The sequence below is a fragment of the Heloderma suspectum genome, chromosome 10 (assembly GCF_057233095.1).
Source record: "Heloderma suspectum isolate Gila_16-S chromosome 10, 16-S_ref, whole genome shotgun sequence".
NCBI classification, from domain to species: Eukaryota; Metazoa; Chordata; class Lepidosauria; order Squamata; family Helodermatidae; genus Heloderma; species Heloderma suspectum.
Genome location: NC_139467.1, coordinates 36,445,271 through 36,517,010, shown reverse-complemented (window position 1 = coordinate 36,517,010; position 71,740 = coordinate 36,445,271). Strand labels below are relative to the sequence as shown.

The following is a 71,740-nucleotide window of genomic DNA, read 5'->3' as shown; positions in this document are numbered from 1 at the left end:
ACATATCCAAAAAAGCATTATGTTAGGAAAAGTTCTCGCAAAGTTGTCTACAAAAATACATATGTATTATCTATCTATCTATCTATCTATCTATCTATCCATCCATCCATCCATCCATCCTCCTAGATCAGGATGAACAGAATTTAAGATTGGAAATTCTCAAAGTTTGGGATGAACCAAACTTCAGATTTGAAAAGTGAGAAACTGAGGGCATCCCTACACCAGCCTAAAATCCTGCATTTAAAATGGGGCTTTCTGCTTCTGTTTTAAATGCAGGATCACCACGACTCCCTTTTTCACCCACTTCCTTTTGCCCCTCCCTTTTCCCCCTCCTTCTCCCGTAACGGACTCTTAAATTATCTTTCATTGATCTCGCTCCTCTTCTTGCCGCTTTCCCTCTTTTCATGGAGGAAACTGAAGCGGAACACAACAGGGTAATTTGATTGCTCATTATCTGCAATCTATTTAAAAATGGAACAAAGGGCATTTAGTGCAGGAGATGCCTTGGATGATCATGGCATCATGTAAAGAGCCCACAAACTTCTGTGAAGGAGCAATCTCAATCGCAGGATAAAAGCTCGTGTGAACAAAGCCTGAGAGAAACAGGGAGAACTCAAAATAGATTCATTCATCCCTGCCTTGAAGTAAAAGAGATGTGAATGAAGTGACAACTGTGGCAACAGAATTTGTTGGCAGCCTGTTTTAAGGTGTGTGGCTGAAGTAGGGATGTACGAAAGTGACTTACCTTTCCATGGATTATGCTGATGCTGGGGGGGAGGCATTCTGTCCCTCCCCCCGGAATCCTGGCATGGGGGGGAGGCACTCTGTTCCTCCCCCCGGAATCCTGGCCGGCCGGCTCCGCTCCGCAGGGATTCTGCGGAGCCACCGGCCGGCTCCGCCAGCGGCCAGACATCCAGCCGCTGGCTAGCAGGGACAGAAATGGCGGCCGCCGTAGCGGCCGCCTTTTGCGTCCCTGCAGTCAGCCGTGATAGGCTACGTAAATGTTTATGTAGCCTATCACGGCTGATTTAAACAAACAAACAAACACGCGCACGTACGCAAATGGCGGCGCCCATGGCCGCCGCCATTTGCGTTCCTTATTTTGGCACGTCTTAGTCTACGTAAACATTTATGTAGACTAAGACGGCGAAAATAAGGGGAACGCAAATAGCGTAGTGTCTACGCTATTTGCGTTCCCCTTATTTTCGCCGTCTTAGTCTACGTAAATGTTTACATAGACTAAGACGTGCCAAAATAAGGAACGCAAATGGCGGCGGCCATGGGCGCCGCCATTTGCGTACCCGCTTTTTTTTTTTTTTAAGTCAACCGTGATAGGCTACATAAACATTTACGTAGCCTATCATGGTGTTTTTTAAAAATCTAGCCGTGATAGGCTACGTAAATCTTTACGTAGCCTATCACTTTTTTTGTTTTTTGTTTTTTTTTAACTGGAAATGGCGGCGGCAGCAGCCGGTCAGAGGACCGGCCGCCGCAGCCGCCGCCGCCGCCACACCGCCGCCAGAGCCGCCGCCGGAGCCGCCGCCGCTGCCAGGAAGATCCGCCCAAGGTAAGTCCCGTTCCGGGGGTGGGGCGGGGGGGCAGACCGTTCCGCCACCGATTTCGGGGGGCCGAATGCTCTGGCATTCGGCCTCCCCGAGATCCGTGGCGGAATTCTCTGACATCCCTAGATTGAAGAGCTGCATGCATTCTACCCCATATCCATCTTGCAAAATGGCTGTGCCTCAGGATTCTGTAGGCAGATCTCCATCCAGACAGGCACTTCTCTAGCTCCTGGCTCAGTACTGTAGCTCGAAACGAGATGTTGGGGGTAGGTTGCTTCACTTTGCATGTGCTAGTTGCTGCCAGAGCATTTTCTTAGCCAACACAAGCCCTGAACCTTGTCGGACTTGACAGTTTCCTTAAGATTTTCTAGATGAACAACCCCATCCTAGACATTCGTGCCAACTTACTAATCCTGCATTGTAATGTGTCTACAACACTTGTGAAGCATCATGGGAGCAAAAGTTATGTGCACCTAAATCACATCGAAAGCCAGGGAACGGAGCTTGGTCACAACCAGGACTGGCTCCAGGTATTTGATGGCTCTTGGGCAACATACCCCCCATGGGCCCCCTCCTTCAGTGAGCCTACCTTCTCGTGGCCATTGTCACCAGCTGCCGCCGCCACCACCACTGCTCCTCCTCAGCAAGTAGACAGTGGCATCTGCTGTTCCCTTCTTACCACCATCGTCATCTGGAACAGAGTGAGAGACAAGTGAACAGGCAGGTTGCAACAGTGAAGAGAAGGAGCAAGTCCAGGAGGCTCTTATCAGTGGGCCCCTGCTGGGGTCTGGGCCCTCAGCGGGTGTCCAACCATGCCTACCTTTGATGCCAGCCCTGGTGCGGCTATTTCCTCTTTCCCACTTTAACAGATGTTTTGTGGTAAGAAGACAGACAGAAGGAAACATGGATGGGTTACAAATGGAAGACCATGTTGCCTGGGCTGGGCGATTGCACTGGAACCAGTCGCAACCCACAATAGCCATGGATGTGGTATGGGAAGAGGTGTCATCATTACTGCTGACGACACTGTGGCAAGTGGGAAAGCTGCAGGGATGCGGATCTCCATGGTGACTGGAAAACATAGTTCATCCCCAACTCGAATCCCATTAATTTTAATGAACTTAAGACCTGTTCACACACATTCTTTGCCCCCCTCTCTCACCGGGGGGGGGGGGGACTTTACGGTAACAGAATGAGAAGCATGTTGGGGGTATTAGCCGGATTTTCATGGAATCAGCTTTGGTCCATCAGGGACACACGAAGCAAGAAAAGCCGAGTGTACCATGCCTTTAACATCTGGTTTCCAGGGGTCACAAAGTGCTTGAAAGGAACATACTTCTGGGTGGGGTGGGGGGAGTAGAACTGAATGTCATCAAACTGGCAGGGGCTGCTCAACCAATGAGAGAGGCTTGCTTCTGTCCCCCCCCCTCGTCCAGGCTCCCCCTTGCTACATTATTATGAATGGAGAGCAACTAATTTTCCCCATGTGTGCAGATTTCCCTGAAGAAGCCCAAATCCCCAGTTCTCCAGTGCAGCATCTGAAGGGTCCCCCTGAGTGCTTCCCTCCACTCCAATTTTGCCGCATTCCAGCAATGTGCCGTGGAGTTATTGCCTCCATCCCATTTTTTCCTGTGTGCGCACTTTTGCCTTGAGAAGCCAAAATCCCCGTTTCTCAAGTGCAACATCTAAAGCCCTCCCACCCCCGAGAGCAGCTCAGTTCCCCAATTTTGCCCCATTCCAGCACTCTGCCCTGGAGTTATTGCTTCCAACCCTTCCTTTCTCCTTTTCTCCTTCTCCCTGCTTGCAATGAGAAGCTCCTGTAAACCAAAAGAACCTTACCACTGTAAAGTGATAAAGCAGAGAAGAGACTTTACATAAGAATAGAGAAACGACTTTACATCAGAGAAACCACAAAACATCAAAGAAGCACAGCGAGTATGGCAAACTTAGACAGCATAGTAAGAAGCAGAGACATCACCTTGCCGACAAAGGTCCGTCTAATCAAAGCTATGGTTTTCCCAGTAGTAATGTATGGCTGTGAGAGCTGGACTATAAGGAAGGCTGAGCGGCGAAGAATTGATGCTTTCGAACTGTGGTGCTGGAGAAGACTCTTACGAGTCCCCTGGACTGCAAGGAGGTCCAATCAGTCCATCCTAAAGGAAATCAACCCTGACTGCTCATTGGAAGGACAGATAATGAAGCTGAAGCTCCAATATTTTGGCCACCTAATGCGAAGAGAAAACTCCCTGGAAAAGACCCTGATGCTGGGAAAGACTGAAGGCAAAAGGAGAAGGGGACGGCCGAGGATGAGATGGCTAGATAGCATCACGGATGCAATGAATATGAACTTGAGCACGCTCCGGGAGAGAGCGGAGGACAGGAAGGCCTGGCGTGCTATGGTCCATGGGGTCACGAAGAGTCAGACACGACTGAACAACAACAACAACTAAAGTTAGCCTTTAACCCTTTTACTGCAAGGAAGTGAGATTTATTTCTTACTTCTGAGTAAACATGCACAGAAGTGGGGATCTGTTAAAGATTAAAAGCAGGCTAGCTAAGGTGAATGAGTGTCTCCACTACTATGGTAATGTCAGGTGTCGCTGCTGTGCTCGTGGGGACTTTCTCAATGGGAAAAACTACTTCCATTGGGGAAACAAGAGGGAATGGGGCATCCCACCTCCTTGACGTCACTGCCAGGTCACAGAGGTATGCCCAGGATTTAATACGGGGGCGGGGGCATGGCACACTGCGGTAAAACCGCCAGGGAGCCTCTTTCAGTAAAGTTGTAGTCAAAGGAGTTTCAGAAAATGTGACCTTTCAAGAGGGAAGCGGCTGGTTGGCAGCAGATTGGTTATGGCGTCATCTGTCGTTAAGGACCTCAAACTACTCTAACTTCACCCTAAATTGCTCGTGAAGACAGCCCCCAGGACCTCAATATAAGTAACACGGAAACACATTTCCATTACTCTTGTTATTTTTACTTTTTATTCCCTGCAACTGCAGGGACTCTGAATTTTATCTGATAGGTGGCACAGAGAAGAGGGATGGTTGACATTTCCTTCTTGGGTCATTTTCCTGATCGAAATAATCCCTTCTCCCAAAATGCTTTTGTCCTCATATGGGAGAAGACACGATGTCTACATGTACTGCTTTGAAAAGCACTGATAACTGTTGGGGCACATTCGATTTACCACTTCTGTAGTGTTATTTCCTGCTTTTTATGCCACATTTTCCAAAATACTGCAACAAATGTCATTGTGTGCCCTTATGAGTATAAATGCGCAAGAAGGATATAGCGTTCCCATGATGGGATCGTAATCATGTGACGCAAGGTGTAGATCTAGCCCAGGTCGACTCCACATATCCTTTTCCCCATAGGGAGAAAAGCAGCTGGGGTGGTTGTGGTGCTTTTAATTTTGTATCTGGGCCAAACTAGATGTAGGATACGTTGGCCCCATGAGCGGTCTTCCACGTGGCAGTTTTTCCCTTGATGAGCATGGGAGAAAGAGGCCTACCTTTTTCTCAAAATCCTTTCTGAGCGCCCAGTCGTTCCTGACACAACCTGTACATTGCCGTCTCGATGCACGCACAGAACTGCTTTTATGAAGCAGACCGTTCAATGTAGGAGCTGTGAAGGAAATTGAATAGATTTCAGAACATGGGATCTTTCTGTCTTCAAGTTTATCCCCTTGAAATGGAGGGATGTGTCTACTTCCTGCTCTAAAGGTTTGGCAGCGCAGGGAATCTTCCTCTTTTCCATAGCAATCAGACAGTCACCAGGAAGCCGTGGAGCCATGGATCTTTCTCCTAGCTGTTTGTCTGTTGCCTAAGAGCTGCTCTGCTTTTGCAAGTGGGCAAACCATCATGTTTATGACATCTCTGAAAGCCAGACTTAATGGGCAAAAGTGGCCGCTCACAGGCAAAGGACGGCCCGACTGTCATGTTCTTACTGGATGTTGACTGGCAGGCTTCCTCACAGCTCCAGCAGCTCTGTGGTCACATTAATGTTGGTGGGGCTAAATTATAGAGAATGGAATGTATTATTGTCTTGGTTTGGAAGGCCAATGGGCTACAAGAAGAGGGGTTTCATTAAACTCAGTGGCTCTGATTCTGGTGGGGCTATTCTCAAAGTAGATTCCGCACCTTGGATATCTCCTTTAGAGTTCTGGCTGGTTCTGACTGAAACCCAGAATGGATTCATAGCCCCACCGAAATTGGAGCCAAGAGCCTAAACTGATTACACTTACACCAGGGCCCAATTCCACAACCCAGATGAATCTCCAAGGGGCTGATTCTTCCCACCCATATAAAAACGGGCAAATCAGCCCTTCATTCAGAAAATGTAGAGACCTTCCAACAAAGACATGGAACAGAAACGGATCTGGGAATCAGGCCGTAGAGTATGCATTGTGATTAGCTACAGATCACTGGTGTGTGAATGCTGTCTGTTTAAGGACGTGTGTGTCTCCTTCACAACAGGAGGAAAACCAGCATGGGGAAATCCAAGGAAACCTCCCAGAGGAGAATTTAAGAGGTCACAGGTATCCTGGGGAAGGGGTTTTGGGTGGGAGGTTTCCCCATAGAGCAGCTGCCTCAACCGGGTGGCCTCCAGATGTGTTGGGCTACAACTCTCAGCCACTGGCTGGGGGATGCTGGCAGTTGTTGTCCCACATATCTGGAGGGCACCAGGCTGCGGATGGCCATTCAGTAACCTGCACACTTGTCCTTGCCAAATTTAACACTTCACGGCAGGGAAACAGCAGAGCCCAGTTGCTCTGTGATGCTTTGAGCAGCTCTAGGAGGAGGGCCTTTTCAACAACTCTCTCATCAAAACCAATGTTTCCCACATGGCCTTTTGGGACTAACTTCTTAATCCTCCTTCCCAACTGCAACCAAATTTTACGTACAGTGTAGCTACATTTGTTCACATTTCTCCCATCCTCACCTTAATGTATGTATGTATGTATGTATGTATTTATTTATTTATGTATTTATTATATTTCTATACTGCTCAATAGCCAAAGCTCTCTGGGCAGTTCACAACAATTAAAACTACAAAATACAACATAAGATGCAATATAAGAGTTTAAAAGTTTAAAACTACAGTATAAAAGAAAAGTGAAAAACAAAATAAAACCTAGCAGCAATGCAAAGATTTAAACTACAGTACTAGATTTAAAACAGTAACTTTGTCTCTCCCTTCCCCCTCTGGTCACATTCTCCCAGTGTCTGTAACTTCCTTGGGGCAGGGACTTCTCTATTTTACCTATATAGCCCTGTAAAGCACATGTACCCTGACGGCATAGAAATAATCCATGAAATAAATAACTGTTGCTATTGTATAGCAATCATGAGTGTGACACCTGCTCCTAGGATAGCCTTCCCCAGCCTAGTGCCCTCCAGATGTTTTGGACTACAATACCCATCAGCCCCAGCATGGCCAATGGTCAGGGATGGTGGGAGTTGCAGTCCAAAACATCCGGAGGGCACCAGGTTGTGGAAGGCTGTTCCAGGGGTACTACTAGAAGCAAAAGAGCACAGATCCCATATGCTGAATCGTGCAGAAAAGGGAATTTTGGCAGCTGCAGCTTTTCTCCCCATGGCATGACAAATTGCACTGTGCTGGCTATATTAATTTGAAAGAGGAAGAAGCAAAGCACTTCCTTAAGAAATTACTAATCCATCATCCCACAGACTAAACCTTGTCCCTATTTCTGTCCTCTCTTCTATGCAGCTATTAGGGGGTTAACTACACGTGATGTTGGGTCGCTACTGAATTTGTATAAAGTGGGGGTAGACAGAGTTGCACTGGGCTGGTGGTTCCACCACCACCTAGCCTCTTTTGCCCTGTTGGGGTTCCAGGGCTAGAAATAAGCCCCACTGGGACAAAAACAGCTGGGGGAAAATAAAAGCTGCCAGGTAAAAGGTTCAGCATCCCTGCTATCCACTGTTTCTCTGCTTTAACCCCCCTCCCCCAATACATAGGATATGTATCACCAAAAAACAGGACATGCGAAACCAAAAACAAGGACAGAAGAGGACACTGGTTTGCATAAAATGTGCATATGCTAATTTATATGTATAGATGCAAATTTAGAAATAATTATAATTTTAAACTGAAATGCAACACTTCTCACCCTAGTATGGAAGACTGTGACCAGGTGAGCTGTGCGCCTGCCTGTTCCGTCTGCTGTCCAAGTGCTGTTTGTTAAGGGGCAATGGTTCTGATGGTTCTTTATCTTTAAGCTGGAATCAGACAGGGCAGCCATTCAAATAGGGGACCGTCCTCTGTAAAAGAGGATGCGTGGCCATACAACAAATGCACCATATAGAAATTCCAGATCTAACACAAGGGTCATGTGTAGTTAGCCTCTTACAGGCCCGGGAGCCTTTCCTCTTTTACTTCTGGTCACTCCCCCCCCCCCCAAAGGAACCCAAGAAGGCTCCACGTGCCAGACTGGGGTGCCTGGTGAGTCAGATTAGGTCCACGACCTGGGGGTTCTGCACCCCTGGGCTCAGGGCTGGCCTTCTCATGAGGCAGGGTGAATCCCCTGCCGCAGGCGGCAGCAGAGTGGGAGCAGCGGCAAATTGTCTACTCCCCCACCCCAGGGGGACCTGTTGCTATGTGCCACCACGCCTCCCACCCCCCTCCCTACCCTTGACGCTGCTGCTGCTACCACCACCACCGCTCACTCTGGCCCAATCTACACATAGCAATTTTATCGTTAGCATATGGCAACGGTAACTGTTGGGGCACATAACACCAGCGGGCACCAATAGTTATCACTGCAGTATGATACGGTATAACTGCTATGTGTAGATTCAGCCTCTTGTGTATCCTCTCAGAGCAGGCAATCTCCAGGGACACCCCTCCCAAAATGCCTGGCCCTAAGGAAGGACCCCTCAGAGCCAGGCATCTGGGCCTGACTGACTCTCCAAAGAGCCATGCTGCTGGTCACTTCTCTGGCTGACACAGCTCCTCGCAGGACCGCAACGGGGTGGTAGACACGGCAGGGCAAACAGGTGAGTGGAGGTGGGCTTGGCTGGGAGACAGACGTGGTGGGCAGGGAGGGAGAGAGATGCACGGATGCAGTGGTGGCGGCGGCCAGCAGGTGTGTGTGGGGGGAGGTACAGCGGTGAATATGCTGGGCAGGTGAGATGGATGCGGCCGGGGGAGGAAGATGGATGCAGCGGTGGCAGCGGACTGCGTGTGCTCTTCCGCCTCGGATGGCGGGAGAGCGTGTGCCGGCCCTGCCTGGGCTGAAGTATGCAACATATTTGGCAGGGCTGTTTCTGGAACTCAGGCCCAAGGGCGAGAGGGTCTATCCTGAGCAGTCTGTCAGTTAGTGACAGAGAGGGAGGACAACGTTCCCAGAGTGAGGGAAGTCAGCAGAAGCTCTAGGAGCTTTATATCAACCGGTGGCAACAGGCTGGCCCTCCAGTGTCACAGGACTTCCCAGGACAGGAGGGTCATGGGCTGTGGTGTGTCTGTGGGCACTCCGCCCGCAATTCCCTCCTCTGGCCTAGAGACCTCGCAGTGCAAGGAGCCAGCGTTGTCTGGTCCACAGACCCGGCGTCGCTCTGGTGGTGCCCCGTAGCCTTGATCATCTTAACTTTCCTTTTAGGCCCAAACGAAACCCCACCAATGGCCTCCTTGAGTTGCTGCAGTTGAGCCAGGGCTGAGGTTTAATGGCTGGAAATATTCCCCTCACTACTGCCCCTTTTTTGGCTCCTAGCAAATGGCTCTTCTTTACCGCTGATGAACAAGTGGCTCCCTTGATGTGCGTCAAGCTCCTGGGCTTTTGATGGTTGAGAAACGGAAAGAATGTGATTAAGGAGAGCGTAAAAGGAGAAAATGACTCAGGCTGTGCCATTTATCCTGCTGCGCAGACTTGCTGAGCCCAAAGGTTGCCAAAACCGTTTTAGGCAAAGCCATGTTCAGGCCGCCAGTGAGTCCACTGCACCCCCCACCCCCCTCATTGCACAGTGGATAGACACCCACCGCTACTCCCTGCACAGCACTGTCTCCTTCTACCCATGATCTATCAGTTCCTCATAGGGTGGCCACGTATAAATCGGCGAAAAAGAGGAAATGCATCACCCCCCCCAAAGAGGACATTTGCATAAATTTTGCATCGGCTAATTTATATGTATAGATGCACATTTAGAAACAATTACTATAATTTTTAGTAGAAATACACCATAGACTGCTTCGGCTCTTGGGCGGTATAGAAATGCAATAAATAAATAACAAGTGTAAGACTGTGACCAGGTGATCTGTGTGCTTACCTGGCCAGGTGCCAACTGTGGATGGACAACACTTCTTGTGGTTCTTGATCTTTAAGCTGGACTGGGACAGGTCAGCCCTTCAACTAGAGGATGGTTTTCTGCCAGCCCTAGAAACAGAGGACCTCTGTAACAAAGGACATGTGGTCACCCTAGTTCTTCAACACTGAAGACTGTTGGGCTAGATAGAACTTTGGTCTGATCCAGCACGGCACTTCTTATGGTCTTTTAAGAATGTAAGACGAGCCATGCTGGATCAGACAACAATGTATATCTAGACCACCATCCTTTTCCTCACAGTCACCTGCCAGTTGCCTCTGGGAAGCCCAGAAGCAGGATAAGAGGGCAATAGCCCTGCTGCACTGTCGTTCCTGGACAACTGGTCTTTTAGAGGCATGCTGCCTCTGAACCTGGAGATGACATATACCAAAGGAGGCTGGTGGCTCCAATGTCAGTGGGGTGGTGAATCCACTCCAGGGTTCAGTTGCACCTTGGGTAGCTCCTTTAGGGTTCTGACTGAAACCTGGAGTGGATTCACCACCCCGCTGACATCAAAACCACCAGCCTCCACTGGCATATATCTGTCACGGCTTGTAGCCAGGGATAGCCTTATCTTCCATGCGTTTGCCTCATCCCCATTTAGAGCAATTGAAACCAGTTTAGCTGCCCAAACTACAGTGAACACATCATGTGGTGGCAGGTTCTATATGTTAATCATGTGCTGAGTGAAGAAGGATCTCCCTACAGATGCTGTCTGTGCAGATGGATGACTTGGAGGTGACATTTTACAGCGGACATCCTCCCTGGTACACATACTTGGGGAAGGGCGATGTCCTGCTCCAGACTGAGTCCTGGCTCCTCGCAAGCAAATACAGGGAGCAGTACAATAGAACAGTCAAGCTGGCAAGCAAATGGCCAAGCACACAGGTTTCAGTTAGGCAAAGGCAGGAGAAGTCCAAATCCAGGCAGAAGTCAGAACTCAGTCAGTCAACAAGGATCAGGCAGCGGCAGGAGCAGTTAAGGTAACAAGCAAGAGGTCAAACACAGTAAATCAGTCAGGGACTTTACGCAGCCCAGAAGCAGGATCATTAAGCAGCCCAGAAGGTCAATAAACAGCAGAACAACCACAGGGCACAATTCAGCAGGCAAGGCGCACGGCAGAGGCTAAATGGACCACGTTGTTCCAACACTGGCTGGGTTTCCAGGGAAGGCGTTTGAGCCCAAAGCCAGCTGGACCCTACCCAGAACTCAGCTGCAGCCATCAGAGCTCCCTTTCCAGAGCCCTACTCCCAAGCAGGCACTTTCTCCTGAGGAGACCTTTTCTGGAGGGGAGCACTCCTTCGCACAGGAGCCCTGCTAGCCTGTCTCTTGAGGCAACGGCACTCCCGGGGATCAGGGGGTGGCTCAGCTGCTTTCTCCTGACAGGGGCGGCCCTGCAACCACCTCCCTCGAGGGCTCAGGCTCCTATGGGTGGCAGTCCCTGGTCCAGGGTGCCCTGGGCTTCTGGGGCACCCTGGGCTTTGGGGGCCTCTAGCTCCTCCTCTGAGGAGGATTCCTCCAGTTGGGGCATGACAGACCATAGCTCAGTGGTAGGACTTTTACTTTGCATTCTTCCCGGCTCTGTCCTTGGCATTGCTTGATAGAAGGATCTCAGCAGCAGGAATGGGAAAGACGCTGGAGAACTAGCATTAGTTCAAACTGGACCAATCCACCCATGTCAGATGGAACTATGGTCTCACTCACAGGCCGGCAGTTTCATGTGTTCATATTTTGCTAAGTGGCTTGAGACATTGATTACGCTGCTTATATTTAAGATGCTGACATTCTGCACCAAACTGCAGTGTTCCTCACTGGCGTATTCTTAGCTCCCCCTCAGTGTAAACTTTCTGGTTATGGGGCTGAATTTTCCTGGCATTAGTTCATCAGATAAAGCTGCCTTCCCCAACGTGATGTGTTGGGGAAGGCCATTGGCTGGGAATTCTGGGAGTTGTAGTCCAACACATCTGGAGGGCACCAGGTTAGGGAAGGCTGAGATAAAGACTCCCCCTCCACATCCGTGCTGACAATAACCAGGAGAAGGAAGCCCAAACAGGCTACAGATTGCTCAGAAAATCTCCTGGTCAGCTGCTGACATTGCTTGGCAAGGAGGAAAAGATGCTTCCAAGGAGTCTGGCAATTTTACTAAAGGCAACAGGGGCTGAGGGAAATATGTATTCAGTCATCCGCTTTTAACCTGCATAGCTGCATCAACGAGGGTCCCGGTGCCTTACATGGAAGACTAGCGGTCCTGTCGGTTATGGAGTCCCTTGAAGGTGCCTTCACGACACCCCCTGGGCCCCTCTCCACATGGGTCTCACTCAGTGGAGACTGGTGGGTCCAACCAATGTCAGTGGGGAGGTGAATTCAGTCAAAACTCTAAAGGAGCTATCCAAGGTGCTTCACATAGAGCTCACCATTATAGGGTAAATGCTTCCCACCTTGGATAGCTCCTTTAGAGTTCTGACTGGTTCTGACTGAAACCTGGAGTGGATTCAACACCCCACTGACATCAAAGACACCAGCCTCCACTGATCTCACTAAGGGGATCAGGCCCAATGGGCCAGCACGTCTGCCCCTGGCAGTGGATAGAAGAAGGAAGCGCAGGACCACGCCAATCTCTAACCAGGCCAAAGGTCTCTGAGCATGGCAAGATCTACACAGTCTGAAGAACTGGGTACTCACACTGACCATTGGGATATGATCTTATTGGGAAAGGTATGCCTGTCTCTGCGAGGGCACATTCCAATGGAAAAGGACCGTCTTTTGCCTCTGCTTGCATATTAATGTTGCAAAATGGTGGCAAAGAGTCGCACTGGCATCAGCCATTGGTTGCTTTCTTAATGTAACATGCGCATTGTAGGGGGAAGAGGGTTGGCCATCTCTTTGCCTCTGAAGGCAAAGCCCAGCTCCTCAGCATATCCTGGTCATGCACCCAAGTCCCTTTTTCCTAATAACTGCCTCTTTCCAGGAGAAAGCTGGAACAGGAACAGTTGGTGTGTCCAATATTATTACTCTAGCCATCCTGAGACATAGATAGGAAGGACAGTGTCTTCTGCAAAGACACCTCCCTGGATGGCCGCTTACAGCTATCACATTACAGAGGGAATGTGGTGGAGCCCCAGCTTTGCACACAGAAGGTCCCGGGTTCAATCCCCAACATCTCCAGGTAGGGGTAGAAAAGAATCCTGCCTTGGAGAGTTGTTGTTCAGAATAAAAAAATACTGAGCTAGATGGACGAATGCTCTGACTCGGTATAAGGCAGCTTCTTATAAAGTACAAAAAACCTTCTCAACAGTCATAGTGCGGCTTAAGCTCTTTCTCTCTAAGAGAACCTCCTCTAGTTTGGAAGGGGCCTTGGAGCACACACTTTGACTGCGGAAGGTCTCAGATTTAATCTATGACATCTCTTCGCGGGGCTGGGAAGTAGCCCTGGAAAACAGTAGCCCTGCCAGTCACCTTCCTGAGCTAGATGGACTGGTGTCTGACTCAGAATGAGGCAACCTTCCCTAACCTGGTGTCCTCCAGATGTGTTGGACTGCAACTGCCATAATTCCCATCCAGCATGGCCATAGAATATGTTTAAAATACAGTGAAATAGACAAGGGAAGCAAAGATATTTACATGCTTCTCCCCAGTCCTCAGTTGCTCTAACGGTCTTATTCTGTGTAGGGGCAACAGCTTCTCAGTGAACTGGAGGTGGTACCGTAGAGCTGACATTGCACGCCCATTCTTTTTTTCTGTCCCACCATGGTCCCTCTAGTCAAACTGGTGCCAGCACCAACAGGCCTGAGTATCACGTTTCCCTGAGTCAGAGCCTAGCAGTTGCAGGTTCAAGGATCCGAGATGGTCAGCACAAACCAGGCAAATCAGGCAAAAGGCAAGTCCAGCAACACCAGTCCAGCAACACAGTTCCAAGACAACACAGCAGACAAGGGGCAGGCAGGAGAAGGGCCAGGGCCGTCTCACACAATCACGGCATGGTTAATAAGCCACGGTGATTTGTTAACCACCCTGCATGTGCCACCGGGATTTGCATAATTACCCCTCCCTACCACAGTTTCTCGTGTCATCTGACCTGGCAAGGGTGGCTTGTTGGGGTGGGTAACAAACCACCCCACAACCCTACAACAGCCCATGGATGCGAACCAGCTCTCAGAGATCAGTCCAGGTAACAGGCAACAAGGTCCCAAGGCAACACAGGAGACAAGGAGCAGGCAGAAGGAGAGTCAGACTTCAGTCCAGAAGTACTCACTCCAGGAAGCAGTCTGGAGTCAAGGCAAGCAAAGCTGGATTCAGAAAGGTCTGTTTGACATTGTTTCCAGCAACTCTCTCGGGTTTTTGTGCAGAGGCTGTCAGAACCTTACCCAAGCTTTAGCTGTGACTGCAGTGGAAAAGCTACTCCTCGTAAGCAAGCCTTCTACATGTGAATAGACCTTTTTCTCACAAGGAGGCCTCTGGCTCAGTCTAGCACTCACGAATGCACTGCCTGCCTTTTCAGGCGGTGTCTCTCCCGAGGGCTTGGGGGTTTCTCTGCCTCCACCTCAGAGGTAGAGCCCTTGTCCTCCACAGGTGAGGTCATGGTAGTCACTCCAGAGGGCCTGTGCTCCTTTTGGTCTACTTGCAGATCCTGGGCATTACTGGTGGTGGGTGGTCTGTGATCCTCCTGCGAGGAATTTTCCAGCAGGGGCATGAAACGGAGCAGAACAGATGATATCCTCTAACCCACGGGGGGGGGGGGGGGGCTCCAGCCCACAGAACATATCTGGGCTATGATGGGTACCCAAATGGCCCACCAGGTTCTGTCCTATGCCCTGCCCCCTCTCCCAAGCCTTGCCCAATGCTCAGCACTAGAAAAAGGCAGCTTTTCTCTAGCGCTGCAAAGGGAAACTCCGCTCGTATCTCCTGACCTCTGTAAAAGCTTCCAGGTCAGGCTTTCTGGCTAGTCTTCTGAACAACTAGGAGATCTAGTCCTGTCGGTTGCAGATTACCTCGGCTGTGCTTTCCATTGGCCTTCGTAGCTAGGTGTTCATCTTCATCATGCTTCCAGTTCTACCCGGAAAAGCCAAAACCAGCCATCAGAAGCATGACTGGAACTCTGGAAATAGGCATGTGGGACTGTGTGTTTGGCCTGCCTACGATGATTAACTCTAACCCCCAGCCAGCCTGCAGCTGTTTTGGAACAAAATTATGTTTAAGTATGTAACACAATGGGTGTCCCTTTACGTCTTATCCTCATGTAGCCTCAAAGGATTTGGTGGAGGTGCAAGCAGCTCTTCAAAAAACGAACAGTAAGACAGAGACTCTATTTCAAAGATCATGAAGAATTGGATAAGTAACAAGGCAAAGTGATTCTTAGTGGGGCTGCGGGGAGCACCAGCCAGGGCAGAAGGTAGGGGTGGTACTTTTTTATTTCCTCCCCCTCCCCATTTGACTAGGGGTTTTTTAAAACAAGTTTTCCCTCCTATTGGTTGCAACAGGACGATGATGCAGGTCATGGGTCCAAACTGGCCCCCTTTCAGGTGAACTGAGCAGTTTGGGATGCAGTTGATCCAAAGGCTGCTCCAATCATCTCCTGTAATATCCCCAAGAATGCACCTTTGGGGGGCTTTCCACCTGCGACTGCTAGCAGTAGCTGTCCACCCACCTGGGTGCAGCAGTGCCCTCTGCCATGGTTGACCCCCCACAACTCTCAGAATGTCTCTCTGCAGGTGGTGATCACCAGACAGCCACCTCAGGGTTGTAGCACCTTGCAGCAAGGTTACATCCTAGCCTTGGTTACATCCTAGACTTGGTTGTAGCACCTTGCAGCAAGGTTACATCCTAGCCTTGGTTGTAGCACCTTGCAGCAAGGTTACATCCTAGCCTTGGTTACATCCTAGCCTTGGTTGTAGCACCTTGCAGCAAGGTTACATCCTAGCCTTGGTTACATCCTAGCCTTGGTTGTAGCACCTTGCAGCAAGGTTACATCCTAGCCTTGGTTACATCCTAGACTTGGTTGTAGCACCTTGCAGCAAGGTTACATCCTAGCCTTGGTTGTAGCACCTTGCAGCAAGGTTACATCCTAGCCTTGGTTACATCCTAGCCTTGGTTGTAGCACCTTGCAGCAAGGTTACATCCTAGCCTTGGTTACATCCTAGCCTTGGTTGTAGCACCTTGCAGCAAGGTTACATCCTAGCCTTGGTTACATCCTAGCCTTGGTTGTAGCACCTTGCAGCAAGGTTACATCTTAGCCTTGGTTACATCCTAGCCTTGGTTGTAGCACCTTGCAGCAAGGTTACATCCTAGCCTTGTCCAGCCAGTGTCAATGTGCATTTGTGTATGTGTGTTAGGATTGCTCTCAAGTTTAGGAAGAAGATATGGGGGGTATTATTCTGCATTCCTAAAGGATCAGAGGGGGAAAAAAAAGTTAGTTGCATTTATTACAGCCTGGATTGGATCAATATTAGGATTGTCAGATGAACTGTCCAGAGCAGAAAATGCATCTTGTCCCCTATCTTCATATGCTGGTCCTGAAAAAAGGGCTGCATGATATTCTGATGAGACTTTATGATGATGCCCTTTAAAAATTATTTCATCAGGCAGTATGAGAAAAGCTGGAACTTGTGATAAATCAGGCCCATGTTTGATGGATGTCAGACCTTTTCCCTGAGGCATTATGAAAACAGCAATTGTTCAAACACATAACTGCTATTTTAGGGCAGTAAAGTATTAACTAGTTGGGGTTTTCCCTATGCTACACACACACACACACACACACACACACACCAGACAACAGACATTGGTATGTCTGACGAATGCCAGGTGTTCGAGATTGGTTAATAATCTATCTAAAAACATCCTGAAGCCTATAGATTCTTATGCACCTTAAAAGTAATTTATTATCTTTATTCCCCGCTCTTACATGGCCTTTTCCTAGTCTCTCATCCAAAGACAGATGAGGTCCACATGTTAGCCATAGCAATATACTGCTCACCAAGCTCTCTCAGATCATTTGCTGGGCCTAGATTTTAATGCAGATTTATTATAATTCATTTGTTGCATGCTCTGCCATCATGTACGTGCTCAGATTTTTAAAAGGAGTGGGAAAAACTAATATGAAACAATTTAAAAGTCCTTGACAATGATGGAAGGGTGAAACAATGGCTGGGCTAAAAGGAGCTGAAAAACGTGTTGTCCAAATGGCTTGTTGTGAGTGCTAAGGAACATTGTGGTAAGGAAAGTACCTATTTAATAGGGTACAAGGTTTAGTGTTAAAAAACAAGATAGGAGTACACATTGTGCCATCCCATGATATTAGCTGCAAATGGCAGTAGCTATTAGCATTATATATTTGAATTCAGAACACTACATACCAGTATTCTGTTGACTTTTAATGCTCAGCTCTTTGAGCATAACATGTTGGGGTAACATGAACTCATCTGCAGGCCTGTAGCCAGAAATGTTGTGATGGCGGTAAGACAGACCTTTGGTTATTTTGCAGCATACATCAGTACAAAATAGCAAAAGCCTAAATATAGGTAAGTCTAGTAAGTTATTTAATTCATCTAAGTTTAATACAATCACAGTTTAATAATTTTTTAAAAATGTAACTGCCACCAGTTTTCTCTCTTGCCTTTGCAGTCATTGACCAAGATACTGGAAAGTGTGGGCAGCTTCACTTCTTAGTGGGCATTTGGACAGAATATTGTCTCCACTTTTCCTTAGATCCCTTGAGAGCTGGTGTAGCATGATGCCTAAGGAGACTGTAGGCACAATCCTTTGCATGTTTAGACAAAAAAAAGTCCTTCATCTCCCAGTATTCCGCAGCCAGCATGGCTGGATGGGGAATACTGGGAGTTGTAGGACTTTTTTCTGTCTAAACATGCATAGGATTGCACCCTGAGCTATAAACCTGGAAGTCTCTGGTTCCAGTCATGCTTCTGCCATGCACTTACTGTCTCTCTGAGCCGCACCACCCCCCCATCTGCAATATGGGGCATAATGACCTACCTTACAGAGTTGTTGTAAGAATTACAGCTGCATAATGCATGTGAAGTACATTATCACATGCAGATAATGCATGTGAATGGAACATGTAAAATTAACAGATCATGTAGAAGAGCTGGATAAGCGGCAGAGCATTTCCAAACTCCGTGCGAGGGGAGCACAAGCCAGGGCAAACAAGAGGTGTGGTATTTTCTCTCTCTTCCCATGCCCATTTTACTGGGTTTTAAAATGTTTTCCCTCCCATTGGTCACAACAGAAGGGAATTTTCCTTTCCTAGCTGCACGCCATTTTGGGGGCCCTTTTCTGGGAAATGGAGCATAGGGTGGCCAGGTGTCCTACTTGACAAAACACAGTCCTTTATTTGAAGGCATCCTGTAGTAGAAGGGCTGGTCAGTCCAAGTTATGTTTAAAGATAAAGAACCATGAGAAACCATGAGAAGGGAGAGCAGCAGAGGCTTTGAAGTTGCCCATCAACACTTAGTACACAAGTCACCTGGTCACAGTCTCCCCCACTCTTACCAGATGTAAGATGTAATGTATTTCTATTTAAATTATAGTAATTATTTCTAAATAAGCATGCATTTTAGCACATGCAGTTTTCTGTACAATCCTGTGTCCTCTTTTTTGCAATGTGCAACTGGTCACCCTAGTGGAGTGTTGTTACACAACGGTATCAGTATTATATTGTTGTTGTTGTTAATATTATTATTTCCACAAGTAAATAAGTTACAGCAGGGGTGGGGAACCTATCTATCTATCTATCTATCTATCTATCTATCTATCTATCTATCTCAAACATTTCTTGGCCGCCGTTCAGGGCAGAAGCCCTCCCAAAGCGGCGTACAACAATAAAATACATAAAAACAATTAAAATATTGAAAGTGATAAAAATATAAACACAATAAAAACAACAATAAAAGCCAACAATAAAACCAATGACGATGTTAACAGCAGCAACAGCAACTATTTATTTATGTATGTATGTCTTTATTTTTATACTGCCCAAAAGCCGCATTTCTCAATGGTGGTGTCCTGACTATGCCCCTGCCCATGTGCTGAATTCAGCTTCCAAAACAGATCATGCCGCAGATATGCTGCGTCCAAGTGAGAAAAGTAGGAGCCCGGCCGCGGTGGGCGAGCGTGCAGTGGAGCCCAGCTAACTCTCCCCTGCTCGCTTGCTCAGAAATAGCATCGGCTCGACTGGAGCGTGGAACCTGCCCCTCCCCCTCCCCTTTCAATTTCCTAAACAATTTCCTAATCAGACCTTTCTGTCTGGAGTTTATTAGCAATTCACAGAGCGGGAGGAAATGGTGGGTCCCCCCCGCCCCTTTCTGGACCCTGCGTTAATGGAAGGGAAGGAGCTGGCCTCAACGGCCTTCTTTTGTAGCTGAGCGTCAGATAAAACAAACCACAGAGGAAGCCTCTAAGGGACACCAGGCCTTCCTCCTGGCAGGCAAGCAGCATCTGCTGGAGTCAAGATAACTCTTGAGCTGTACTACCCCACCCCCTTTTTGTGCGTTTGGGGAGGGGCGCGGGAGAAGAGAGGGAGTCAAGAAAGCTGAGAGCAACACGAGAGAATCGTCTCCCTTGATAAGGTCACTTCTTAAAAAATGTTTGTCCTCTCCTTCCCCCCCTTGAGCGGGTCAAAGGCACTCCTGGCCACCATAACGGTGGCCAGGAGTGCCTTTGACCCGCTCAGGTGGTACGCCAACTGCGACCCCGTCTGGAGAGTTTGGACCTTGCTTCAGTTGTCCATGCTGTAGTAACATCCAGCCTGGATTAGTGCACTCCATGTGGGTCTGCCTTTAAAGCTGGTTCGGTACAAAAGGCGCCCGCTTGAGTACTGATAGGTGTGCAGTCGGATCAGGTGACACCTAAATTGTACCAGTTGCAGTGGGTGCTAGTGCGATTCCAGGCCCAACTTAAAGTGCTGGTACTGGCCTTTAAAGCCCTAAACAGCCTTTACCTGAAAGAGTGCCTTCTCCCTTATCAACCAGCCTGGTCATTGAGGTCATCGGAGGGCTTGCTCCTGGTGGTTCCACATGGACCTAGGCCCAATTGGAGTCCACCCAGAGAAGAACCTTCAGTGTGGTGGCCCCCTTTCTGTTGAACTCCCTGCCTCTGGAAGTCAGGCAGGCAGGCACCAACACGGTTTTGTTTTTGGCGCTTCTTGCAAACATCTTTATTTCAGGAAGCTTTCCTTGACTGCCCAGCTATGGGTTTTACTGGTATTCTGTTTTTATAAAATAACAGATTTTTAATATGTTTTAGTCTTTTATCTTTTAATCTTTTATTGTTCACCGCTCCGGAATCTGTTTAGATGTGGAGTGGTATATAAATGTTGTAAATAAATAAGAGAGCCAGTGTGGTGTAGTGGTGAGAGCGTTGGACTGGGAGCCGGGAGATCCGGGTTCTAGTCCCTACTCGGCCATGAAAGCTCACTGGGTGACTTTGGGCCAGTCACAGACTCTCAGCCCTACCTACCTCACAGGGTTGTTGTTGTGAGAATAAAATGGAGAGGAGGAGGATAACGTAAGCCGCCTTGGGTTCCTTGCAAGAGGAAAAAAGGCGGGATATAAATGCAATAAATAAATAAATAAATTTTTAAAAAAGAACCAGTTTGGGTACAAGTTGCTAGCTTGCCTGTACTCTGAGATCAGTGTCAGAGGCCCTACTTGTGCTCCCATCTGTAAGAGCAATTAAACTGGCAGGCTGGACGGATAGGGCTTTCTTGGTGATGGCCTCCCACTTGTGGAACTCCATCCACCAGGCCTCATCATAACAGACCTTCAAGCAGGCCCTGAAGACTCACAGTTTTACTTGGCCTATCATTGAGTTAGGATTCTACTGGAGCTGTTGTGTATACAGTGTTGTCCAGTTTTAACTGTTCATTTTGATACTGTCATTGTTTTTATTATTATTGTTATTATCATCATCATCATCATCATCATCATCACTGTTTTATTATGTTTTAATGTTTTATTAATTAATTACATTTATATCCCACCTTTCTTCCATCATGGAACTCAAGGTGGCTACATGTGGTTCCCAGGTGGTTTCCCCTCCAAGCGCTGACCAGACCCAAACTTGCTTAGCTTCAGCAAGGGGGGTGCCTCATGTGCCTTCAGACTATGCCCTGGTTTTGTTGTATGCAACCTTGGGAGGGTTTATTTTAAAAGGCACTTTTGAAACTATCAAGTAAAGTAGGCAAGCAAGCAAGCAAACAAAAACAATAGATAGATTGATCTAATGTCCGTATCAGTGTGTGTGTGTGTTGGTCAGAGTCCTGCACAGTTTCTGGCTCCTCCTACTTTATGACTGCCAAATACATTTGAGCAAAATAGGGAAAATGCAGAATAAATTATGGAAAATATGAGACATGCATATTTACTTAACTTCATAAAGCGGTACAGATCTCAGAATTTCAGCTTTTTGTTGGCACAGTCACAGACAAAATTTTGAGTATTCCTCCCCGCTGCCATGAGGGAATTTGAATACAGTGGCTGAAATCCATAAGACGAGGGGTCTACCAGACCTTTGCTGCTGATGTTCATATCGGATCTAGGGATGTCAGAGAAATCTGCAGTGGATTCAAAGGAGTTTCCTATGAATCCAACCTGTGGATTCCACAATGGACCTGCTTTTTCTAAGTCACACAGATTCTGTGGGCTTACAGAGCAGTTTTTCTCTTTGGGGGGAGATTTGCGCTCATTCGCATTAGTGTTAATGTGCATTAGCGCAAGCTCACACTTGCGCAAAAGCGTTAATCCACATTACTCAGTGCGCAAGTGCGCATTAGAGCTAATGCAAATTAGCACAAGTTGAATGAAATTCTGGTTAAAATTTTTTGACTCCATCGATGAGCAGATGGCAGAATGAAAGATGTCTGAGAATCCATGAAACAGAGGGAATGGATTTAAGAAATTCCGTACAACTTTAATTGGATCCCTTTGCTTATACTTTAACTGAGAGAAAGAGGCTGAAACAGGGATGGCATCATGTAGGGCTGACGTAAAGAGCTAGCATGGTTGAGCACCTGCTGAGGGTCCACACCCCAGCACAGGCCCACTGATGAGAGCCCCCTGGACTTGCTTCTCCTCTTCATCATTGCAACCTGCTTGTTCACCTGCCTCACGCTCTGGCCCAGACAGTGGAGAAGGTGGAGAAGCTGATGCCATGGCCTACATTCTCTCCACTTGTCAAGCAGGCAAGCAAGCAAGCGGTAGCAATGACAAGAGAGAGCATGGAGAGCAATAGCAGCTGGTGACAATGGTGGTGAAAAGGTAGACTCGCTGGGGGAGGGTGTCTTCCCAGGGGCACTCAAAAACCCAGAGCCGACGCTTCCTTAACCCCATGGCATCTTTGGGCACCTGGCATTTTGGGGCCCCAGCAGGGCCCACAGCTGACGCCTGCCCTGAGCAGATGGGTGTAGCCACTATTTAAATTTCCCTCAATGATCTTGACATGGCGTCTCCCTGAGGCGCTGTGAGAAATTAAAATGGTGGCTCGCCCAGCTGCCAGGATAGTGGCTGGATGTTCTACCAACTTTAGAAATCGTGGGAAGTTGGTTTAGCTTCATCTCTCACATATTGTTGGTGGATTTTGTTGTTGATGAAGAGCCTAAAACAATCATGCATCAAATATACCTGAGGAAAAAGCTGGCAGGTAGGGAAAGAAAGGGTGATAGGGTATTGATGGGAGCCACTCATTTTTGACTCCATTGACCCTCCCCCTGCCACCCTATGTTTACATAGCAATGGAACAGCAATTAGATTTTACATTTAATTGTAGAAAAAGGGGTGTAGCTCAGTGGCAGAGGACTGGCTTTACATGCAAAAGGTTACATGTTTAATCGCACAACTCCAGGTAAGGCTCGGAAAAACCTTGATCTTTGTCTGAAACCCTGGAGAATTACTGGGACATTTTTCTCCCTTTCATATCATACTAGAACCCAGGGTCATCCCATGAAGTTGAATGGTGGGAGATTCAGGACTAATAAAAGGAAGTACTTCTTCACACGGCGCATTGTTAAACTATGGAATTCACTTCCAGAAGAAGTAGTGAACTTGGCCACCAATTTGGATGGCTTTAAAAGGGGTTTAGACAAATTCCTGGAGGAGAAATCTATCAGTGGCTACTAGTCCTGATGGCCATATGCTACCTCCACTTTCAGAGGCGGTCTGCCTATGTACACCAGTTGCTGGGGAACATGGGCGGGAGGGTGCTTTTGCATTTGTATCATGCTTGTGGGTTCCTGATCGACAGCAGGTTGGCCACTGTGTGAAGAGAATGCTGGACTAGATGGACCCTGGGTCTGATCCAGCAGGGCTCTTCTTATGTTCTGCCAGTCAGCGCAGATAGAAGGATCAATGATGTCACTTGGTGTAAAGCAGCTTCCTCTGTTCCTTCACCTTTATTTCTGTGCGTGGGTCTCCTTCTTTGGGGGAACAGGTTTTGCTTAGTGCGGCCGTGGACTTCCCATGTATCAGGATTTCTACAGATCAGGGGAGTGAAGCCCCTGACGTTTATAGACCTTTTAGTATCTTGCCCACAAAAAACCCATGGATGACGGTGCCATGATCCATCTACAGCACAGGTGCAGAACCTCAGGCTTGGGTGGCGAATCCAGCCCTCCTGGGCTCTCAGTTTGGCCCTCCGTGATTCCTTCTTCTCCTGGCCCCACCCCATTTACCCTGAGGCTGTACATCATTTGGTAGTTTCCTGACTTTTGTGCAGGTTTTTCCCCCATTCTAAAAGGTTGAAATGATTCTCCTCAGGCTTAGTGACGGGCAGCAAATATTTTTGATGTTGATATTTTTGGCCACACCCCTTTTGACTTTGGCCCTGCCCACCGCTGGAATGTGGCCCCTGAGAGCGTCTCCAAAACAGAATTCAGCCCTTAGGCTGAAAGAGGTTCAACACCCCAATCTACAAGACCCTTGTGGAACCACCGATGGGTCTTTCTGACCCAACATTTGGGAGATATGGCTGTGACCATGCTCGGACTCAAATTGTGCCGTGTGAGCTGGGCAGGCTTTTCACTCTGAGGCAGTTGCTCCGGGTTGATTTGCTAACGGCTGTGTCCAAGATGGCCTCTGCCCCACTGCTTTCGAGAGAGCGGTAGCTGCCTCTTTGGTTGTGAGTGGCCAGCCCACTCAGCTGTGTCCCTCCCTCCCCCTTTCTCCTGTCTCCGTTCACATGGGAGATTTCCTCTGGTTCCCTGGGAGACATTCCCCTGCTGTTTTTCACCCATGCCTTGATGGACCCCTTTGGAACTACCACCAAATGTGTTTACAATTAAACAAAAACGCCCAGCCGTCTGTAACCGTAACAACAGGCCCAAGTCAGCAGCAGGGCAACGAGAGGCTGGAGGTCAAAGCATTGTTTACTTTAATTTCTATGAAAGCTTTTTGGGAGATTTCTCCAACTCCCCCTCTTGCTTTATTAAATTCAGATGAGGCATTTGGGGAGGGTTAGGGTTACAGATGGTCCAGGGAAGTTTTGAAAAGAAAACCGAAGCTTTAACCCATTGCTGAGGAGGATGAGCCTCTTTATTTGGGTGTTTCTACCCTGCAGTTCTAAACCGGTTTCTCAAATCACTTGTAACAGTCATCCTGCCATGGCCCAGCTTCCGAAGTCCACCCGTGGTGACTATGAGCAGCAGAGGCCCACCACGTGCCACTAAACTCTTCTGAGAGGGACTCTGAGGGAGAACTCTCTGAAAAAAATGTCTGAGGAGAAGAAAGAGGGATTATTCTCCTCAACCTGTGTCATGGAGATGTGTTGTGGAGCAGTTTGCTCAAGTCAGAGTCTGAAACCATTGCTCTGTTAGCCCACCAGACACCCAGTGGAGGCTCGTGGCTCTGATGTCAGTGCGCTGGTGAATCCGCTCTGGCTGTGCACCTTGGATTTATTTATTTATTTTTATTTCAAACATTTCTTGGCCGCCTTACAGGGCAGAAGCCTTCCCAAGGCGGCTTACAGCGATAAAATATATAAAAACAGTTAAAATATTAAAAATGATAAAAACATGAAAACAATAAAAAGAACAATAAAAGCCAACAATAAAACCAGCAACAATGATAACAGCAGTAACTGCAACAATAGCAGTCATATCAAGAGAAGGCCAAGGTAAAATAATATGTTTTCAAGGCCTTCTTAAAAGCCTGCAATGACAGAGCAAGATGAACCTCCAGTGGCAGCTTGTTCCAAAGGTGTTGGGCCACGGCAGAGAAGGCCCTCTCACGTGTGATCACCCACCTGACTGCTCTCACGGGTGGGCAAATGAGAAGGGCCTCTATTTCTGACCTTAAAGTGCAGGGCTAATATGGGTGAAGGTGGTCCTTCAAGTAATTTGGTCCCAAACTGTTTAAGGCTTTAGGGATCAAAACCAGCACTTTGAGTTGGGCTCGGAAACACACTGGTAACCAGTGCAGCTGGTGCAGTATAGGCATTATGTGATCAAATTGCCTCGCGCCCACCACAGCTGCATTCTGCACGAGCTGGAGTTTCTGAACCGTCTTCAAAGGCAGCCCCACCACATATGCCCATTACAATAGTCCAGCCTGGATGTCACTAGTGCATGGATAACTGAGGCATGGGCCATCCTCTCCAGATAGGGCTGCAGCTGGCATGCCAGCCTAAGCTGGTAAAATGCACTCCTGGACACACAGCCACCTGGGCTTCCCCAGTTAGCTCAGAGTCAAGGAGGACTCCCAGACTGTGCACTTGGTCTTTCAGGGGGAGTGCAACCCCATCTAAGACCAGTTGTAAACCTCCATCCAAAGTAGTTGGTTTCCCAGCCCACAGTACCTCTGCCTTGTCTGGATTAAGTTTGAGCTTGTTCACCCTCATCCATCCCCAAACAGCCCCCAGACACTGGTTCAGGAGTTCCACAGCCTCCCTGGAATGTGCAGATGGAAACGAGAGGTAGAGCCAAGTATCATCCGCATACTGATGACATTTCAGCCCAAACCTCCTGATGACTTCCCCCAGAGGTTTCATGTAGATGTTAAAAAGCATGGGGGACAAGATAGAACCTTGTGGCACCCCACAGGCTAATGGCCATGGGGTGGACCAGAAGACTGCCAGCACCACCTTCTGAGACCGCTTCTCCAGGAAGGACCAGAACCACTTAAAAACTGCATCCCAAGCCCTGGATAGCTCCTTTAGAATTTTGACTGGTTTTGACTGAAACCCGGAGTGGATTCACCTCCACACTGACATCGGAGCCACCAGCTTCCACTGCAAACACCTAAAGTAGGGGTGAAGAACCTCAGCTCCCTGGGTCAAATACGGCCTGCATGGAATCCAAATCCAGCCCTCTGGGGTTTCCCAGATGGTCACGCCCTCCCCTAACTACCAATTGTTTGGTGGTTTCTTGGCCTTTGTGCATTTTCCCCCCATTCTAAGTTGAAATGCCTCTCCTAGGCTTTAGTTGCTGTCACTCAGAGCTTTAAACTAAAATATCCTGGTATTTTTAGTTTCTTGGAGCCATCCCTTTTGCCTTCGGCCCCGCCCACCACTGGAATGCAGCCCCCAAGAGCTTCTCAGAAATGGAATTTGGCCCTCAAGGTGAAAGAGGTTAGACACCCCTGACCTAAAGTATCCACTGGGGGTTGCGAAAGTCTATCCATGAGCATCACACCCTGCTCAGGTTATATAGAAATCTTCTCTCTCTCTCTTGGGTAGCTCCAATAGAGGTGGGTGGATTTGGGAAGGTGGCAGTAGAAAACAATGCAAAAGGGATGTTGGTCCCTTTTGTTTTGCAGTAACAAAAGAGAATAGATAGACTAGTCCTCTTAGTGTAAGCAGAACAGTAATGGAAAGGTGCTACGGGCAAGTTGGTATGGGAACAGATGGCCTTCAGACACCTGTTGCCTAAGCCATAGTGGTCTTTAGAGATTCCTGTTTCCTGGATATCATTTGGATGTGCGCTACGTGGGGTCTATGCGGGGCTTCACCATCTGAAAGAGTTCATTGTGCAACAGGTCTGCACTCAGGATTCTGAAGACTGCCGAAAGTATGGTGACCTCCATGAGTCCATAACGGGAATCCTTTGGATTACCAGATAATCCAGATTAAGATTTTAAACTTTAACATCTATGGACTGCTGCAGCCAATGTTAACTCCCACATGCCAAAATGAACAGCAAAGAACAGGCCAGTCCGCAAGGATGATACATGCATTGCAAACCCGAGTTCAACCACTGGGCAACTGATTGAAGCACCACCATCGTGCTGGTTCCCCTCCCTCCCTCCATCCCTCCCACCCTCCCACCTAATCCTTTTCCTTGTGTCTCCTGTCTTTTTAGAATGTGAGCCTGCGGGCAGCGACTATCTGACTATTGATTTTTGTAAGCCACTCTGGGAGTCTTTTGACTGAAGAGTGGGATATAAATGCTTTGAATAAATAAAAATTGAATTAAAATAAATTCTGACTGGTTCTGACAAACCTGGAGTGGATTCACTGCACCATGGGCTTGGAGCTGCCAGCCTCCACTGTACACACCACCTTGAGCTCCTGGGAGGAAATACAAGATATAGACAGACAGACAGACAGAGTGTTAGACTGGAGCTAGGGCAGCCTTCACCAACTGAGTGCTCTCCAGATGTGTTGAACTAGGTGGCATGAGCTTCTCATTCCAGACTTCTTTAAATGTGATGGTTGCAGGTGCCTATTGGCTAGTGCTCATGATAAGTAACACTCTTTCCTTCCACATATACTGGGAACATTTTTGGAACCCTTAAACGCATTTTAAAAATATTATTGTTGTTACATTCCCTGCCCCCCCCCCATACCCATGCAGGGGCTCAAAAAAATAAAATAAAAATGAGGCTCCCCCCCCCTTTTTATCATGCACACAGTGAGGGGGACTTCAGAAAACAGGCCGCTGGGAGGGGAAGATTTAAATCACCCCTACCTGTGTGCCATGGTCCCGTTTTGGATCTGGGTCCTGCTCCCTTACTTGTGAGGAAAAACAAAGATGAGCCCAGCTGAACACAATGTATTTAGCATATTGAATAATATGAACCATAAGAACATAAGAAGAGCCCTGCTGGATCAGACCCAGGGTCCATCTAGTCCGGCATTCTCTTTACACAGTGGCCAACCAACTGCCCACAGGAAACGGACAAGCAGGACATGAGCGCAACAACACCCTCCCACCCATGTTCCCCAGCAACTGGTGCAGATAGGCATACTGCCTCTGATACTGGAGGTAGCACATAGCCATCAGGACTAGTAGCCAGTGATAGCCTTATCATCCAGGAATTTGTCCAACCCCCTTTTAAAGCCATCCAATGTGGTCACCTTCACTACCTGTTGAGTTAGCGAATTCCATAGTTTAATTCCGTGTTGTGTGAAGAAGTCCTTCCTTTTATCTTTTCCTGACTCCCCCCCCCCCAATCAGCTTCATGGGATGACCCCATTGGGCTCTAGTATTATGAGAGAGGGAGAAAAGTGTCTCCATATCCACATTCTCCACACCTCGAGTGAGAACATTCTGAAGAACTTTGTCAGTTTGGTCTCCCATGCTGTTCAACATCTACATGAAACTGTTGAGCGCAGTCATCCTGCCAACCTCAGTTCAAGGCGCTGGTTTTAACCTACAAAGCCCTATATGGCTTGGGACAGCAATACCTGATGGAGCGCCTCTCCCAAAATGAACCCACCCATACTCTACATTCAGCATCTAAGGTCCTCCTCTGGGTGCTTCCTCCGATGGAAGCTCAGAAGGCGGCAATGAGGGAGGGGGCCTTCTCAGTGGTGGACCCCCATCTGTGGAACGAGAGGTCCCCAATGAGGTCCACCTGTCACCAACATTAATATCTTTTTGGAACAAGGTTAAGACCTCTCTCTTTTCCCAGGCATTTGGCAGCACATGATGAATTTAATTGGTTCTGGATGTGTCTTTAGTTATGACTGACTGTTCAAAGTTGTTTTTAGTTATAGGTTGTTTGTGTATATTGTCTGTGTGCTTTTATGTAAGTGGCTTTTAAACTTTGTACATTGTATTTTAAGGTTTTAACTTCTGTAAACTGCCCAGAGAGTTTCAGCTATGGGGCGGTATAGAAATGTAACAATAAATAATAATGTTCTAAAGAACTTGTAAGGAGCAATATTTATTTACTTGGAGCATTTATACATGCATAAGATTGCACCAGAAAACACATTTTTGAGCTGAGAACTTTCTCAGAACATTTGGGAAATGTGGAACTGGGCGGATAAGTCAGTGCCAGGAGGTGCGGATCAGGTCAGTTTGTATCAGAATTCACAAATACTGAATTCCTCAAGCAACCCTAGCTCAGACTCTCTGATGAGGAGTTTGAACTGGTCCGTCTGCCACCTAAAGCTGTCCTCCCTTCTTCTAGGGGCAGCTGTCCTCAACCTGGTGCCCTCCAGACATGTTGGACTACCACCCCTACCCACCCTAGCCAACGTGGCCAATGGTCAGGGCTGATGGGAGTGGTGGTCCAGAAACACCTGGAGGGTGCCAGTTTGGGGAAGGCTGTTCTAGGGGTTCCTGTTCGCGAGGCAGAGAGCATTGTCCAAGGCGCTGCAAAGTGCAAATCAGACCATTGCCCATTTAAATTCGCTGCAACTTCACTTGTAGGCAGGGCTTTAGCAGCAGGGGGCATGGACATGGGGCCCTTCAAATGTGGGTGGACTGCACAGCCAAAGGGGAAGGATGATGGGAATTGCAGCTCACTCACATCTGGCGAGTCACACTGTCCCCATCCCTGCATTATGCTGTATAGGCTGTTTTGAGCTTGGGGATCAACATCTGCCTTCACCAGAAGCTCTCCATATTCTGGCTTCAACAAGACAGTTTTTAAAAATGGCTTTACATTTAATTGTAAGTCGCCTTGAGGGTCTACAATAGACAGACGAGCTTCCCCCACTCTCATTGCTAGTGGAGCTTCTCCTCCTATGGTGCCTGTACAGTTATCAAGCTACAGATGCAGGATCAGGGCGAATGCTATGACAGAGGTAATGTCAAAGGAGCTGCCATTAATGTACCCAACAGTCCTGCCTGCCTTGCCTATCTCTGAATCCCTGAAGCAGCCAACTTTTTGGTCCCACCAGCTGAAAATCCCAGGGCCCCGCCCTTAAAATCCCTTTCTGCACATCCTTATTAAAAGTCATTGTGATCACTACAAGGGCAACACTCAACAGATGATCTCTCTATAGTCCAGTCTTCCCTAAAGGGGATGCCCTCCAGATGTGTTCGGCTGTGATTCCCATACCTCCCAACCTGTATGGCCATTGCTGGCTGGGAAATTATGGGAATTGCAGCCCAACACATCTGGAAGGTGCCAGGTTGGAGAAGGCTGTTACAGGGCTTTTCTACATGAGGTGTTTGTCATGTGCATGTCATTCCCTACTCACAGTTGTTTACAGGTTCTCTAGATGACATCATGACCCTCCAGTTTCACTTCTGTGTCTAACTAGCATTTTTTGGTGAGTTGTTTTAGAGCAGGGAAAATGTGGTATTTAATTGTGAATGCGAAAGAAAGCACTATTTCCTCTGGTGTATTTGAGCGATTTCACTATACCGTAGTGCCATCTAGAGATTATGTAACTGAAAAGCAGGAAACGCTGCCCATGTAGTGCTCAGATCTCAATTCTGCAATGAAATCAAAAGTAGATACAGTGGATTAACAGCCTCGTGTAGAAAAGCTCCTGGCCCATCCTTCCAGTCTGTTCTCAGGGGTGGGAGGATGGAGGTAGGCAACCTGAAATTTCCAATAAACCCTATAACACCTCTCAGCAACTTCTTTCAGAGATCAGTTACTCAACCATCCTAAACATTAACCCATTCCTTTTTGTCATCTTCTGGGTGGACACAATGAACAAATTGAACTCCTTCCCCCAATTCTAGCAGAGCTCCTTTTAAACATATTTATTATTCATAATTATTCATATTTATGAAACATATAAACGCTGTAGCAGAGCAACAAAGCAGGCCCTGGCCAATCAGTTTTAAATCTCACATAGACAAAAATAAAGCTTAATTCAAAACTGGAGGAGTAGAAGATGAATAATAATTAGACATAAGGCAGCAAAAGGAAATTAGTCTGAAGGTACTTTTAGATGGAGGAAAAGGAGGAGGAGACTCAGTTGAACAATGTCAGCTAGTAAAGTGATTGAAAGATAAGGAGCAATACAAGAAAAAGCACAAAACAGAGAAACAAGTACTGGGTTTAACAAGCAACAAAGAGAAGAACACGAAGTTTGAGGAAGAGACTAGAAGGAAATCAGAGATAAAAGATAAGCAGGAGGTAGAGAAGGCTACATTTTAAGGAAAGTAAAATAATTTAAAGAAGAATTTCCCCTCCTGTGTTGCCAGTGGTGTGTTGAGGGAAGGGCTCAGTGGTAAAGCCGCTGTTTTGCATGCAGGTTCAACCCTGGCTTCTCCAGGTGGGGGTGGGAAGAACCCCTGCCTGAGACTCTGGAGAGCAGTGTAGACCAGAGATGGGGAATCCTTTTCAGTCGCATTCTGTCATCGAAAATCTTCTGGGCCACGTGAACGCTAGATGGATCCAGTGGAGGCTGGTGGCTCCGATTTCTGTGGGGCTATAAATCCATTCTGGGTTTTAGTCAGAACCAGGCAGAACTCTAAAGGAGCTATCCAAGGTGCTGAACCCTATCTGCAAAATGGGTTCAGCTCCTTTCCTAGCTCCCTTAGAGCTCTGGCTTGTTCTACTGAAACCCAGAAAGGAATCACAGCCCCACCAACATCAAAGCCACAAGCCTCCACTGGCTGGACCCATGGTCTGACTGGTCTGGTACAAGGCATCTTCCATGTAGGACATGCCTTGCTGGACCAGACCAAAAGTCTACTGACAATCCAGCATTCTGCTTCCAAGTGTGCACAACTAGATGCTTCTGGAAGCTCACAAGTGAGGGGCATAAAGATGTTGTTTATCCCGTTGTTTATCCCCAGCATCTTGTTCTTGAGTTAGCCCACCTTTGAACATAACTTAAAGAGAGAGAGACCTGATAGAGCTTTCTACAATCATGCATGGAGCGGAGACTACTCTGATCTCTGTCCATAGCAGGCACCCACATAGCAGGGTGGCAAGGCAACCTGGAAACCTTCCTGTACGCAACTTGCCCCAATGACAGCTGGAGGTGAGCTGCGGCCTGCGGCCTTAGGAGTCCCTCCATGCAACCTACCCCTCCTAAGCTCCACCTGAAGCTGGTGGATCCTTAAAAGGCCAGCCTTCTGGCCCGAAGACGAGTGCTCCTCCTCCTTCCTGTGGCTTCCAGCCTGGCATGTTCCCTGTGCTGTTGGGCAAGCAGGAGGAATGGGACTCCTCAGGTGAATCAGCTGCAGCGAAGGTGTCTGCAAACGTCCTGGATTGGGTTCTGCACAGTGGTGGGGGTGACTCCAGTTCTGAAGGGGCAGAACTTCAATCCAGGGTTTTAGTTACAACTAACCAAAAATCTAAAGGTGCTATCCAAGGTGCTGAACCCTTTTGGGGAGAAGGCTCAGCACCTGGGATAGCACCTTTAGAGGTTTGGCTGGTGGTAACTAAACCCTGGAGCGGAATCACAGCCCCTCTGGAACTGGAGTCACCAGCCACCACTGGCTCTGCAGCGTCCTGAGCAGGGGCGTTGCTGGGCACTAAAAGATTAAAGACTCAGGCCCGTAGGACACAAATCTGCATATACTAATTTATATCTTTACATTCAAATGTATAAATACTTACTAGGATGTATTTAAATTTCACAGGAGGCATCACCAGCCAATTAACTTCTCATTCAAATCAGCTCAAATGAAACGAATTCAGTTAATTTGCACCCTGAACCACATCACTGCAAACCAACAGAGAAAGTTTTCTTTCTAATATGAATTTCAATTAGGGATGCGCGAAAGTCACTTACCTTTTCAAAGGGGGTGATTCGCGGTGGGGGGGAGGCGCTCTGCGCCTCCCCCCGAAATCCTAACCTGGCCAGCTCTGCTCTGCAGCAACTCCACGGAGCCGCCAGCCGGGTGCATTTGCAGGTGTGCAGAGCCTGCGGACGCAAATGTCAGCTACGGCGGCTGCCATTTGCGCTCCTGTTTTTTTGCCGTGATAGGCTACGTAAATATTTATGTAGCCTATCACGGCAAAAAATCAGGGGTGCAAATGGCATAGCAGCTGCCATTTGCGCCCCTGTCTTTTGCCGTGATAGGCTATGTAAATATTTACGTATTCTATCACGGCCTTCGCAGGGACGCAAATGGCGTCCCTGTGTTAGCCATGATAGGCTACGTAAGTATTTATGTAGCCTATCACGGCAAAAATGGGGAAGCGAATGGCGGCCGCAGACGCAGCCACCATTCACAAAGCAGCACGAACGGCACCAGGTAAGCGCTCCGTTTCGCGCACCTTTCGCGGGGTGGTGGGGCGGGGCCTTCATTCTGCCACGGATTTTGGGGGGCTGAATGCACTGGCATTCGGCCTCACTGAGATCTGTGGCAGAATTCTCTGACATCCCTAATTGCAATGCAGAGGAAGATTTTTTCAGGGATGGGGAGGGGTGCTGTAGGATATGGGCAGAGCTAACTCTTCCCTCCCTCTGTGTTATATGGTGTAGAACTTTGGGGTTTCAGCCGTCCACTGGTACAGGAGTTTGAGAAGGTTCAAAATTCCTTTCTAAAGAAAGTATTGGCCCTGCCTGTTGGTACCCCTGCCGCATATGTCCATGCAGAAGTGGGTTGGGCTACTGTTCATGCAAGAATACAGGTTCGGCTCTTAAATCTCTAAATAGAATGTCAACCTTGAAATCTCATCATTTGGTCTCTCTAGCCTATGGCTCACCTCTAAACTCTCAAAAGCGAGTTGCTGCTTTACATACACTTGCTAGAGATCTTGATTGTGAGCTGACTTTGATCCAGTCAATGTCTAAACCACAGTTAAGGCTCCTCGTGTATATTTGACTGATATGCTAACTCTCAATTTGTTGAGATTTTCTTGGCTGTATCCACGTATTAAAAGTGACCATCAGAATTCTAATTATTTGGAGGCAATTACCTTAGCTCTACACAGAATTGCCTTTACAGAACTAACATTGTGCCTTCTTTCTCTCTGGATGGTCATTATAAGAAATTACATCTGGAACAGCGTTTTTGTGCGCTGAGTTAAAACAGCTATAGAAGACCTAGTCCATTATATTACCCAGTATCCCTTATATAATGACCCCTGTGAAAAGTGTCTGTCTGAGTGTAGACACAGGAAAAATTTTGTTACACCAACTGAGTTTGTATGCTCTTTGTTATTAAGCAAGGACAATTATTTTACCATGTGTGTTACTCTATTTGCATTGGCATCCAGGAAATTGAGAGCCAAATTTGTGGCCCAAATTTGAATGTCTTCATGTTTGTGATGGCTTATAGCTAAACAAATGGAATTCTCTCTCTCTCCCCCATCTTCCCTCCCAAGCTTCTGTCCCCCCTTGAAAATCACCCCTTGCATGGCAATTAAGGGTGCAATTCTATCGATTGTGCCCTCGGTGATCAAAAGCCCCCAAACTCAGAGGTGTCTGATCATCCAATGCAGGGTGGGGAGAGCGGCGGAGGCAATCTCTTCCTGCCCTGCAGATTTTGCTAGATGGGCTTTTTAGTCCATCTAGTGGGGCCACTTTGGAGGGGGAGGGAAGGACATTGGAGGCTCAGGATAACTTGTATCTTGGCCTCTCTGGTATCATCCCCTCCCTGCCCACTGGAATGCCCCCTTTCCTCCTCCTCTGAAGTCACTTTTCTGACCTCTGACTCCCCCTTCTGAGGTCGGAATGCTGCCTCCACCCTTGAAAAGGGGAAACTGAATATTCCTACAGTCCCTGGGTGAGCATACCAGGGACCACAGGATTGCTTTCTAAGTTGCTTAAAAAAAAACCTTTTACTGGCACCGGTGAACACACAAGGCTTTGTGGAATAAATCTGGGGCCCTGGGAAATAGATCCAGGGCTGGGGGCCCATGTGTGCAGGCCTAGCAGAGCCCCTGCTCCTGACCATTAACCTCAGGTTAAGTGCTGCAGCCAGTGGTCTAGGAGCCCTGGACTCAGTTGGCTCATCTCATCCTCCTTTGAGCTCAAGGCCAGGGCTATGACAGATAGAATTTTTCTCTCTGCTTCATCAAACTCTCAGAGCCATCCAGTGAAATGGACGGGCAGCAGATTTAGGCAGCCAAAGAAAAATGCCTCTTAAAATAGCACATAATTCATTGATGGAACTCACTGCCATTAGATGTGGTGATGCTCACTAGCTCAGATGGCTTTGAAAGGCACTGGGGACAGACAAAAGTCTGGGGTGATTGTTATATCAATAGCTAATAATGATCATGGGTGTTTTATTTATTTGTTTGTTTGTTTGTCTGTTACATTTATACCACGCCTGATGCCATTGAACCCCAGTTGCTGGGGAGCAACAGCAGAAGAGATCTGTTGTTTTCATACCCTTGCTTGTAGACTACGGTGGAAACAGAATGCTGGACTAGATTTATTGACTGATTCAATTTATCCTTTCCACCAAGGAAATGGCACTCAAAGCAGCTAACAATCATAAAACCATTCAAAAAGAGAGAGGTAAAAACTTAAAAACAACTTAAAAACAATAATTAAACACATTAAAAGAGATAAAAAAGCAGAAAAATTACAGGATTTTAAAAAATAAACAGTCTTCCCCAAAGTGGTGCCCTCCAGATGTTTTGAATTATCATTTCCATCATATCCAGGCAGCATGGGCAACTGTCAGGAATGATGGGAGTTGTAGTCCAAAGCATCTAGGAGGAACCATGTTGAGGAAAGCTGGACCAGATGAACCTTTGTTTGGTCTGATCCAGTCAGGCTCTTGTTCTCTGCAAATTGTTGGACATTACAGAAAAGGAAAAAAAATAAGCTAATCTGTACCAGGGCTGAATTGTGGATGTAGTTTGAAGAAGCACAGAAGAGCTGGCCAAGAGTTGAATGTGGATGGTTTTCGCGCAACATTCCCCCCCTCTGATTTGGTGGTTTTGCCCCGGTGTCTTGTGCCTGGCTGTGTTCCCCATCAAAGCTTCCCTCACATGCGGCATTGGTTAGGACTAGATTATTCATCCTTCCTGATGGAAAAAGGTTAGAGCAACAGGCTCTGGTGACACACGCCGACGTCATCAGGCTGTGGAGTGGGGTCCTTAGGCCTCTGCTGGGAACAATTTTGTTCAAAGGCCGTGGCATGTTGGACTGGATTGGTTAATGGAAAACACAGCAGATGAAAAACAGGTGGGCACAGTCACTTGCACGAATCCTGGATCAGGTCTTGAGCTGAGTGTTATCTCTGCTGCATAGCAAATAACATGCCTGAATGTTCAAGGATTCCTCCTGGCAGTCATTTTCAGCTAAGGTTGCCAGATCAACATTGCAATAAACCGAAAGGGTGTTCCAGAGCGGTGGGTTTCTATGGAGATGGTGGGACCCTAGTCTATCGGTGGTGTGGCAGCTCCCAGCTGGATTCCAGCCCCAGTACAAGGTGTTGGCTTTGGCTTTTAAAGCCCCTGCAAAGAATGAGACCTGCTTACCTTACAGAGTGCCTCTCTTGGGCAGATGACCCCCAGTTCACCGCACCCAAATTTGCTTGGATTGGTAGAGAGGGAAGTTGAATCTGTTCTAAGGATGAGCAGTCTTTTCGGTTGTAATCTCACAGCTGTGGAATGAGCTCAGCCCAAAGGAGGTGTGCACATCCCTTTTAATTTTTAGAGGAAATTGCAAGGCCCATGTTCTGGGGATTAGAACGTAAGAAGAGCCATGCTGGATCAGACCCAGGGTCCATCTAGTCAAGGATTCTGTTCACATAGTGGCCAACCAGCTGTTGACCAGGAGCCCATAAGCACAACACGAGTGCAACAGCACCCTCCCACCCATGTTCCTCAGCAACTGGTGTACATAGGCTCACTCCCTCTGGTACTGGAGGTAGCACATAGCCATCAAGACCAGTAGCCATTGATAGCCTTTTCCTCCAGGAATTTATCTAACCCCCTTTTAAAGCCATTCAAATTGGTGGCCATAATTACATCCTGTGGTAGCAAATTCCATAGTTTAACTATGTGCTATGTGAAGAAATCCTTCCTTTTAAAGGTTAAATTTTAGGGAATGTTGTTGTTGTTGTTGTACTTTTACTGGGGTTATCAACTGATAGAAGGGAGGTTATAATCGTATTTTAATCACAGCATTCCTCCAAGATGTTCTGGGGATTATACTTGGTTCTCTCCCCAGTTATTTCATCCACACAACAACCCTGTAGGTAGGTTAGGCTGAGAGATAGTAACTGGGCCAAGGTGAGCTTCATGGGAGGATTTGAATCCAGATGTCCCCAGACCTAGACTGATCACACTAGCTCTTGCTAGTTGTTTAAGGGAGCAATCCTATAACCGCTAGTCAGTGGCTAGTTAGCCATAGGATATGAAGTTGTTCCTAGAGAACCAACCTTCCCCCCTTTCTGTGCTGCCTCGCAGGCAGCGTGGAACAGCCCCGCGCTCCACGCTTGGAAGAGGAGCACAGAGCGGCCAAAACGGAGTGTTCTGGGGGGCATTCCGGGGCTGGGAAGGTGGAAGTGCTGGTACAACACATCCTATGTGTCGTCCGGCAGCCTCCTGCCCTGCTCCTCCTTCCTGCGGCTAGACAGCCAAAATCGGCTGTCTAGCTGCAAATGCAGGGCAGGAAAAGCGCAGAGGGAATGATCCCCTCTGTGCTTCTCCTGCCCTGCATTGAATAGGTGGTCGCCTCTGAATTCGGAGGCAGCTGCCTATCCCCATAGGATTGTGTCCTAAGTTGTTTAGCTGATCAAAAATCTGTATTTAATCAGCATAATGTTTACATCATTTATATTTACAGCAGTCAGCCTTCTCCAACCTGGTGCCCTCCAGATGTGTTCGACTACAACTCCCAGAATCCCTCAGCCTGCTGATTTACATATTGACAACATGTTAGATATTAAAGGAAGTCTGAGGTAACTTACAACTAACTCCACACTCATTGTTAGAAAGTCCACATTTAGTATTTTGTTATTCCCTATTACGGTAAACACACCAGAGTTTATTTATTAATTACATTTCTATACTACCCAATAGCTGAAGCTTGTAAGTTTATAGTAGCACCTATGGAATCCCATAAACCGGGTGGTGATTTCTTCAACCCCCCATCATATCAGCCACTTCTAATGCTGGCAGGTGGCACCCCACTTATAAATATAACTCTGGTACTTGTGTGACTTTCAAAATGGTGGCCAAAGACAGACTCCTTCAAATCACCAAGCTGGCAGCCAAGAGCGTCCCACAGGATTTCATTGCTTGCCTTTGCTTTGGGTCCAGTTTGCTATGAGAAATATTTGAGCGAGCTAGCAAGGTCTCTGAGCATCACCTCTTGTGAATAAATGAGCCACAGTGGCGGCCGTTTGCATGAGAGGAGGGGAACTGAGGAGGGCCTCTTCTCTTAGTGGAGTTAGGGAGCATCCCGTTCTTTATCTTCTTTCCCGGGTTTGCTGTCTGCGTTGGCTGTATAAAAGAAACCATTTTTGACACAAATGTTCCATGTGTTAAAGCAGCTTTCCCCAGCCTGGTGCCCTCCACATCTGTGGGATCATGTCGTTGTAGCCCCACACAACGGAAAGGCACCAGGTCTGGGAAGGGTGTGTGAAAGTGAGGGTTGCATAGAGAGATGCTATGCATACACATTTCCTCCTTATTTTCCCCACACCATCAACTGTGTAAGATAGACATCTCTTCCCCGTGCCCTCGGCCCATCCTGAGCTGTCCCACATCCTTTCTGGGTTCTCCCCCCCCCTTTTTGGTTCCAAGTTCCTCAAAGTGAGCATACACAAGGCCCCCTTTATGCCTGCTTCCTGTGTAGCGTCTCATGTGACCCTACCCTTCTGTGTGCCTTACGTACTTTTCCAGTATTTGGTATTCTTCCAGCGGTCTCCCGCATTTCTTTTAAAGTTTACAAGCACCTCCGGGGTCTGGAATAGCAGTGAGAGGCCTTTTAAGAACATAGTGCCTGTGGGTGTGGGGGTCCGTGGGTGTGGGGAAGAATACAGGAGACATGAAGACGTTTGGCTGATCCATTAGAACCTGCCCTTCAGTTTGAGCTTTCATATGAAGCTGCCTTATACGGAGTCAAATGATTGATCCATCTCACCCAGTATTCTCTTCTTTGATTGCTGGTGGCTCTCTGAGGCCCCAGGCAATTGATTTGCCCAGGCGTGACATACTTTGCTGTGGCGACACCGGGGACTGAATCTGCATGCAAAGCATGTGCTCTAACATTGAGCTATAGCGCTTTCCCATAGTTTGGTACAAATCTAAAATTAATGTAAACCAGTGCCAGTTCCAGGTTTTGGAGGGCCTTTGGGCGATACACTCTGAATGAGCCTCCTCCCTCAGCGAATCTGCCTTCTCACCACCACTGTCACCAGTTGCTATTGTTCCTCATCCTCTTTCCCATCATTGCTACCCCTTGCTTGCTTGAAAGCCTGAGAGCAAGCAGGCCGTGGCATCTCCTGCTCCTCCTCCTTGATACCACCGTTGTCTGGGCCGGAGCGAGAGGCAGGTGAACAAGCAGGCTGCAATGCTGAACAGGAGGAACAACTCCAGTGGGCCTCTGCTGGGGTGCAGACCATCGGCACGTGCCCAACCATGCCTACCCTTGATGCCGGCCCTAAATATATACCTTGCCTAATTGACTGTCATCGTGGCTTCTCCCCACCCCAGGGAACTACTTTTGTGAGGATGTTTAGAACACCCCAAGATTCTCAACCCTACCACCCTCAACAACCCAGGCTCCCCCCAATTATGGATGTTAAGCATTTGGTAAGGTGAGCTCAGTTTTTAGCCATTACATAACGAAACTGTTCATGGCCTGGACCAACTGGCTGCCTTAGCCACATACAAGGTTATGTTATTATCGTGTAACACCCTAAACAACTTAGGACCAGGATACCTAGCACACCACCTTCCCTTATATATACCCAGGTGACATTTTAAGATCTTCAGAGGAGGTCATGCTGGTCATTCCAAACCAAAAAGAACGTTGCCATGAAGAACCCCAACCGCAGGCCTTTCCTGTAGGGGCACCCACCCTCTGGAAAGCCCTCCCTGGTACAGTTTGGGAGGCAGAAAATGTAACATCTTTTAAATGCCTCCTGAAAACACACCTTTTCACACAGGCTTTCCTTAGGCTGTAACCGCTGCTGGGTTTTACTTTGGTTCTACACAGTACTTTTAAACTTTTAAAAGTTATATTGTGTCTTTGTCATGTTGTATTTAAAAGACGCTTGCTCCTTGGGAGGAAAGCTATGGCCAACCTAGACAGCATAGTCAGAAGCAGAGACATCACCTTGCCGACAAAGGTCCGTCTAATCAAAGCTCTGGTTTTCCCAGTAGTAATGTATGGCTGTGAGAGCTGGACTATAAGGAAGGCTGAGCGCCGAAGAATTGATGCTTTCGAACTGTGGTGCTGGAGAAGACTCTTACGAGTCCCCTGGACTGCAAGGAGGTCAAATCAGTCCATCCTAAAGGAAATCAACCCTGAGTGCTCATTGGAAGGACAGATACTGAAGCTGAAGCTCCAATATTTTGGCCACCTAATGCGAAGAGAAAACTCCCTGGAAAAGACCCTGATGCTGGGAAGGACTGAAGGCAAAAGGAGAAGGGGACGGCAGAGGATGAGATGGCTAGATAGCATCACGGATGCAATGAATATGAACTTGAGCACGCTCTGGGAGAGAGCGCAGGACAGGAAGGCCTGGCGTGCTATGGTCCATGGGGTCACGAAGAGTCGGACACGACTGAACGACTGAACAACAACAACATGTTGTATTTTATGGTTTTAATTGCGAACTGCCCAGAGAGCCTCTGCTATTGGGCAGTATAAAAATGTAATAAACAAATGAACTTCCTAGACCGCAGGAGAGGGAACTGCATGTCCGAATGAACCACAATTCAAACATCTCCGCGTATCCTTTCTTCCTTCTGGGGCACTTCTAGGTGGAGGTCTCCTACCACTGCTAGTCAAAAGACATTAACGGCTCAATCCTATGTATGTTTAGACAGAAAAAGGTCCTCCAACTCCCAGCATTCCCCAGCCAGCTATGCTGGCTGGGGAATGCTGGGAGCTGGAGGACCTTTTTCTGTCTGAACATGCACAGGCTTGCACCCTAAATGTGCAATCCTATACATGTCTACTCAGAAGTGAGCCCCATTGAATTCAATGCTACTTACGGGTAAGTGTGCACAGGATTGCACTGTAAGCAGCTATTCCATCTTTTCTTCCTGCACAGATTTGTTCACAGAAAGAAAAAAAGACAAAAGGAATCGTGGGAAAACTCAGGAGGGTTACAAGTTGAAGGCAAAGCTGATCCTCCTGTAAATTTCTGTGAAGAAGCAGGACCATTGCACCAAAAAGGAGGTAGGACAATTGCACAATAATTTTGTGATGCACCACAGGTTTCACAAAATGGGAAGGCTAGGCTAGAACCTTTCTCCCTGATATGCTAGTTGTCTATGTGCATGGATTGATCTCTCTCTCTCTCTGTTTGGACATGTTTAATGATCTTTTCAGTTGGCCTAGTAAAAGAATTACAGTGCATAGATTTTGGAGTTTGTGTGTGTGTGTGTGCTTCACAATGGAAGCAATCCACATGGCCATCTAAAAGGACCCTGAAAGCCTGTGAGATCTTTTAAGTGCAGGGTCTAAAAATTGCCCAGCTCTCTCCCTCTACTTGCACGCGTGTGCATAGGCATACAGTCTCTCTCTCTCACACACACGCAGAAGAGCGCTCTATCCCCAGGAACGGGTTTGCCATGCAGTGGAGGCTGGTGGCTCCAATCTCGGTGGGGCGTGCACCCATTCCAGGTTTCAGCCAGACCCATCCAGAACTCTAAAGCAGCTACTTAGGGTGCTGAACCCGATCCCCCAAATAGGTCCAGCACCTTGGATAGCCCCTCTAGAGTTCTGGCTGGTCCTGACCGAAACCCGGAATGGGTTCACAGCCCCACCGAAATCGGAGCCACCCGCCTCCGTGGTGGCCCTGTGATATCCCGCTTTTGCTGACCAAGAAGCCGCGGGTTGTTCACACAGAGAGTCCGGCCCCCTCCTCCACGCTTGCGGGCGGGCGGGGGGGGGGGGCAGCAGCGGCGGCATCGCCAGACAAACCTGGCGGCTGTGTGAGCGCGAGAGTGAGCGCGCGGGGACGGGGGAGGAGGCACCGCCACGTACACGGCGCGCGCGCCCTCCTCAACGCGCTACTTTGGTCGTGTGAACCGGCCCTGGTTGGGGGCCGGGGGGGGGCTCTTCTGCAAACCAGCCGAGCAGGAGGCTTGCAGCAGGCAGGCAGGCAGGCAGGCAGGCAGGCTGCTGCCCCCGGGCGGCGGCGAGCCCCGCGTGGTGGCCGCGCGCGCCGCGCGCAGCTGGGCGGCCGCGCGCTCCCTCCTCCGCCTCCCGCTGCAGCAGCGCGCAGCCCTCGGAAGCGGGCGGCGCGTGACGCTTCCCTGCCCCGCTGCCTATCGCGCGGTGTCCGTCGTCCGGCAGCTCCGCAGCAGCAGCGGGGGCCGCCTGGAAGCCCTCCCCGGAGCGTCCCTGCGAGGCGCCAGCGGTGAGTGCCGGGCGGCGCAGGGGGCTGCCGGGCCCAGAGGGGCTGGCCGGGCGGCCAGGCCCCGCCCCGCGCCCCCTCCCTCGTCCCGGTGGGGCCGAGCCGCCTCTTCCTCGGGCCGCCCGGGCGCCCCCGGCAGGTGGGGCGCGGGGCGGCGCGCAGCGAGCGACGGCGCTGCCTCTGGCGCGCGCCCACCTGCGCCGGGCGCGGGGCCGAGCGGGTGGCGCCGCCCTCGCCTGGCCCGGCCTGGCCTGGAACAGCCGGCCCCAACCTGGCGCCCTCCAGATGTTTTGGGCTGCCCCCCCGACCACGATTGGCCGCGTCGGCTGGGGCTGGCAGGAGCTGCGGCCCAAAACATCTGGAGGGCGCCTGGTTAGGGAAGCCTGGCCTAAAAGAGCCGCTGTGTGATGCAGAGAGGGGCAGGACCGCGGGTGGGCGGGCAGGTGGGCTGGGGAGAAGCTGGGGGCTGGTAAGCGTTAGGAGCAGCCGGGGGTGTTGCTAGGTTCTTAAAAGATCCGGGGCACAGGCCCAGAACACACATTTGCATCTATCTATCTATCTATCTCTCCGAGAGTAAGCGCACCTCCAGTATATATGTGTGTGTGGTGTGTGCATGTGGTATGCTTGCGTGTGTGTATAGATTACATACATAAGTGTGCACAGACCCCCCCACACCCATCTTCAGCTCAGACCCCAATTCAGCATCTTGGAAAACATCTCACTTCTGCTCGGGCCCATTTGTAGTCGGACCATTTCAGCTCAGCACCAAACCTGAGTCGAGGTTTGGAAAAATGAGTCTTTATGCTTCCTGTTACCACCATTGGAAATGTTAAAAAAACTGTAATTTTTTCTCTTGGTCAGAACTGGATGATCATTTCAGGCATAGTAGCCCCCTAGAAGGGGATTACACCTGCTCAATGTCACAAAAATAGGTGCGGGGTTTATATTTTGATTTTCTTTTAAAGGGAACTGCCAATAACGTTTTAATTCCTTGGAAGAATTGGATAAAAATTTCAGGATTCATTGCCCCATCAGAGGAGATCATGTCTGCCAAATTTCAGAGTGCTAGCCACAAGGGTGTTTGTGCAAGGGTGGCCTTGACATTTTGAGGTCCCCAAAAGAGGACATAGTTATTCCTTTATGTTCCTTGTGGACTATTGTTCTGAAAATTACAGACAGCCTAGAGTTGTCCCTAAGTAAGAAACCTGCAAAGTTTCAGAAGGATAGGTGCAGCAGTTCATGTGGAAGGGGAGTTCTCCAATTTGGGGGAGGGAGTGATTTGCTTTCCCTTCCCCCCTTCCCCAATAGTTTTTTGGGTAAATTTGTATGAAAATGCACAGATCATTAGAGGTATCTCCCAGGCAAGAAACCTGCAAAGGTTATATTTCTGAAGGATATACATACATGAAAATTTAGAATGACTAAAATTTATTTACTTTTCATCAGTAGAAGCAGCAGGGGAACATGGGTGGGAAGGTGCTATTGCACTCATGTCCTACTTGTGGGTTTTCCATGGGCATCAGGTTGGCAACTGTGTGAACAGAATGCTGGACTAGATGGACCTTGGTCTGATGCAGCATGGCTCATCTTATGTTCTTAAATATAGAGTGCAGAAGGCTTTTCTTTCACCACTGAGCACTTACATTCTCCCCCTACCAATTCTGTTCCCCTCTGTGCAACCATCCCTCCTCATCCTACCATCCTCGAGCAACTCTTCATAAAAACAGATCTCTTGTTTTGTGCAGCTCTCCTCTACCTCCTCCTTGTTATGCACAAGCTCCCAATGTATCTTCCCCCCCATAACTTCATTTGTGCCAAGACTTCACCAGGTTTCAACCAATGAGGCTGTTTTCAAAACTAGGGCTCATTTATGGAGAAACTCTGAGCTTGCACTAAGTGCCTTTCCCTCACCACTGAAGCTAGAGTTCATGCAAAATGGGAAAAAAACAAACACAAATGACAAAACATGCATAGGACTGAGCTGAAAGGGTAGTCAATTCATTAGATGGAATTGGGTAGGCACTGTATTAAGCCTGCAGTACCATGCTCACAACTCAGGACTTATTTCTGAGTAAACGTGCAGAACATCAAGGTGCAAACTTCCCTGCAAAAGTAACTTGTGCTGGAATCCTATGCACACTTTCCTGAAGGTAAGCCTCATTAAACATAATGGGGTATCTGAGTAGGCATACATAGGATTGTACAAATGAGCAGTATTTATCTCCCCTCCACTTAAAAGACAAACCAAAAACTCCTATTTTTATTAAAGCTTCATAGAACATAGGAAGCTGCCTTATACTGAGTCAGACCCTGGGTCCATCTAGTGCAGTATTGTTGACACTGCCTGGCAGCAGCGGCTCTCCAGGGTTTCAGGCAGGATTCTTTCCTAGCCATACCTGGAGGTGCTGGGGATTGAACCCGGGACCTTCTGCATGCCAAGCATGTGCTCTGCCACTGAGCTACAGCCCTTCCCATTGCTGGATAATGGCAACTGACAAACAAAACAGCCCCAGATTTGTTTCTCTGCAACCATGTAAACCCACTTTTCTAAAAGACTTGAGTGAGGAGAAAAACCAACCCTCTTGTCTGTTCGTATAAAGTCAAATACAGTTCAGAACTTCTCTTGCCCACCAAAGAGAATTCTCTTTAAGAATTCTTCAAGATATGCTCTGGGTGGAATAAAGAAGAGAAAGAAAGAACAGCATAGGGGAGGGAAGAAGAAAAGAAGAATGGTGATTCGAAATACGGGGGCGGGGGGTTAGAGAGAATTCCCTAAGCCAAGTGGCTCCTTTCAGAGAGGTAGTACTTCAGAGGAATTTAGGAGGCTGTGGAGGGTTTGTAAGGATTGCATGTACTTAAATTAACTTTATGAGGTGTGCGGGCAGAGGGCTTTTTCTAGCTTTTGTTAAACTGTAGAACCTGTTTAAAAGCCTTAGCAGTTCCTCGATCATGACGCCACATAGTCCTAACCCTCCTTTTGAAATAATTTGAGTCCTACAGCTATTCCGGAGAAATTAAAGTGGAGGGGGGGAAGAAGTTTGTGGAGGCTGAATGGGTCCTTTGCTGTACTGAAGCTACTAAACTTCTGCAGAAGCCAAAGTTTCCACTTTGGGGCAGTAGAATCAGGTGCTGTGTGAAATACCAGTATTTCACATGAAGCTCTTCCTTTCCTTCTCCCTCTTCAATATTCCATTGCAGGCAAGCTCCCAACAATGGGCACTTAAGAGCAGAAAAGTAGGGGGTGAGGGGTTTTTTGCACCTCAAAAAAAACCTACACCAGAGATTAGGGATAGTGACCTCCTAATGGTCACCTTAAATACCTTCTGATTCGGATCTCTAATCCCCTGTGTGACTTGGCCGGTTGTACTTATTGTTTTAGTCTTTGAGAAAAGGAAAGTTTACGCGGGGCTAGCACAAAAGCCACTGGACCTAACTGTCTGAAATTTGGCAGGTTCAGTCAGCTCCATAGGGGCTACCAGATCCCCAAATTCCATGCATGTATATTGAAGCACACAAAAATATATAGCTCTTTGATATGACAGATTTTCTTGAAAATAGCAAATGTTACCTGTAACTAGCACAAAAGCCACTGGACTAACTGCTTGAAATTGGGCAGGTTCAATCAGCTCCATGGGGGCTACCAGGTCTCCAAATTTCATGTATTTATCATACAAATAAAAATGTTATGTCCGTTTCTGTTTTCCAATGCAAGTCAATGGGAAAATGTAAAAAAAAAATGGCAATTAGGACAGCACAAAAGTTCCGGGGCACAGCTCAAAAAGATCTGGGGCCCGTGCCCAGGTGGACCCGCCATAATGCTGCCCCTGGGTGCAGCTGACTAGCTTGATTTTTTCCATCTATGCTTTTGCCCTGTATTATTATTATCATCATCATTGTTATTGTTATTGTTATTATTATTGAATTATTTATTATTATGAATTATTAATATCAGTTAATAATAATTTTATTTCGAATTCCTCCCTGTGCCCCTGGCATGTTATAGCTTAGAACAATCTTCCCCAACCTGGTGCTCTTCAAATGAGTACAGCTCCCATCAGCCCCAGTCAGCATGGCCATTGGTGAGGCATGATGGGGGATGAAGTCTAAAACATCTGGAGGGCACCAGGTTGGGAAAGGTTGGCTTAGATCGTATAGGAGTCAGCTGGGATGCAGATGAGTGGCAGGGGCGCTGTCCCTCACTCTCACATCTCTCTCTCCGCTGTTGCCTTTATAAGCTTCATCACCGTCTGTTCAGCTGTCCAGCCTCTCCAAGAGATGCTTACTGTTCATGTTGCAATCATCCTTCTCTCCTCCAGCCCCCCAAATCCACTGCCCCTTCCCTTGATCAGTCTATAAGCTGCTTAAAGAGATGGACACGCTGCGGTTTGGAGAAGAGTGGATTGTTTTTATGGGGTGGTGGTGGATGAAGGTGGAAGTCTCTCTCCTCCGCGTTGTTCTGCAGAACATGCTCCGAGAAGCCACCTAAGAATTGCTAGTGGCTCTGGGTTAAATCTGTCAGGCTAATGCTAGGTACGCCGTCAAGTCTCCCAGCATAGTGGTAGGACACAACCTCTCTTCAGATCACTTTGCAGGGTGTGTGTTTTTGGTTTTGTTTGAATAAGGAATATATTTCATGCCACTGCCATGGTTTGCCAGTTTTCCTCAGCCAGAGGGGGTGACAATATTGCAGCCCTCCCTGATTTGGTGCCCTCCTGATGTGTGGAACTACAACTTTCAGCGTACCACATCCAGCTGTGGAATCACTGCTGGGAGCTGTAGTCCAGCAAACCTGGGGGAGGGTGGTGGCTCTCCAGGGCTCCAGGCAATCATTTCCCCCAGCCTTGAGACACTTTTCAGTGGAGACACCAGGGACCGAACCTGCCATTTTCTGCATGTGCTCTACTGTTTTTTAAGTACCTTTTATTCTATTCTTTAACTTTATAAATGAAATAAACAATACCAACAACCTAATCAATAACTACAATTTCCCAACAATACAGCATTCTTAAGAGGACAAAGCAATAACAGAAAAGAGAAAACAGAAGAAGGAAGAAAAAAAAACATGAAAAAATATGAAGAATTATTTAAAGAAATTAAATTTAAACTCCATTACAGAGAAACTTCAAATCCCATTCTGCTTAAAAATTATACCTATAACATTGGCAATATTACAATTCAGTACAGCACAGATAATCAACCTAACATTTCACTATCATATCAGTCTTATTGCAAGGGAGCAAGCCTACAATCCATTTCCAGTAACCATTAGGGGTGGACGAAAGTCACTTACCTTTTCTCGCAGCTTGTTCGCGGTGGGGGGGAGCGCTTCGCTGCTCCCCCCACGAAGTTCAGGCTGGGGGGGGGGAGGCTTCCTGCCTCGCCCGGCCGAAGTTCAGGCCGGGGAGGAGGCTTCCCGCCTCGCCCGGCCGCGAACACGAAAGTAAAAAAAAAAGAAAAAACGTCCCCTGATAGGCTACGTGACAATTCACGTAGCCTATCACGGCTAGATCTGGAAAGTCAGCCGTGATAGGCTACGTGAATCGTCACGTAGCCTATCACGGGTGACTTTAAAAAAAAAAGCGCGTACGCGAATGGCGGCCCCCATAGGGAGCCGCCATTTGCGTTCCTTATTTAGTTGCTGTAGTCTACGTAAATGTTTACGTAGACTACGGCGAAAAAAAGGGCAACGCAAATAGCGTTGCCCTTATTTTCGCCGTAGTCTACGTAAACATTGACGTAGACTGCAGCGACCAAATAAGGAACGCGAATGGCGGCTCCCTATGGGGGCCGCCATTATCCATACACACTTTTTTTTTTTTAAAGTCACCCGTGATAGGCTACGTGACGATTCACGTAGCCTATCACGGCTGACTTTGCAAATCTAGCCGTGATAGGCTACGTGAATCATCACGTAGCCTATCAGGGGACGGGTTTTTTTTTTTTTCTTTCATTGCAATGGCGGGGGCGGCAGCCGGTCGAAAGACTGGCTGCCGCTCCCGCCCCGCTCGAACACCGGACGAACCGCCAGCTGGACCCGCCGCCGGGAGGGACATTCAGGGAAGGTAAGTCCCGTCCCGGGGGGGGTGCGGGGTGCGGGGGGGTGCGGAGGATTTCTCCTCGAAACTTGTTCGGGGGGCCGAACACGTTGGCGCTCGGCCCCCCGAAGTTTCGGGGAGAAATTCTCCGCCATCCCTAGTAACCATATATTGCCCTTCAGCTAACATATAGTAATAAAGCTTAACAATTTAACCAGCCAAAGATCTTACTAACCAGTAATAATGGTAATAATAATGTAAAAAAGGAGATTTAAAAGGATACATAATAATAATAACAACAAATCACTAATAAATTTTATAATGTCATATAATAAAGCTTAACATCAACCTCACAACAATCACTAATATATTTTGTACTAGATATATAAATGAGTGTATTACATTGTACAGTATATGATGAAAGATTTAAAGAAAAGAGAAAAAGAGAGGAAAAATAAGAGAGGAAAAAAACCAACATCTCTGGCCTAGCCTGTATCTTCCAGACTAAACATAGTCAGTTAGCAAAACATGTTTGTAGATTCCAGTTCATGGTGCTGGAACAGAAATCTCACACGATTTTCCATTTAGCCACACCTCCGCCATTTCATGATTTAGAAACTTCTTCATCTGACCTTCAGAAAAAATGCAAAATGTAGCAGGATATTTTAAGTGATATTGTAAGTTCATTTGTTTTGCCATATTTTTCGCCTTGGTAAATTGTCTTCTTTTATCAACAATTTCTTTGATGTAATCTGGAAATAGCATAACTTTATCTTGTTTCCAAAAAAGGTTTCCAGCCTCTCTTGCCAAACACAGGATATAATTTTTTGTGGAGATGCTTGCAAATTGAACTATAATCGTATACCCAGTCCTGTTGGCATTTGACACATGGAATACTGGCTCAATATCAAATGAATAATCAGATGGCACAGGGAGTATCTCATGCAGGAACTTAAACTACAAAAGTAGACAGATTTACATCAGTAGGTAAATATTTAATACCAATAATACGTACATTTGCCCTGCGTGCTAACGCCTCCAGTTGAGAAATTCTGACAGAAAAATTGTTGAAAAAAGCTTGTGATGTAGTTTCATTCCCTGCCAGCCAATCTTGCAACTCGTTAACCTTCGCCTCCATTTTTTGCCAAGAAGTGTTAATTAAATCCACAGTCCCTTGCAGGGCAGTGATGGAATTTTGGATGGTATCCAGCCTCTTAGCCTGTTCCGCAAATTGCAAGGACAAAGTTTTTATCAAAGCAAGTAACTCCTCTGTATCTCCACTTCTTGAAGCCTTGGCCAAGGGAGGTGTGGGGAGTGGGTGGGCGGAGATCCTTTTTTTCGCCTTAGTGTAGTCATCCTTCTCTTCAAACAAAACTTGCAGGTTCTCAAATATTATTGATATTTCTTAATCCATTCCTCAGATGTTGTTGGCGTTTCTTAATCCAAAAACTACAATGGAGCACGTCAGCCCTAGTTTCTCCTAATTAATTAGGAGGTTCAGCTTCGAGCGATGATTAAACTCTGGCAGACTAGCCCCAGAGTACAGCCCCCCTGCTACCACGCTGAGAGAACGGTTCTTCTAAAACTTCATCCAGAGCTGCTCCTGCCTCCCCTTTTAATTCCAGGGGAGTGATAAAAAGGTTTTTCAACCTTTTAAAAAGCTGTTTGAGATAGCATCCCGCGGAGACCCCGCGGGAAGCTGCAAGGGCGACATTGGCTCTGACCAGCATGTGCTCTACTATTGAGCAATCACACTTTCCCATAGTTCAGTGTTGTGCAGTAGCGATTCTCATACATATCTGCATACACCCTGCACTCAAAGACAGGTAGATCCGTGGCCCTGCAGATGTTGGACTGCAACTCCCATGACCCCTAGCCAGTATAGCCAATGGTGAAGGATGTTGGGAGTGGCAGTCCAACAATATCCAGAGGGCCAGACGTTGCCCACCCCTGTTAAAAAGGAACAAGAAAGAAACAGGACCATGTTGTGAAGCGAACTCTCGGAATGTGCGTACGTCGCCAACTCTCAAAATGGTGTACCACCCAAAAAGGCTTCTGAGTTTCAGCTGAGGGCTTCCGGCAAGTTGGGGGAGGCACCTGGCACGTGGGCCCTGCAAAGAATGCCAGTTATTGGGGGGTAACAGCGAGGAAAGGCTGTTGCCATGAAGTTCTATCTGTGAGCTTCCTAGATGATTCTGTCTGGCTATGGTGGGAAAGAGGATGATAAGCCAGAAGGATTTTTGGTCCAATCCATCAGGGCTCTTCTTACGCCCTGTGGGACTCACTAAACCAAGGGTGGGCAACCTGTGACCCTCCAGGTGTTGTGCATCTCTAAAAGGAGCCCTTCCGTCTGCCTTGGTTATCAGATGACACTACCATACCAATAAAATTACAGGTGATGCCATGGCATCCTTTGTTTCACGGAATATTTGACTGCTGTGAAATAATAGACTGTCAATTGACAATATTTGGCTGGTCAGTTGACAGGCCTCCCAGCTCAAGATATGTAGGAAGCTGCCTATATTGAGTCAGACCTTTGGACCATCTAACTCAGTATGGGCTACCTGACTGATAGTGGCTCTCCAGGGTTTTAGGCAGGTTTTCCCCCCCAGTCCTACCCAGAGATGTGAGGGAATGAACTTGGGACTTCTTGCATGCAAAGCAGTTGTGCTTCCCTCCAGGAGAGCAACGAATAGACAGTTTCACGAAGAGACGGATAAGATGGCTGGTACTTTTCTTAGGGGTGCACGGATTACTCACCCGTTCTGGTGGGGCCATCCGCTGGGCATGGGGAGGTGATCTGTCCCTCCCCCCGGAATCCTCCCTGGCCGGCTCCGCTCCATGGCGAGTCTGTGGAGCTGCTGGCTGGGGCCGCCCACAGCCAGACTTCCGTCTGCTGCCAGGCTGCGGCCGCAAATGGCTACAGCCGTAGCGGCCGCCATTTGTGTCACCGTGTTAGCCATGATAGGCTACATATATATTTGCGTAGCCTATTACAGCAAAGAGCAGGGACACAAATGGCGCCCGCTATGCCATTTGCATCCCTGCTCTTTTCGTGATAGGCTATGTAAATATATGTGTAGCCTATCATGCCTAACGCAGGCACGCAAATAGCGTAGCGGCCGCCATTTGCATCCATGTGTTAGCTGTGATAGGCTACGTATATATTTATGTAGCCTATCACGGCAAAAGGCAGGGATGCAAATGGTGTAGCGGACGCTATTTGCGTCCCTGCTCTTTGCCGTGATAGGCTACGTAAATACATAGTCTATCACGGCTAAAGTAGGGTGGCAAATGGCGGCTGCAGACCAGGGCAGCCATGAGCGGCCGCAGACTGGGGCAGCAGATTGACCGGACGGCCGACAAAAGGTAGGGTCTGTCCCGGGGAAATTTCGCGGGGTGGCGGGGGCGATTGCTCCGTTCCACCATGGATTCCGGGGGGATTCTTTAGAATTCTAAAGAATCCAGCCTCATTGGAGTCTGTGGCGGAATTCTCCAACATCCCTAACTTTTCTACATGATGATTACAAATGATTACACATTTCGTTCTTCGTTTCTCTCTCTCTCCCCCCCAGCTGAGAGGGTGCACACATGTTTGCCATGTGCCAACCAGAGCTACCCCTCAACCCACTGTTCAATGAGGCAAAGGGAGACTCAAATCTCGACACGGCCTACCTTGGTGGAAGGGACTGTCGACCAGACAAGAACCTCAATTTCATGGGCGAAGAGGCGTACGACAGCAATGAAAACTGGAGCCAACCTGTGCACAGGGAACCAGAACAGCTAGGAGACAATGCGCCCAAGGCATCTGATAATCAAAGAGTACTTATGCACAGGCAGAAAGCAAAGAGCAGGCCTAAGGATGTCCCCCCGGACCAGAAATCTGACAGCATGTCCCTTGCCTCTGAAGAGGAGGAGGAGGAGGAAGAGGAAGAAGAGGACATCCGCAGACCTCCTGAGGGAGCTGAAGTCAATGGCTTGGAGCAAGAAAACGCTGCCAGCAAGGAGAGGATAAAAGAAGGTGGGAAGCTGGCCAGCTCCCCTTTAGAAGACAACGGTTACGCCAGCAGTTCCCTAAGCATCGATAGCCCTGACAGTGGAGGCGCCAGTGCTTGGGACATGTCCATGGTTGCTGCTGAAGACTGGAAGAGTCACCTAGAACCACAGTCCCCAGATGCTGAGCCTGAAAACTCTTCTCCTGGTTCCGAGACCCTCTTCCCGGCATTGGCGGAGGCTTTCCGGAACCTACAGGACAAGAAGAAGTTCAAGGAGCGGGAGAAACAGAAACACCACGTCCAGCTGGTGATGTACCGCCGCCTGGCATTGCTCCGCTGGATCCGCAGCCTCCAGCAGAAGGTGGTTGACCAGCAAAACCGGCTGCAGGACAGCTTCGACACCATCCTGGACAACCGCAAAGAACTCATTCGATACGTCCAGCAAGGCATGGCGTGCACCAAGAACCCATCTCAGGGAGAGTTGTGAAGGACATGCCTCCCCGCCATATCTTCCCGTGGGTGCTGCAGTCCTTCGCTTGGTCACCCAAGTGAGCGGTCCACACGCTCCCATATCTGCCTGCATCCTGCATGGGCGGCTTGTTTTTTTAATGTTGGATGTTCCTCCTGTGGTATACCAGAACATCACCAGCCCATTAAGCGTGAGCATCCCAGCAAGTATTTATGCGTAGATGCGGCTTTTCGCCATCATTTCACTTCTTCACTGTGGTGCGTGGCTTCTGTTGGTGAACGCGAACGCAAGGCATAACGAAACAGAACAAGGAGCATATAGGAACCTAGGGGGAGATCTCGCAGTCATGGAGAAAACCCAGAAGAGACTTTGGCTAAGCCTAATGTTGGGCTCCAGGGTTGGGGGAAGGCTTGAACTGAGCCTTGTAGGTCAGTTGCCTGAGCCTTTTGCCACTGCTTGGAGGAAGGAACTTAGAGCTGGCTCAAACCATGAGAGAAATACTCTGGAACAAATCCTTATGATCTTGAGGATCAGGTGATGCAAGAGAGCCACTGCTGTGCCACTGCCTGCTATCTAGCTTCTAGATGTGTTGCACTCCCTATTGAGGAAAGCCAGAAGGCTGTTCAGCTGTGCTTCCAGATCATGTTGATGCTACCTGCCAATTTTGCCTCCCAACACCAGTCTCCTGGCCTGTCCTGTTGTATTCTTCAGCTCCAGGAGCAGTGTTGGCTTGGTTTCTTATCCGTGCTTTCTATCCCAGTCCCCCTTCTCTGCTTCCAGGTGCCTGCAGCTTCTTCAGTCTTCAGGGCCTGATCCTGCTGGCACTCAGAACAAGGCCCCTGAAACCAAACAGGGCCCGGAGAGGGTTTAAATGATCAGGAAACAGCCAGTTCTCATGATTATTTCTCTGCTTTTTCTTACTTTAGCCCAAACAGGTTTACTTTTTAGCAGTGGAGGCTGGTAGCTCCGAGAATCCGCTCCGGGTTTCAGTCAGAACCAGCCAGAATTCTAAAGGAGATATCCAAGGTGCAAAGCTCCTTTACAGTCCTGACTGAAACCCGGAGCAGATTCACTGCCACACTGCTATCGGAGCCACCAGCCTCCACTGCTTTTTAGAATATGTATAAGAATTACTCACATCACCAAGCCAGACTTTTCATGCAGTTGCATGTAACTTTATTTACAGGCAACTGACTTTTATTTATTTTTGACCAAAAGCAGCCCTTAAGTGGAGGAACAACAGGAGGGGAACGAGCTGCTGAACCTTCTCTTCTCCCACTGTTCTTCTGCTCAAAATAATTTATCCCTCTGTTTCCTTTTACACCCATGGGAGGGGAGGAAATACAGTTACCTGGTCATTGAGGCCCTCAATTCCTATCCCAATGTCATAATATATCTCATTTTAACAAGCACGTCCTATTACACCTCTTTCAGCACTTTACATGAATGAACACCAAATTCTGCAAAAGATACTCCCCACCCTCTCCAGCGAGGGTGCAGTAATCTAAGTAAATGCATGTCAAATTTATGCAAAAAAACTTACTTGTTTTGCAGAATATTGGTTTTCTGTTTTCAGGGTATACGATTAGTATTTTATTTTGTTATCAAAACATTCATATGTTGCATTTCGTCCACTGGAAATAGGGACTAAGGGAACCCTGGTGGGCTAGGATTTTAGAGCTATTGCTCTGAATGTTTTCCCTAAATAAATTATACCAAAAACATCATTATATATTATACTAATATATATATATATATATATATATATATATATATAATTGTTTAGCTTGGGAAAAAGGAGGGTAAGTGGAGACATGATGGAGGTCTACAAAATTATGCATGGTGTGGAGAATGTGGATAAGGAGACATTTTTCTCCCTCTCTCAAAATACTAGAACCTGAGGTCATCCCATGAAGCTGATTGGTGAGAGATTCAGGACAGATGAAGTCCTTCTTCACACAGTGCATCGTTAAACTGTGGAATTCACTACCACAGGATGTAGTGATGGCCACCAATTTGGATGGCTTTTAAAGGGGGTTGGACAAATTCCTGGAGGAAAAGGCTATCAGTGGCTACTAGTCTTGATGGCTTTGTGCTACCTCCAGTATAGGGATGTACGAAATACCTCCAGGTTCTGGGGGGCATCCGTGGAGCAGGGGGAGGCAATCTGTCCCTCCCCCCAGAATCCTGCCTGGCCAGCTCCGCTCCGCGGCAAGTCCACGGAGCCGCCGGCCAGGCCCGTCCGCAGCTGGACTTCTGTCCGCTCCTAGGCTGCAGCCGCAAATGTCGTCCCCCGTAGGGGATGCCATTTGTGTCCCTGCTTTAGCCGTGATAGGCTGTGTAAACATTTACATAGCCTATCATGAAAAGAGTAGCACCACAAATGGTGTAGCGGACGCCATTTGTGTCCCTGCTCTTTGCCGTGATAGGCTACGTAAATATTTACATAGCCTATCACGGCTAAAGCAGGGACGCAAATGGTGTCCGCTATGCTGGACGCCATTTGCAGCCAGAGACCAGAGCAGCGGATGGCAGCAGATGTACCGGACCAGCCGGCAGATAGGGTCCGTCCGAGGGGGCTTTGGGTGGTGGTGGTGGGGTAGTCCATTCTGCCACGGACTCTGGGAGGCTGGATTCTAAAGAATCTGGCCTCATTGGAGTCTGTGGCGGATTTCTCCTGTCATCCCTACTCCAGTTCCAGAGGCAGTGAGCCTATGAACATGAATTGCTGGGGAACATGGGTGGGAGGGTGCTGTTGCACTCATGCCCTGCTTGTAGGTTCATGGTTGACAGCTGGTTGGCCGCTGTGTGAACAGAACTCTGGACTAGATGGACCCTGGGTCTGATCCAGCATGGCTCTTCTTATGTTGTTATGTTTGGGGAAACTATCCACCCAACTACAGAAATGCAAAACAGCAATTGCAGTGATGGATCTGCCAATGCGCTGCCATGCGTATTGAACAGTGGCAGTCATGTGGCTCAGTGCCTATGAAGACTGTGGAAACGCAGCTGGTTGGTGCATGTCTCACATGCTCCTTATTGCCAAAGCAGCAGGTTCCCGCCTACCGTATTTTTGTGCGCCAGAAGCCAAATGGGTTTTAAGAGAACAGATTGGTCCTATCTTGCTTGCTCTAGAAGAATGGATGAGATGCTTCGTTTCTCCGATTGAACTCTCTTGCAATATGTGAAGACCTCGCATGGCACAGGCCCCATCTGGTTGAAATGGCATCAGTGCAGCAGAGTGAATTGACAAGTTGAAAAGTCACTCCTTCCTGCCTTCCTTTGCGGTGTTGCTTTTTTCTTGTCTGGGACATTTTCAGTATCGCTGCCCAAGATATTGAGGATGTGCCTGCTTTTTAGGGTAGTCAAATGCATGTGAAGTAGGTTTGAGACAGCGGTGAACTGGTCTAATGCTCTCAATGGACCACTTATTCAACCATGGTCAAATAGTGTCAGACATTCCAAGTCAAGAGCATCCTTGGTTAAGCAGAAACTTCTCCCTTTTTTTAATCTCATCACTCTATCACTTGCTATCAGTGGCAGGAGTTTCCATGCCTAAGTTCTTTGCAGCCCTGTAGAATTTGGGGTCATATGCATGCACTCCCACCCCATTTTGGTGGAGACACCTCCTGTCCCCTCATTATTCCCTGAAAGCTTCTGCCCTTCTCCTCCCAGTTAAGCTTAATGGTCGAGCTTCTCCTGTTGTGGGCCATGTACTATAACTGCATGCATCTCTGAACAGGAAGGAATGCAGGATCTGGGGGGGAAAAAACAAGAAACAAACGGGCATATGCTCAGGGTACAAAAACCCAGGAGTCGGGATTTAAAACCTGTTTTTTCTATGGAAAGGAAGTGTTTCCTTTGTGTGTGCTTAAGGCATCTGGGAGGGATTGGAATCTAAGTTCCGGGCCATTATTTGACAATATTCGACTTGTCAATTGACCAAGGATTTTTGTTTATAAGTTGCTGCTGCTTGTGCTATTTTTTGAACAGGTGAGACACCAATTTAAGTCAGGGGTGGGCATCTAGTGGCCCTCTAGACATTTTGGCCTTACAGTGCCCATCAGACCCTGCCAGCATAGCCAAAGGAGAGGGATTATGGGAGCTGTAGGCCAAAACATCTGGAGGGCCAGAAGTTGCTCACCCTTGGTTTCAGTCATTAAATTGCTATCCACTAGCCTCAACTTTGTTTAAAACAGGGATGGTCAGCTGTTTTGGAGCTGTACTCCAGATGTTTTTGGCCTACAACTCCCCTCATCATTGGCTATGCTGGCTAGGGCTGATGGGAGTTGTAGGCCAAAACATCTGGAAGGTCACAAGTTGCTCACTCCTGGTTGAAAGTATATTCAAGTTTTATTTGCTACACATACAATTTTTATTTGAAGATTCATGATTTAAAATGTGTTTACTTAAAATTTGTTTAATAAAAATGCAGATGTCTCTGTTGATTGTGTGTGTGTGAGAGAGAGAGAGAGAGAGTATTTTAAACAACTGGTGCCATATCAGGAAACACAAATCCTTGTCAAATTGAAAAAGAAAAAACAGCGAGTCTTAACACTGATGTTTTATCAGGTCGAAGAGAATGGAGATTATATGTGGCCAACTTTGGAGAGGGATTTTGATGTGAATGGTATATTGCTTTTGTGTATTTCTTTTTACAGAATGAATTTATTACATAGTATAACATATTTACATTGGTAGGCTTTGTAAATGGTGTAGGTTAGCATTCCTGCCAGGGCATAGTAACTGGGTAGTAATTGCAATCACAAATGCAAATCAGGATGGATACCGCTCACATGGGGGCAGAACAGGGATGACTAAGTGATGGGCTGATATATATAGTCCTTGTTAGCAAGTATACATCCAGACAATGGAGGCTGGTGGCTCCTATTTCAATGGGGCAGTGAATCCTCTCGTGAGTTTCAGTCAGAACCAGTCAGAACTCTGAAGGAACTATCCAGACTGCTGAAGCCTATCCCCCAAAATGGGTTCAGCACCTTGCATAGCTTCTTTAGAGCTTGGACTAGTTCTGGCTAAAACCCAGGGTGGATTCCCTGCCCCACTGAAATAGCAGCCACCAGCCTCCAGCGCATCCAGAACAACAGTTCGGGATGAACTAATCCACAAGAGCATGGAATGAGAATTCACCTTTCTTTTCCCCGGCAAAGCATTGAATGTGGAGTCCATGTAGGGCAGGGACAGGGGTACCTCAGGTGCGCAGGCCAAATCTGGCCTGCCTTTACTGGTTTCCTGGCTTTGTGCATTTTTTCCCCATTCTGAAATACCTCTCCTAAGACTTTGTGACTGGCAGTAAGAACGTAAACCTAAAATGTGCAAGTTTTTGATATTTTAGGCCCACCTCCTTCGACCCCACCTCCTTTGGCTCCGCCCACCACAAGTATGTGGCCCCCGAGAGCTTCTCACAAAAATTCAGCCCTCGCATTCAAAGAGGTTCCCCACCCCTGCTGTGCTCAGATGTGCCATATCGTGGCGGATGCTACACCAAAAGGTTTGCCTTTGAAGCTAGAAGCTGTGGAGGGTAGAGACCAGAGCTGTGCACAAAGGACCTCTCAAAACTCTCCAGGCTATTTGTAGGCAGAGAAATTGGGTGGACATTTTCACCCAATTTCTCCTAGGGGAGGAGAAATTCTCCAGCAGTTTCTCACAGGTAGGGCTCGCTATTGGCAAGGGTTCACAGGTTCTTCCCCCCCCCCCAAGGGCTTTTGGTTTATTGTACTGCTTCTGTAGGTGGCAACAGCATCAACTGTGCTGAGGCTTCCACTTTTCTGAGGCAGGATTTTGAACTTCTTTTGATGGTATTTTTGAGCTGACCTAATCACTGCGAGGTGGCCGAGGGTGCAGTGTGTCTTCTCTCTCTTTCCATGCATCTTTCCGTTGCTCTGCAGCCTCCCAGGCCCCCTGCACTTCCTGAACTGAAAAAGCCCCATGGGAGGAATTGCCTCACGATGTCTTCTTCATGATGGCTTTAACTGAAACGCAGGAAGCTGAGAAGGCTACAGGCTGCCACAGAGATTACAGTACATTGACAGGACCCTCATGCACACTCCTCAGCTTCCTCATATCTAAGGTAAGTACAAGAACCCCAAACCCAACCCATGAGAATTTCTTCAAAATTTCTCCTCCTCTGAATTTCTTTTCGAAAGCGCTTTCTATCATACTGAATGAGAATGGTCAAAAAAATATGGGAGAGATTTTAAGCACAGCACTAGTAGAGACTGCATTTTAAAATAGCCTTTATTTGTCAAGATTGTAGGTCTCTTTGCTGCAGGTGATGGTGCAGGTAGAAATGATGGAAGATTTCACAGGCATACTACTGCTGTAAACTACTTTGGTAGTCGTTTCCTCTTCCATAGGAATTGTAGTTCTTGGGTGGGATTGGGTAAGGCTGTCTAACAAATTTCCAAGCATCATGCCAAATTATAATTCCCAGGGCTCTTTCCTGGAAGCCATGTCAATTAAACAGGTAAAAACTGGTCTACGTTTGTAGTATAGTTCAAGCTTTTATGTATAATCGGGGTTTGTGTGCAATATGTATATTACTTCTCTCTTTTTTTAAAATTAAAAATCAATGTGCCTGCCCTCCAAGCTGCACTTTGGTTGAGAGATACTGTATTCCAAAAACTCAGAACAGGAAAATGTGATACTTTTGATCAGAGAACACATCTTTTGCTATAGTGATAGTTGCAGGGATTGTGTCATGGGCACCTACTGGATATTCCCTGAGGTATTACTAGTGATGCCCGTTCTCTGGACCCCTGCCCCCTGAAATGCCCTTGTAGTCTTTATTTTTTGAGGAGCCACCTTTGAATGGGTCTGTTGTCTTGTGTATTGTAGACGTAGAGCTTTTCTACATGAGGCTGTATCTACTTTAGGTTTTGTCACAGAACTGAGAACCAAGCACTAAATTAAGAGCATTTCCTTTTCTGCTTGTGTGCTACATAACCACTAGGTGGCACTGTGGTATAGTGGAGTAGTGCAATTACAAAAGTGGAAAAATGTTTGCTTTAATCTTTCAAAAATAATACTGCATTTTCCCTGCTCTAAAACAACTCACCAAAAGTGCTGTTTAAAAACAGAAGCGAAACTGGAGGGTCACAATGTTGTCTAAATAGCCCATCAACAACCATGAGTAAATGCCTTGTGCAGAAAAGCTCTTAAAGTAATGGTGAATATATAATTGGTGGAAATTGGAAAACAGAATGCCCCCAGAGTACCCCAAAGATGACTTTTGGCAACTACCTGCAAACCCATCAGATGTCTGTGTTCTATGCTGGCTACATTTCAGCTGCCATTTTTTTTCTCTAGCCACCACTGAAAGAAGTGAGTGTGCGGTACCTAGTAGCCAGCAACCATCAATGTTCATTTAAGCAAGCAATAATAGCTATAAGCTATATAGTAACCTACAGAAAAGGTGAGTTGGTGGCTATGGCTATATATTTTAAATTATGGCAAAGCATAGCCAGTTTTCCTTGCCTTCCCCCCTACCTGTCCTACCATTTTATTTTTATTTTCAAGAACTCTGTGATCAGTATACACTTTCTAATCTCTGTGCTGGAGCTTACAGCTGTGCAGGCTTAATAAAAGGGGAGTGGAGAAGGGAAGGTGAATAGCACCACAGCAGTCCGCTCCCATGGAAAGATCTCCCCTCATCCATTAAATAGATGTACACATTTAAATAAGAGCCAGTGACGTGAAGTGACTAGAGCAGGGATCCCCAACCTTTTTGCATTGGCAGGCACATTTGTAATTTGGAGAGTGTTGTGGGTGCTCTCACAAAATGGCTGCCATGGGGCAGCTTGCCCATTCATAAAATAGCTGCCACGGTAGGCATGACCAGTCACAAAACACTCATTTTCCAGAAGTCAAAATGCTGGGACTAAAAGAAAAGTAACTTGCCCAAGAACCTAAGCACCAGACAGAGGTGGGGTCTGAGCTCCGAAGCACAAAACCATTATTTTGAACTCAAATAAAAATGGTGGTGGATGGCAGGATGCACATTGGTATCTAAAGGGTGCCGCTAGTTTGCATATTCTCAACAGCACCTTCATGCACTCAGTACCCATGGAAACGGAATGCCTGAATACAGCTGTTGTTTCAGCTGTGGTATGGAACCTTGTATGGAGCTGCAACCCAGACTATGAGGTGTGTGGTTTGCATTGGGTTTGAAAAGCCAGTGTATCAGTGCCCCACAGTAAAGATATGTATTTATTTTTACTTAATGTACTTATTAGCAAACTTCTAAGAGTGCAGTCTCAACTGCAAAGTTCTGGTAAGGGCTCCTTTGTATTGCATAAAGCCACCTTTTGGAAAGGTCATAGTGTTACTGAGAGGACAACCTTGCTAGCTTGAAATGTGCCAATGTACTAATCGTTGTAGCATCTACTGAATGTTATTGCTATCGTTCTCATTCACCCACTTTTATTATATGAATGAATAAAAGGTAAAGAAAACATTGCATCTTCTTCAACCAGACTTTTATTTCCATTTCCTTTTTGTAGTCAGATTCTCATCCAATTATATGTGCTACTTTTGTGCCAGTATCCAAAGTACCATGAAGCTTGTTCCACAAACTCAAGGGAACTTTAGATGTCCTTGAAACAGCTGCCTCCAGCTCCACCCCTGTTCACACGGCAAGCTGCTTTTCAAACTGTAGAGCAGAGGCAGGGGACGTGTTTTGGTCCGGGGGGCAGATGGTCCCCCTGGACCAGCCTGGTGGGCTGGATGACATCAAAGGCACGGCTCCCCCACAACACCCCTTTCCTGATGTCTTCTATGCTTGGAAATAACAAGGGATTTTCCCCCTTGCACTGCTTGGTCTCCCATTGGGGCGGAGGTAGCAAGAGGATTCCTCTCCCTGCCTCCTTCCCAAGCCCCCAGTAGCCTCGGGCCAGGGGCAACCCTCCATAGAGAGGATGGGGAACTTCCATGGGCCAGAGGTTTCCATCTCTGCTGTAGAGAGTTCAACAAGCAGTTTGCGATAGGTCAGGGGAAGGGCCAGCAGCCATTTAGAGAAAAGTCAACATTCTACGGAGCTCTTTGGCTGTAAGCTATAAGTGAAATTGCAATTGACTTTCTGCACTTCTGGGGGATATCGTACATGCGTGTGTGTGTGTGTGTGTAAATCCCACTGCGTTCCAGCCGCACTAGTGGGCATGGGCAGGGAAAGGACAATTCATGAGCAGTCCTTTTTTACATTATTTTTAATTGATCTTTTAAAAACCAATTATTTAATTTGTGCTCAAGTGTTTGTTTAAGTGCAATTGTGAGATTCATGTCCAGACTTTAAAAATGTTATTAGGCCTGTTCAGCTAAGCCACCATGGTTCGTGGTTTTGAGCGAACCATGGTGGCTTAGTGTGTCATGTGTGGGGTCAAAAGCCCAACCACTATGGTTAGGAAGCCACCCTGGCTAACCACCCATCTGCAGTGGGGTTAAGGGGGCCTGGGGTGGCTTAATGTGTCATGTGGCGGGATTTCCGTTGTTAAAAACGGCCGCGCCGCACAAACACACAGCAACTGTAGAGACAACATCCTAGAGCACCTGCCATATCTGGTGACACTGTAGGCAGCGTGGCTGGACTAGAATACAGTCATAGAATAGTAGGGTTGAAAGGGGCCTACAAGGCCATTGAGTCCAACTCCCTGCTCAATGCAGGAATCCAAGTCAGAGCATCCCTGACAGATGGCTGTCCAGCCTCATCTTGAAGGCCTCCAGTGTGGGAGAGCCCACCACCTCCCTAGGTAATTGGTTCCATTGTCGTATTGCTCTGACAGGAAGTTTTTCCTGATGTTCAGCTGGAATCTGGCTAAACTATATGGTCATCTTTGCATAGCGATGACTGAAGCAGTTGACGTACACCATTTCCCAGTGCGATGGCCGCAGGGATAACTAGCAGCGGCAGGGGGAGGACAACTTCGTAATCATGGAGCAGGGATGGGTAAGTAAACCATGGTGCGCAGTGCAGTTCCTGGTCATGAGATGGGTGCACGTGTCGTGGTTAGCCAAACCTAGGGATGTACGAAATGACTCACCTCTTACGTTTCGTGACATCCATGGTGGGGGGGAGGCGCTCTGTCCTTCCCCCCGAAATCCTCGCTGGCTAGCTCCACTCTGCGGCGACATCCAGCTGCTGCTGGGCTGCGCAGGGACGCAAATGGCGGCCGCTGTACCCGCTGCCATTTGCATCCCCTTTTTTCGCCGTGATAGGCTACGTAAATATTTACGTGGCCTATCAGGGTAGAAAAACGGGGACGCAAATGGCGGCAGCTACGGTGGCCGCCATTTGCATTCCCTTTTTTTCCCCCGTGATCGGCTACGTAAATATTTATTTATTTATTTATTTCATTTCTATACCGCCCGATAGCTGAAGCTCTCTGGGCGGTTCACAAAAATTAAAACCAAACAACACACAATAAAACAATTTAAAATATATAGAACATTAAAACCACAATATAACAATACAACCACAATAAAACCTAGCAGCAGTGCAGGAGTTTAAAATACAGATTTAAAATAACAAAGATAAAAATTTAAAAAGCTAAAATGCCTGGGAAAATAAAAAGGTCTTCACCTGGTGCCGATAGGAATACAATGTAGGTGCCAGGCGAACCTCACGAGGGAGCTCATTCCAGAGCCGGGGTGCCACAACAGAAAAAGCCCTCCTCCTAGTAGCCACCCGCCTCACTTCCTTTGGCAGGGGCTCACGGAGAAGGGCCTCTGCTGCTGCTGCTGATTTACATAGCCTATCACGGCCTCCGCAGGGACGCAAATGGTGTCCCTGCATTAGCCATGATAGGCTATGAAAGTAATCACGGGGAAAAAAAGGGAAGCGAATGGCGGTCGCATCTGCAGCCGCCATTCGCAAAGCAGCGCAAATGGCACCAGGTAGGTGCTCTGTTTCGCGCGCCTTTCGCGGGGTGGTGGGGGTGGGGGGATTCGTTCCGCCACGGATTTTGGGGGGCTGAATGCACTGGCATTCGGCCTCACTGAGATCCGTGGTGGAATTCTCCGACATCCTTAGCCAAGCCCTCCCTGCTCCGTAGTTATCAAAAGCACCCTTCACCCTTTGACATGTGAATAGGGCCATTATGCATTCTAGGGTAAATCTGCAGATTGGACGCCAACCCCACCCCAAGGACGCTAAAATGGCAGCAATGGAAAGGCAGCAGGGTGTTTTATTTTTATTTTTTTTTAAGATAAACACTATAATGATATTTCATTTAAGTGCTCTTGCACAATAATTTATACTCCTTTAAAAAAAAAAAAGTTGCCAAACGCATTTTATTTCGAATGGAAATATTGGTAGAAATGGCTGATAAAATGGTACCCACCAGAACAGTAAAAGTGAAGATACATCGCCCCTCACATCCAAACCAGAAGAACAGTGTGCTAACAGCACCCACACCTGCAGAGATTACGCTACTGGTTTATTCTTTCAAAAAGAGTTGCATTTTCTGCAGTCCGAGAAAAGGTGGAAGAAACATGGGGAAAACACAAGAGGACAATGATTGGATGAGGATGTCATGTAGATGCTCCATGAAACATGAGTGACCAGAGTGCGACAGTTCCGTAGTAAATGCCTCGTGTCAAAGCACCCCTACTCTTCGGATCCATGTCAACCAGAGGAGGCTGGTGGCTCCATGTCAGTAGGACGGTGAATCCTCTCCAGGTTTCAGTCAGAATCAGCCAGCACTCTAAGGGAGCTATCCAAGGTGCGCCGCTGACTGGTTCTGATTGAAACCCAGAGAGGATTCACCGTCCTACTGACATGGAGCCACCAGCCTCCACTGGTTCCAACAATTAAAAAGTTTTTGGGAGGGATTTTCTTAAACGCCCCACAAAGCATGTATGCATTACATTTACATCCCACTTTTCTTATATTGAACTCAAGGCAGAGTACATGGGGCGTCCAGATGATCCCCCATCAGGCGCTGCCCAATTCCAGACTTGTTTAGGTCCAGCAAGGCTGTCTCAGCTAATGTCTTCAGCCCAGGGGTGTCGAACCGCTTTCTGCCTGAGGGCTGAATTCCATTTTGGAGAAGCTCAGGTGGGGGAGCTGCAGTCCAGGGGCGGGTGGGCCGAAGGTAAAAGGGGTGTGGCCAGAACCAAAGGGGTGTGGCCACCATAGCAAAAACAGCCTATTTTACCTCTGAGCTCCTCCTGCCAATCACTAAGCCTGAGGAGAGGCATTCCAGCCTTTTAGAATGGGGAAAAAACTACACTAAAGCTAGGAAAGAATCGGTGCTTGGGGCAAAGAGGGCATGACCATCCATATTGGGGGCCAAGGAGAGCTGGATTTGGCTCCTGGGCCTGAGCTTCTGCACCCCGGCTTCAGCTCCCAGGCCTGGTGAAGGATACAATCCTAAACATGCTTACTAGGGAGCAGTGGTGGCCCCTTGAGGTTGGTGGGGCAGAGGACAGGGCAGAAGGCTGCGTGTGGCACTTGGAAACAGCGAAGCCAATGTACTTAGTTGTGGGGGGATCTCTCTTCCGCAAATGGATGGGGGACAGGCAGGGGGTCACTGCCCCATTTGCCCCAAGTATAGAGCTGCCTCTGCTAGGGAATAAGCCCTATTAAACACAGTCAGACTTAACGTTGTTTTATTTTATTTTATTCCTTCATCATTCCACTTCTATAGTCTCTGGGTGGTTCACAAAAATTAAAACCACAAGGTGCAGCATAAAACAATGTAAAATATGAAAGCTTAAAACCACAGTATAACAGTACAACCAGAATAAGGCTTAGCAGCTATGCAGAGATTTAAAACACAGAGATTTACTTTTGAGTTTACATGGATAGGATTGTACTGTAAGTAAAGTAATATTGGGTTTTGTTGCCTTGCAATTATATAGAGGTCTTGATTTGTGTGTGTGTGTGTGTGTGTGTGTGTGTGAGAGAGAGAGAGAGAGAGAGAGAGAGAGGGAAGGAGGGAGGGAGGGAGGGAGAGATCTCTTGCATACCACCTTCAGCACTCATCTGTCTCGGACTTAAGGCTACAATCCTATGCACGTTTACTTGGGAGTCCAATTGAACTGTGTGGATCTTACTAATGAGTGAACAGTTATAGAACTAGCAACCAAATTTCTTTGCCTTCTGTGTGGGGTGGGGGCAAGGTGTCTACTTAAATTTTATTTACTTGGGCATGTTTAGTCAAAAGGATTGTCATGGGGAACAGGGCTGGAAAACCCTAAGAGATCCTGGAAAGAGATCCTGCCACTCAGAGAGTACAAATTGGTCTGATTTAAGGCCGGCTTTTCATGACTGACACGGCTCTTTAAAAACAGCACAGATTACGTCTATACTGCAAGAGAACGTTGCACTGTATCCTTACCTCTTAGCAGGACTGCTCCTGTTCAGGGTTCCTGCCAGCCAGATATGCCTTCCTGCAGGATATTCCATTCCATTCTCCCCCTTCTTAATGTTTTTCCAACTGAACTCAGTATCTCATGGCTACTGTATGCTCAGCCCTCATTGGACTGTGATTTGTTTTGTGGTGGGTGGTGTGGTGTGGTGGGGGAAAGCTCCTTAGATTCTATTTTTTAAATCTTTTTTCTTGTATTTCTGCCAAGCTTTCATATCATATCTTTTCATATCTTTTTTTTGTATTTTTTCTTGCATTTTTTATCTTTTCATACCTTTTTTCTTGTATTTTATATACAAATATTTTTGTATTTTTTCTTGTTTTTTTGTATTTTTTGTATTTTTCTTGTATTTTTTATCTTTTCATGTCTTTTTTCTTGTATTTCCTTGTATTTTTCCTGGTATTTTTTTGTATTTTTTGTATATGTTTGTATTTTTTGTATTTTTCTTTTTTCTTGTATTTCTTTCTTGTTCTTGTATTTTTCCTTCATATCTGTTTTCTTGTATTTCTGTCAGGTTTTCCTATCACCCAACATCCGCCACACAGTCGTGTTTTGGTGGCGGCAGTTTTGCGCCGTTTAACTGTGTGTCATCCAAGGCCCAGTTCACCCATGCTAGCTTGTCACTTGATGAATGCAGCATCAAGTGCTGGCTTGGGTGGATGAATGGGGTGAAAGACCACCAGAGTCCGAACATTCCCATGGACTTGCAGCACCCCCAAGTGCAACACTTTTCCAGCAGAATCAGCTCTCACATTCTATGACTGGAAATCAAGCGATGTCCATGCATGCATGTGTGAATCAGTCCTCAAAGGAAAGTTCAGCATAATAACAGGTGAGTGGAACAAGCTCTCAAGAGAAGTTTGCAGCACTCCAGGTGATTAAATTCTTCAGGTTCTCAGATCCTCGCCTGCCCCAGGGCTGTTGGTTATAACCAGGTAGCTTACTAGAAGCAGCTATAAACACCTGAGCCGTGACTTAAAGGTGACTCTGCCCCAGGCTTGGTGGAGATTAAATAGACTATTCAAACACTGTTTTGGACCGTCCTTCACCTTCTCCTCCTCCTTTTCAGTCTGCTGAAATTCGAGGACTGTAAAGCCAAACATGCAATCTATACTTGGAATTTGCTGGGCAGTATCTCAAGGATAGAATTTCATTTAAAGAAAGAGCAAGAGAGGAGATTCTCACACTATTCCCCATTCTCTGGAAGTCAGGGAAGCTGTTGTTTTTGAAGCTGTGTGTATAAATGTAGCATTCTCAGAGCAATGTACTTTAGAGCTAATCCCCATTGAACTCAGTGGGCTTGTTGCTACCTCCAAAGGCACAGTCAATGTGGGAGCCCTTCCATAATTCTGAACTGAGTTGCAACGCTGTCTGAGTCGGGTTTCCACATTGTATTTACAGAGTTTGTGGGTCTCTTTTGTTAATTCAGCACCCTCCAGGTGTGTTAGACTACAAATCCCGTCACCCCAGGCAGGGCCATGCTGGCTGGGGCTGATGGGAACTGTAGTCCAACACATCTGGAGGGCGGCGGGTTTGTGGAAGGCTGTGTTAATTTGTTCAGTTTAGTTTTGCTAGCTTATTTTGCTGTTTGTTGTTCTTGGTCTGGGAGCCTCTTGGATAAGCTAAGTTACGTTAGGCCCGGAGCTCACGCTGAATTTGTTTTCTCCTTGAGGAAAGGGCTGGAGTTTCTCTGTTTGCTTTGGTCAAGTACTCAACACAGATACTCCTTTCCAAAACAAATATTATGAGCGAACTTTGGTTATTTTCTCAAGCAACTGAAGAATAACTCAGCAACTCTTATATCAAAGCTGTGGCTGCCCCTATAAGTAACTGGCTTCCTTCCATAAATAAGACTGAAAGCCTGTCTGTTCCTGCCTATTGTTTAAAGGAGACCATTTGTGAGCTTGGGGGGCAGTGGGGTGGGTGGTGGGAAGCTGCTCTAGAGACATTTGTCGATTTTATACAAGTTTACTTGCCATGGCTTCCCACTGGAAATGGAGGCTTGGTGGGATGCCTGCAGATCCTTTGCTATTTATTTAATTTATTTAGGTCACAGTCCTACGGAGACAGATGTCAGCCTCCGAACTCAGAGGCTTACACCTATCCAGTGCAGGGCAGCTGGAGCACGGAGGGAATCCTCTCCTCCATGCTCTGGCCACCCTGCATTTTTGGCTAGACGCACGATTTTGCATGTCTAGCTGAGGACATCAGAGCGGGAACGAGGGGCAGGGGAGGCTGCGCGACACATAGGAAGCCTTGTTAAGAGGCTTTCGCAGTCTCCTCCCCTCCCTGTCCTCAGGACTGCCTCCTTTTCACCCTCTCCATGCTCTGTTTGTGAGCATGGAGAAGCAGCCAGTGCAAAGAGAACCGTGCCAGTTACGAGTGGAGGAGTGGGTGGGGAGAGTAGTTTCTGGGAACTGAGCTTGGAGGCCTGGCTCTGAGCTCCGTTCCCAGAAACCGAAAAATCCAGTGGCCCTCCAGACGGTGTCTAGTGGCTATAGGATTGCTCTCCCTAGGTGCAATCCTTGGGAGCTGGCTGGGGCATGTTGGGGGTTGTAGGAATTTTTTCTGTCTAAACATGCATAGGATTGCATCTTTATTTACTGTACTTTTAAATCACCTGATAAACAAAGTTTTCTGGGTGGTGTACAATGCATTAAAAACATACAGTACAAATATTAAATCAAAATATATTTGTTTTACACTTACACCCCCCCCCAAAAAAAATACAGTTTCCAGGGTTGGCTACAGAGGGGATGATGGTTAAACAAGTTTAAATCTGTACTGTAGATATGCCCTAAGAAGCAGATGTGGGAAACACTGGCTCAGCATTCTTCTTGACTAAGAAGCTCACTGGATTTTACTCTCAGCCTTATGTACCTTACAGGCTTGTTGTTATAGACTTACCAACTTTATTTTTGGCAGGGCTCCAGGGTTTCTAACAACTGTACTCAAGGCAGACATTCAGCAGATTCAGGTGTGTCCCCCCCCCCCCGCCCACCCCGCCCGGACTTATACCAGGCTTCCAGATGGAGGTTTCCTAGCACTACCAATTGAAAGGAATTGTGCAGCTATCCTGTCTTTTCCTCCTTTTTGTGGTAAGAGGAAAGATGGCAGAAGAGGCGGGAAAACACAAGAAGAACACAAATGCAAGAGGATGACGTCTGCACCTGCCTCATAAATTCTGTGAATAAGGTAGGGTGATTCCACAATAAAAGCCTTGCCTGGAAGTACCTGAAATGACTCTGGCTTGGATGCTAACTTTCCCCTTCCTGAATGCAAAGGACTTGCGCTCACGGAAGGGCCCTTTCTCTGAATGGAAGGTGTTCATCTGTGAGTGCAGCTCTCCTAGAAAGGAAAGCTCCTTTCAGGAACAGAGTGAGCAGTTAGGATCCAAGCCAAAGTATTTTTTAGTTTGATTCACCTACAAATTTGCCTTGTGCAGTATTTGTAAGTGCTGAGGGGCTTCTCCTCAGAGAGGGAGGCAGCCATTTTGTCTGGTTCATGGCCAGTCATACGTACATGTGCACAGCCCACTGTGCTAGCTTCCTCTGCAGGGTTATTCTGGAGTGTGCACCTTACCTTTGTGCTGTTCACACATTCCTTACATGCAGGAATAAATTCCCTTCCTTTTAGCTCACATACAAGTAGGGATGGCAGAGAATTCCGCCACGGATTCCAGTGAGGCCAGATTCTAAAGAATCCCGCCCCCCCGCGGAATCCCCCCGGGATGGCACTTACCTGGGGCGGATGCGGCGGATTTGGCGGCGGCGGTGGTTCCAGCAGCGGCTCCAGCGGCCGCTGCCACGGCTGGTCTCCTGGCCGGCCGCAGCCGGGCTGCTGCCGCTGCCATTGCCATCCTTGCAGCCATGATAGGCTACGTAAGAATTTACGTAGCCTATCACGGCTAACCCCCCCCCCAAACCCCCAGCGTACGCAAATGGCGGCAGCTACGGCGGTCGCCATTTGTGTTCCCTGTTTTTCGTCGATTTATCTTACGTAAATATTTACGTAAGATAAAACGGCAAAAAAAAGGGGAACGCAAATAGCGTAGTTATTTACGTAAGATAAATATTTACGTAAGATAAATCTATATTTATGTAAGATAAATCTATATTTACGTAAGATAAATCGGCGAAAAATAGGGAACGCAAATGGCGGCCGCCGTAGCCGCCGCCATTTGCATACGCTGGGGTTTTTTTGGGGGGGTAGCCATGATAGGCTACGTAAATTCTTACGTAGCCTATCACAGCTTCCTGGCTGGATGCAAATGGCGGCTGCTACAGCCGCCATTTGTGTCTGTACCAGCCCGTCTGCGGCCGGAAATCCGGCTGCAGACGGCCCTGGCCAGCTGCTCCGCAACCTGGCCGCAGAGCAGAGCTGGCCATCAAGGATTCCGGGAGGGAGGACCGGATTGCCTCCCCCCCCCGTTGAGGATTCCGGGGGGAGGGACGGAGCGCCTCCTCCCCTACCGCGAAAGATTCCACGAAAAGGTAAGTGAGTTTCGTACATCCCTACACACAAGACCAAGTTGAGCGAAGTTATGGGAAGATATTCCAGAATCATTTGCACTGTTTTCTAGAGAAGATGAATGGCGTCCTAGGAACCCACTCTATTCACATATCCAAAATCAACCTTTCAGAGGTAGGAGTGCATCTATCTATCTATCTATCTATCTATCTATCTATCTATCTATGCCCAACCATGGACAGATACTTCAAGTCTGTCCTTCTCAAATTTTGGAGGTGGGTGCTGAATGGATTCTAGAACTTGACACATATAAGTTCCTGCTAACCTGAAAAGGCAACAAATATGTGTTAAAACTAGATGACCGTAAGCCATCCACAGGTTCTCAGGCTTAGCCTTGCACCTGTAATTTGGGGATGATCACATTGGCCTACCTCAAAAGCCTGCTGTGAAGATTACTGAGATAATGTATGAACAACAAAGAGTCTTGTGGTACCTTAAAGACTTTAAACCCCTGAAATGCACTATATAAATGCTTCTCCTCCTCGTCTTCTTAAGCTTTAAAAGCCTGCACCTTGAATTGCTGTCCATTGTTTGCCTAATTTGGATATTTCTTTTCTAAAGTCATTTTTGCTCTTTGGCAGCATTATAATGGGCAAGATACCGAATGTTTAACTAGGATGCAGTATCTGATGAAAACACAGTTTGAGCCTGCCTTCTTTAATGATTCTGTTTGAAATGCCATCACGTGTGCAAAAGACCCTTCAGGGAAAAATATTAAGCAAGAGCAACTCAGCTGGAAATTCAGATTGTTTTTTGTGTCTGTTTTCATTTACGTTGTGATTATTGAGGAACCTTCTGAAAAATTGCCCTTTTTCGCCACACAGTTCCTCAAAAACCACACACGG

At 47.5% G+C, this 71,740-nt stretch overlaps 1 protein-coding gene and 1 long non-coding RNA gene across 2 annotated transcripts; both read left to right on the top strand.

Moving 5' to 3' along the window:
- Positions 1-42,343: 42,343 nt before the first annotated feature.
- On the top strand, positions 42,344-54,695 carry C10H1orf216 (chromosome 10 C1orf216 homolog). Its single transcript, XM_084815970.1, has 2 exons — positions 42,344-42,486; positions 52,094-54,695. Exon 2 carries the CDS (start codon positions 52,110-52,112, stop codon positions 52,998-53,000), a length of 891 nt encoding a protein of 296 aa, XP_084672096.1. The 5' UTR covers positions 42,344-42,486; positions 52,094-52,109; the 3' UTR covers positions 53,001-54,695.
- Positions 54,696-54,789: 94 nt separating this feature from the next.
- On the top strand, positions 54,790-61,458 carry LOC146338134 (uncharacterized). Its single transcript, XR_014785167.1, has 2 exons — positions 54,790-59,070; positions 60,309-61,458. It is a non-coding gene; the product is annotated as an uncharacterized LOC146338134 (long non-coding RNA).
- Positions 61,459-71,740: the final 10,282 nt, after the last annotated feature.

Bases quoted from the DNA above. Each gene is read 5' to 3' on its own strand.
- C10H1orf216 (XM_084815970.1), top strand. From the start codon at position 52,110: ATGTTTGCCATGTGCCAACCAGAGCTACCCCTCAACCCACTGTTCAAT.